Source organism: Mustela lutreola, chromosome 12, assembly GCF_030435805.1.
Source record: "Mustela lutreola isolate mMusLut2 chromosome 12, mMusLut2.pri, whole genome shotgun sequence".
In the NCBI taxonomy this organism is placed as follows: Eukaryota; Metazoa; Chordata; class Mammalia; order Carnivora; family Mustelidae; genus Mustela; species Mustela lutreola.
In genome coordinates, this window is record NC_081301.1 from 38,025,420 (window position 1) to 38,097,508 (window position 72,089).

The window sequence follows — 72,089 nt, forward strand, 5'->3', positions numbered from 1 at the left end:
CAGCTGAGCAGGGAGCCCTACGTAGGGCTTGATCCTAGAACCCTAAAATTGTGACCTAAGCCAAAGGCAGATGCTTAACTGAGCCATCCAGGTGCCTCCAGTGTTTTTTTTTTAAATATACTTTTAATTTTAGAATGGTTTAAGATTAGAAAAGTTAAAAGGATAGTACAGTGAATTTCTTTGTAGCTGGCATCCAGTTTTCCTTATTGTTGTCATGTTAAAATGATAACAGTAGTTACAACTAATGAACCAATACTGATACATTATTAGTAACAAAGGCCCATTATTTATTTGCATTTCCTTAGTTTGTGCTTAATGTCCCTTTTCTGTTCCAGGACCCCATCCAGGATACCATATTACTTTTAGTGATCATGTCTCCTTGGACTCTCTTAACTGTTACAGTTTCTCAGATTTTTAAAATTTGTTTTTCATATCTTTTTATAACCTTGACAGTTTTAAGGAGCACTGGCCAGGTATTTTATAGACTATCTTTCAGTTTGGGTTTGTCTTGTGTTTTTCTCCTGGTGAGACTGGATTTATAGTGTCAGAATCTAAACTGCACACTGAATAAGATGAAGCAGAAAGATGAGTTTATTGTAAGTTTTCTACCTGCCAGCTGGGGAATTCAGGGCAACTGGAAGAAATTTTTCATGGGGTAAATGTGGAAGTGCTAGGTTTTTTCAGGTGATTGGTTGCCTAGTCGTCTTCTTTCTTGTCTCAATTAGGGTAGCTGAGTCGGGAATAAGAAAGTCTAGAGATGGCATGAACAGACTGGCATTTGGGGATGGGCTGATGTACTTGCTGATTTCTGAGAAAAGCTATAAATTCCTGTAAAATTAAGTTAAGTTTCTCTTGTATGTCTGCACTGACCATCTTCATTTTGTCCCTGATATAAGTGACTCCATTTTAGTTTGATCTTACAGTGGGTTTGGGGGAGTAAGACCATAGGGTTAAAGTGTTTAGCTTCATCATATCGTATCCAAAGTACATAGTATGAACATGACTTATCCCTATTGATGTTTACCTGATCACACCTAGTGAGGTAGCATTTGTTCGGTTTTCCATAAAGTTATTCCTCACCTCAGTTCACTCCTCTTTTCCATAATGTATCCTTGAGAAGGAGTCTTATTCATCTTGATGTCATTGGCATAAAGGCATGGTCGGCACAGGGTAGACATTCAGTAAGTGTTTGTTGAACTGAACTGGGTCTCTATTACTTTGTGAGTCTCACAAAGGTCCTGCCAGATATTTTTCTCTGTTTTATCAATAGGAAAATAAAAATTTGAGAATTTGAGTAACTTGCCCAAAGTCCATCACCAAACTGGTCAAGTTTGGAATTTGAACTCAGTCTCTTTGAATGCAAAGGCTGTTGTCTTTCCCCACACCACTCTGGCTTCACAGAGGGTTGTGTTTACTTTGGCTATTTCCTCTAAGTACTTGTAATGCAAAGAGTATCCACAAATAATGGGGTTAGTTCTTTGTTTATATTGAAATTTAATTCATCTTTTCAATTTAAAGCCCTACTTCAGAAGTCTCAGCCTCAAATTTGGCAGACCTCTGTGCCATGTATTGCTCAACCTAATTCCAATAGAATTTCTTCTTTTTAATTTCCTACAGAGTGGTGGAGGGTGGGTTGCAGCAGGGCAGGGCCTTCCTGGGACAATGGGTACCATTAAGATGCTAATCCAATAGTATGAGACTGGCTACATAACTTGTGAGGCTCAGTACAAAATGAAAACATAGAGCCACTTATTAAAAAAATTATTAATAGTTTTAAGATAGCGACAGCAGAGCATTAAACCAAGCATGGAGCCTTTCTAAGTGTGAGACCCTGAGTGACTGCACATGTCCCACACCCATGAACCTGGCTGGGCTGTAGTAGAAGTAGTAGATAAGGAGAGCCAATATTAAAGCAGTGGAAGTGAGACTGGAGAAGAGAGGGTGGTAACACCAGACCTTATAGAGGTGAACTTATAAGAATAGATTGATGATCAGATATGATAGGTGAGTGGGCAGATAAAATATGGAAGGTAAAGTTTCTGATTAGTGATGCCATCTACTGACACAGGAAATCCGGGGACCTGGTTAGCTCTGAAGGGAAAATGGGAAGTTCAGTTTTAAACATATTAACCCTCAATGTAGTCAGGAGGCACTTGGATATACAAGTATCCACAGAAAAAGAGTTGGAGGATACGCCCTAATCTGATAGTACTGCTTACTTATTTCTGAGGTTAGGGACTTTAACTTTTTATGGAGAGTATTGATGTATTTCTTACATAATTGAGAAATAATATTTTTATGATGAAAAGCAAATTATGAAGTATTATTGTGTTTATAAGAGAAAATCAATCTGAAAGTAAAAGTTTACAAAAGTTTGTAGTAAAAAGAAAAGCACTTACGATAGATTTGTAGTCACATATTTTCTGTTGCCAATACCACAGTACGTGATTCAAAACAGGATCTTAGTTTACTGTCTTAATTTTTTTGTGTACCCACAATTTATTGGTTGTTCTACAGAGTGTATAATTTTACAAACTTCTATTTTAAAAAATTAAAAAAAAAAGCTTACATTAGATTTTATTTTTATATCCTATGTTTCTTGATAACTGGCATGTGATCATTTTTTTAAAGATTTTATTTACTTACTTGAGAGAGACAGGATCACAAGTAGGCAGAGAGGCAGGCCGAGAGAAAGAGGGGGAACCAGGTTCCTCATGGAGCAGAGAGCCTGATGCGGGGCTCAATCCCAGAACCCTGGGATCATGACCCTAGCTGAAGGCAGAGGCAGTAACCCACTGAGCCACCCAGGTGCCCTGGCATGTTATCATTTTTATATTTTAGTATATATTTTATACTTTCTTTCTATTCCCTGTGTACTTTTTCTTGGGGAAGGTGACAGGGCTGTAGGGACAGCCTAAAGTTGGAAGTCAGGTTTAGGTTCTGGCTCTGGATCTTACTGACCATGTGATGTCAGGAGAATTACTAAACTTCTCTGAGCATAGTTTCCATGTTGGTAAAATGGAGATAAAATTAACTTTACTGGAGATATGATAATTAAATAAGATAATTAAATTAAAAAATTCATTGTAAGTTCTAAATTTTGTGAATCCATATCCTTTAGCTTTACACCCAGGGCTCTTCTTGGTGAGCCTCCCACCTCCTTCCCAGCTTCATATCCAATAGTGTACTTTCTCAAAGTTGTTTTCTCATCATACCTTGAACATGCCTTATGCTTTTCTGCTTTCTTAATTTTGCTCTAATTCCTTTATTCCTTTATTTGTTAAAGATATTATTTATTTATTTGTCAGAGAAAGAGAGTGAGCACAAGCAGGGGAGTGGCAGGCAGAGGGAGAGGAAGAAGCAGGCTCCCCGCTGAGCAAGGAGCCTGATCTGGGACTACATTCCAGGATACTGGGATCAGGACCGGAACTGAAGGCACATGCTTAAAAGCTTAGCCTACTGAGCCACCCAGGCATCCCTCTAATTCCTTTATTTAATCAACAGATGTTTATTGAGCATTTTACTTCCCTCAAGGCTTCATTTTAATGTCATCTACTCAGTGAGACCTACAGTGTCTATCCTATTCAAAAAATTGCAATCTGCTCTTCCTTCTCCGCACTCCCAACCCCCCTTTACTGGCTCTACTTTTCCTTGTTTCCATTGCACTCCTGGTAAAACACAGTATTTACCTATTGTCTCTTCTCTCTGTACCCCTTTCCCAGTTGAACTAAAATTTCACTTGGGCAGGAATCTTTGTTTTATGATATATCCCGGGCATCTGGAACACTGCCTGGCACAGAGTACTTACTCAATAAATATTTACTGAATCAATGAATAAATATGCATTGTGTCAGACGTTAAGCCAGGTGCTGAATATCTAACATTGTGAAAAAGCAGAGGTGTGCCTTCCCTTCCCTGTGTCTGCCCGCCTCCAGGAAGTGTCAGCGTGACTAATTGCTGAGTTCAGAGTAGCCTATGGTCTTAGCAGTGAGAAATTTTCTGGTAATTTTACTTTTGAGGTTTTTAAAAAACTGTAATAGAAAAGAAGATGGGCAAAAAGAGTAATTCATTCTCTTTAGTCCCTCTAAGTTAAAAGTCAGTGATTTTCCCCAATGCAAAGACAGAATAGTAACCCCTTTAAAGAGCCAGTCCTTGTAGGTAATTGAAAGAGATCATGAGTCTGTCTGGTTTACCTTTTCTTTTCTTTTCTTTTTTTTTTTAAGATTTTGTTTATTTATTTGACAGAGAGAGATCACAGTAGACAGAGAGGCAGGTGGGGCGAGAGAAAGAGAGAGGGAAGCAGGCTTCCTGCTGAGCAGAGAGCCTGATGCGGGACTCGATCCCAGGACCCTGAGATCATGACCCAAGCCAAAGGCAGAGGTTTAAGCCACTGAGCCACCCAGGCCCCCTGGTTTACCTTTTATTTTTGGTCTCTTTTTCTAAAGTGAAGGAAGAAGGTTGTAATTTTTCACACTGCTAAAGAATGAAAGGATATAAGCATGTTTATAGCTTTTTTAAAATTGTGGAATACTTCATCCATATGATCCTGACTTATTTCTTTTTTGAGGTCTTCTGTATGCAGTGGTCAATATGAGTTTTTATATTGACAGACCTCTTATTTTTTTTTAAGAAAAGAAAAAAGAGAGCTCAAACTGAGTATATTTAACAATAATCTGCTGATCCAGCACACTTAAAACAACGTGTCAGCAACTATTCTTTTTCTCACCCTATTCTCACACAGGCAGCCGCACAATCCAGGGAAAGTACAAAGCCAGGGGTCTACATGCAAGATGGAATGAAGAATTAAGGAAGAATACTGCTGCACAGGTATACAACTGAACTCAATGATTCTTAATATCCCTTCCAAACTGAGACTCTTGATCTTGATCATTTTAACTCCTAAATCTTGTTTGTCCTCCTTTATTTGCCAGTTGATGACATTGTGTGTGTGTGTGTGTGTGTGTGTGTGCGTGTGTGTGTACGGTAAACATTTGAATCTATCACCTGCCTTTGTAATAAAATAATTTTCAATCTTATTTTGATATTCCATCTGAATTTCCTTTTCTGCACATAAATTCTGATGTAGATGTGAATTGTTTGTCCCCTTAATCTTTTTGTCAGGAAAAAAGAAAACTAATAAAACTTGTGGAAGTAGCCTCAGTTTGTTGTGAACAGTTTCTATGGTATCCCATAAAACCATAAAATGACATAAAAATCTACTCTGTGAGATACTTTAAGTCTTGTACTTGGCAGCAATTTAATTTTGTTTAATGGTTGTCACATTGTCAATAAACTGTAACATCCTTGACAAAACAAAGAACAAAGAAAAGACTCAACTCAAACAAGCATGATCCTTATGTCTTCTCTCATGTTCTTTTTTTTTAAAAGTTTTTTTAAAAGATTTTATTTATTTTATTTGACAGAGATCACACGTAGGCAGAGAGGCAGGCAGAGAGAAAGGGAGGAGGAAGCAGGCTCCCTGCTGAGCAGAGAGCCCGATGTGGGGCTTGATCCCAGGACCCTGGGATCATGACCTGAGCCCAAGGCAGAGGCTTTAACCCACTGAGCCACCCAGGCGCCCCTTCTCTCATGTTCTTAAGAGAATTATAAGCCCTCTCATGTTCCCACATCATGCTGTGGACCCATCTCTAACATAGCATATATGTATATGTGCATAGTGTATTATAAACATGGATGGTGATGTCTTCTTCTGGAAGGGTTCATAGCCATTTTTAAGGATACAAGAAGAACCCCAAAACAACAAAAATCACACACACACACACACACACACACACACACACACAAGATGCCATAAATTAAAAGTGCAGAGAATGAAGAAATAAATACATGGATAAAGACAAAACAGAACGAGGGACAAAGCCAAAATGCATGTAGGAATGACTTTCACATTTGCTACAGCTGGGCCATGAATTTATCTCTAAACTGACAGTCTCATTGGTCCCACAATTCATGGTGTCCATTGTGAAAAAACAAACCCATTACTCTGCAAAAGTAAAACTGTTCCCTGAACAGAGATCAGATTGGACTGTTTCCAGGGGCTGCTCTTAAGAGAACAGTATGTTACATCAGGAGCAGTGTCCTTGACAGCATCATTGACAGGGTGGCCAGTTCACAAGGAAGCCTCTTACAGCTGGATGGCAGCACCCCAAAACAGATGCAGTGTTACGGAGCTGGGGTGGGTGCTGTCTCAGTGATCATGGCTTCACAATGTTTTCTTTCATGCACCTAGCACAGTTACTGGCATATAGCAGGGGGCCAAAAGTATTTGTTGAGTGAATGTCAAATGGAGAAGACCGTCTGCAGACTCTCTAGAAAGGTCCCTCTAATTTCCAAGACTTAAAATCCTGCTCCCCAGCTCTGTACCCCTTTTGTATCTATCTAGCAATAGAGTTATGAAGTAATTCTTCTACTCTTGGGTTAAACTGCCATTTTAGTTTTTTTTTTTAAGATTATTTATTTATTTATTTGACAAAGAGGGAGAGAGATCATAAGTAGGCAGAGAGGCACGGCGGCGGGGGAGGGGGAAGCAGGCTCCCCGCCGAGCAGAAAGTCTGATGCGGGGCTTGATCCCAGGACCCTGAGACCATGACCTGAGCTGAAGGCAGAGGCTTAACCTGCTGAGCCACCCAGGCGCCCCCCATTTTAGTATTTTTTAAGAAGATTTTATTTATTTATTTTAGAGAGAGACAGCACAAGCCGGAAAGGCAAAAGGGAGAGAGAGAATCTCAAGCAGACTCCACGCTGCATGCAGAGCCTGACCCGGAGCTCCATCCCAGAACTCTGAGGTAAAACCAAGAGTCAGACACTTAACAGATTATACCACCCAGATGCCCTGCCATTTCAGTATTTTAACATTACATTTCCTATGTATTCTCCAAGTATGGGAGTGAAGCCAGAGGCATTTTATGTGTGTGTATACACACTTGCTGGTGGCGGTAGTGGTAGTGTTGGGTTAGGAAAGTACTATACTCCTCAAACTGGGAGGTCAGTTTGCAGGTGACCTTGAGAGTGCTACTGGCTTAAATCTAGACTCCAACATCCAGACTTTCCTTTAAGGATAGGTAGGGCTTGTGATGATGCCAGGGTGCGCCTTGCCATTGGTTTCTGTTTTGAGCATCAGGAAGACCCAGTTATAGGTTCAGAAGCATGGGCATTAAAAGAGACGCAGTGCTGACCTAGCAGGCAGTGTCTCAGGGCTCTTTATAGCCCCTAGGGCGAATGGGGTTGAGCTGAACTCACAGGTTGGTATTTAGTCATTTTAGCTGGCAGAGTTGGAGGTTTGGGGGTAGAGCCTGGCATAAGGGTCTTCCTGGAGGATGTCACCACCTCTCATTCCTGATGTCACTGACCTTGTAAATGTGCTTCAGAGCAAGAACTTAGTCTCTGTGTGCAACTTTCTATCTACAGGGTCACAGCAATGTCTTTATCACAATTTTTCTCTCCATTTTCTGATATGTCACCTTACCTTATTCTTGTTTCAACAGCAATGGCACTGCCAGACTTAGGACAGGAATCTGGGAGAGAGAATGTAGTAGCTAAATCACTTAAATATATGTAGTAGTAGTAGTAGAATGTAGTAGCTATGTCACTTAAATATATGTTGGTGGTGGCAGAGCTCCAAAAAAAGGGTCACTACTCTGATTAAAATCCTTCAATGAGTTCCCATTTCACCTAGATAGCCACGTGACTTCTTCTTTTAGGTCTGTGCTCAAAAAAGGCCTTTCATAATACATAAAATACCCTCATCACTTTCTATACTGCTTTCTCTTTATGGCCTTTATCCTCACATGACCTGTATACTTCTTTATGATCTTCCCCTCCCCTTACTAGATTGTAAGCTCTTTACAAGCAGGAGCTTTTTGTTCGCTGTGGTAGCCATAGTACCTAAAACAATATCAGACAAGTTGAAGGTGCTCAGAAATACTTGTTGACTGAATGAATAAATGTATCAGCCAATGGAGAGCTAGAACTTCTCTGCTTTCATCTGGCTGGAGGCCAAGACACTGGAAAATGTGGGATGCATGTGTCTGTGTGGGTTCCTACAGCCACTGTCCCTCTTACTAGTGGGAAGAGCTGATTTTGACAATGCGAAGAGCTCAGGTCCTTCTGTTCTGGGAGTTACAGTTAACCATCTGTCATTATGAGGTGGAGGGCCTGGATAGTACAGGATTCATATGGTTTGGGAATGGTAGCAAGGGCAGCCCCAACATCTTTAAGTTATCTGGAGTAGTTTTTACTCTACTAGTTTTCAAGAACCTTGACTGAAGGGGTTCAAGAAATTGAAAGAGAGCTCCTATGTTTGGGTATGTTGATAGGCAAGGGGAGAGTGGTAGATGAGATTAGGTCTTCTGTAAAAATAAGACAGAACAGTGAGTTTGGTCTTAATTGGATGAGCAGTGGAGGCCCTTGAAAGGATTTAATCAGGGGAGTGACATGGTCAGATTTGTGTTTTGAAATATATTCTATAGATGCATTGTGAATGTATTGGAAGGGCAAGAGTGAATTTGGGAGTAAAGAACATTCCAGAAAATAGCATGAATATCAGGAATGCATTTGAGTACTGCCGTTGGGCCAGGGCTTAGCTCATCCCATATAACCACTACTAGATTCTAGAACTGGTGTTTTACTCTGCTTGCTCTATTTCATTTTTCTTCATCTCTCTATTCATCTATTTTTTAGATGCAATTCAATAAAGTGCAGATATCAGTACATTTTGCGTTTCACCACTTCAGCTTGCATCTAATTAACTGCAGTTCAATATTTGTTTAAAGTTTTTAAGGTAAAGTTTAGATAGAAAAAAATGAATGCACAAGTTTTAACTGTACCATTTTGATGTGTTTTGACAAACACATATATCATATATCACTCAAACCCTTATCAAGATACATAATATCACCATCACCAAGAAAGTTCTTTCAAGTGCATTTTTCAGTCAATCCCTGGTCCTGCTTTTAGAGAGGCAAGTACTGTTATGATTTTTTTTTCCCACTGTAGATTTTAGTTTTTCTTGTTCTAGAAAGTAACATAAATGGTATCAGAATGAATGCTTTTTTTTTTTTTAAAGAATTTATTTATTTATTTGACAGATAGAGATCACAAGTAGGCAGAGAGGCAGGCAGAGAGAGAGGAGGAAGCAGGCTCCCTGCTGAGCAGAGAGCCCAATGCCCATGCCGGGCTCCATCCCAGGACCCTGGGATCATGACCTGAGCCAAAGGCAGAGGCTTTAACCCACTGAGCCACCCAGTTACCCCAGAATGAATGCTTTTGAGTAGGATTCTTTTAATCAGCATGGTGTAAGTGGTATTTTTTTTAATAACACTTAAATCACCATGTAACGTACCTTTGTGTGTTATTGTCAGCTTTCCTTCCACTAGACTGAAAAGGGGTATTTATTTTGTTCATTTCTGTATTCCTCATAACTGAAACTGTACCTACCATATAGCAGGTACTCAAAAATATTAAGTAAGTGGAGAAAAGGAGAGACAGTCATCTATCTCAATACTGGGGAAGAGGGATTTAAGGATAAGCAGTTCAGTATTGCTAGTCCAAGGCTGGGAATGAAGAGATGGTGGGCGGCAAGGCAGAGCAAGTGAAAACTTCCTGTGACTTTCTTAATCTGTTTATAAGAAATTTTTTTAATCTTTTTTTTTTTTTAAAGATTTTATTTATTTATTTGACACAGAGAGAGAGATCACAAGCAAGCAAAGAGGCAGGCAGAGAGAAGGGGGAAGCAGGCTCCCTGCTGAGCAGAGAGCGTGATGCGGGGCTCGATTCCAGGACCCCGAGATCATGACCTGAGCCGAAGGCAGAGGCTCAACCCACTGAGCCACTCAGGCACCCCTGTTTATAAGAAATTTAAGGAGAGACCAGCACATCTATGATTTACGCAAATTAGAATTGCTGAATTGAAATAAAATTTTAACATAAACCATCAATGGGATGAATGTCACTATTTGGGATTTTGGTGACTATTTCCTGAACTCTTGGAAATTTCAGAAACTTGAGGGAGTTAAGCCCTGAAATTAGCCCATAGTAGGAAGTTAACCAGTCCCAAAAGCAGGGGTTGGAAACAATAAGGTTTAAATTATAGGTGGAACAACTTAAAGTAAATTATAGGGTATAGTTTATGGATGCATTAGCATGTTTACACTGTGATGTATAGGACAGAACTTCTCTACTGGTCTGCCAGTTATAGGTGTGACGACCAAGAACTTGAAAAGATTATGCTTAAGAAATTTTAATCAGAAAATATGTATTTTATTTCATTATGAAATCCAATGTCAAAAAGGTAATATTTACAGGGCTGCCTGAGTGGTTCAGTTGGTTAAGTGTGTGACTCTTGATTTTGGCTTAGGTCATGACTTCAGGGTCATGGGATTGAGCCCCGCATCCATCTCTGTGCTCAGTGTGGAATCTGTGTGAGATTCTCTCTCTCCCTCTGCCCTTCCCCCTACTTGCACACACATACTCTCTCTCAAATAAATAAATCTTTTAAAAAAACAGTAAAAATTATTATTCATAGAGACATGCTCAAGTTTCTAATGAAAAATTTTAAAATATTTTATTTGAATATTTAGCCAAAATCAGTACTATTTTTCCAAATATGGTTTTTAATTTTTCTTACCATAGTTAATTATAAAGAAAATGTAATAAATTTTTAAAATCTAGTTCCTCATAAGTTTACCCCAGTGTTCTGTGAATATGATTTAATCTCTGTGCTTTGACATTAAAAAGTTGGGAAGAAGGAGGAATTATTAATTTATCTAAAAAGAGAAATAAATTGGTACCTTTAGAAAATAGTTAGGAGGAGTTTATTGGGTTGAATTCCCCCAGAAACAGACACTAAGGCAAGGATTTCAGTATGTCATTTAGGAGATGATCCAAAGAAGCTCCTGTAGGGTGTGGAGAAGCAAGGCTGGGGTAGGAAGGAAACCAACGTGTGGGCTACCACTCAGGGCAACTGAAGCTTAGCATTACCAGAGAACCTCTGGGAGACCGTGTGATACAGACTTCAAACTTGTTTCACCCCGAGGTGAGGAAACAAGTTTACCCATCCACTTCTTTACATCATTTCTCAAATGCTCCCAGGCTTGCAGATTCCCCTCATTTGTGGTGTGTTTGCACTGGGGAAAGGCTTTTGGGTCTAGAGGAAAACTGCAGGTAGAGTTGTGGGTGTCTACAGTGAGAAGATTTGTTTTTGTTTTTTTTTTTTTCTTTTTAAAGATTATTTGTTTATTTGTCAGGGAGAGAGAAAGAGAGCACGAAAGCATAAGCAGGGGGAACAGCAGGCAGAGGGAGAAGCAGGACCCTGGGATCATGAACTGAGCTAAAGGCAACTGCTGAACCAACTGAGCCACCTGAGAAGATTTTGGAACATATGAAACATGCAACTAAATTTATAGCTCACTAGGTTTTGTTCCTTTCTCCATTAAGGGATTTTTATTATTTGGCATTCCACCTCGGTCTCCCTACAGAGAAGAATATGTCTTGTCCAGTTGATGCTGCCTCCAAAATATCTACCTTTTGTCTCTTGTCCAGGCTGCCAACATCCTTTGCACTGTATCAGTAGACACCTAACTGCTCTCACCCTTTCTGTTCTTGCCCTTCCCCACCCATCCATTCTTCCTCACAGCAGCCACAGCCTCCAATGAAACAAAAATCAAATAGTATTATTCCCCGGGTTAAATCCTCAGGGCTTTTTCATTGGCTATAAGATGAACCCACATACGGTTCCTAAATGGTTTACTATCTGACCCTTGCTCAGATCTCACCATTTCCTTTCACTGTCGACTTTTCAGCTCCACAGGACTTCTATCATACCTGAAAGAATGTGCTTGAGGTCCACTGTAGGGCTTTTGTGTATTGCTCCTTTTTCAGTGTAGATCATAGATTTGGAATATTATTCTCCCAAGCCTTCACCTATCTGTTTCCTTTTGAACTTTCTGGGCTTTGTATATTTTCCTTTCTTACAAAGGTCTTTTCTCACAGTCCTCCCAACCTTCCTGTCACCCTATTCACCCTCTGCACTCCCAAAAAACCCCTAAAAACAAAATGAAGTTTCCTAGCTCTACCCTCTCCTAGGATTCTGTATTTTTCCTTCTGAGATAATCTCTGGACCTAATCACTGAAGTCTCCCCAGGTTGGTCCTCTGGCTCCAACTACTGTTCCCTTAGACTGGGATTCTCAAAGTCTCAAAGAAAGAAGAGCCCTCAGGGACCAGACAGGTTATATAAATTAGTGGGTGGACACAGTAGCCTGGAGAGCACAGGAAAGTCACTGACAATGGCTATTTGTTGCCAAAATTTGCTGGATTTATTGATTTTTTAAAAAAAGATCAAGAATCCTGATTTTCATATAAGATCTTCTAATTTCCATTGGAATTAAAAAACAATTAAAACCTCCTGAGCAGAATAGCCAAAACATCCTTGTAGAAGGGCAAAGTTTGAAGTCTCATAACTCCTGATTTCAGAAATTATTATGAAGCCACAGTAATCAAAACAGGTGGTAATGGTATAAGGGCAGATATACAGAGTGATGGAATTCAATAGAGAAGCCAGAAATAAACCCTTGCATATATGGTCAAATGATTTTCAACAAAGATTTCAAGACCATGCAATAGGGAAAATACAATGTTTTCAACAGATGGTGTTAGGAAAACTGGATATCCACATGCAAAATGATGACGCTGGACTCTTACCTTACACCATATAAAAAAATGATCACATGGATTAAAGATCCAAATATAAGACCTAAAACTATAAAACTGGGGAAAAGCTTCTAATGATTTCTTGGAAATGATAGCAAAAGCACAGGCAGCTAAAGTAAAAATAGATCATTGGACAACACCAAAATTAAAAATCTCTGTGCATCAAAGGGCACAATTAATGGAATAAAAGGCAATCTATGAAATGGGAAGAAATACTTGCAAATTATATATCTGACAATGGATTAATATCTAGAATATAAAAACTTCTACAATGCAACAACAAAATAACTTGATTTAAAAATGGGGGTCCAAAAAGACAAAAAAAAATGGGTAAATGATTTGAACAGACACTTCTCCAAAGAAAATATACAAAATGCCAACAAACATATGAAAAAGTGCTCAACATTACTAATCATTAAAGAAATGCAAATCAAGACCTCAATGAGATACCACCTCACACCCATTAGGATGACTGCTGTTAAAAACAACAACAAGCCCCAAACCAGAAAATAACAAGTATTATCAAGGATGTAGAGAAATTGGAACCCTTGTGTCCAATGTAAAATGATGCAGCTGCTATGGAAAACAGTAGGTGGTTCCTCAAATATAAAAATAGAATTATCATATGATCCACCAGTCCCACTTTTGGGTATATATCCAAAAGAATTAAAGACAGGATCTTGAAGGGGTATTTGCATAATAAGGTTCATAGCAGCATTATTCATAATAGCAGTAAGATGGGAGCAATCCAAAGATCCATTGACAGACAAATCAATTTTAAACAAAGTGTGGTATTTACATGCAATAGAGTGTTATTTAACCTTAAAATGAAAGTTTTTGACACATTACAGGTAATGAAATTGGAGGACATTATGCTAAATGAAATAAGCCAGTCACAGAAAGACAACTATTACATGATTTCACTTATGTGCAGTATCTAGAGTGGTCAAACTCATGGAAACTGAAAGTAAATTGGTGGTTGTCAGGGGCTGGAGGAAGAGGAAATAGAAAATTAACACATAGTTTCAGTTTTGCAAGACTAAACGTTCTGGAGATAGAGACAGTACAATGTGGATTTACTTAACACTATGGAGCTGTATACTTAAAAATGGTTTATAAGTTTTATGTGTATTTTGTCACAAATAAACATAATTTGTTTTGAATTTGAAAAAGTAAAAACCCCCAAAAGCCCTGAGCAGGCCAACAAAACACATTTATCATGATGTACAGTTTGAACTCTTTTCCTTCCTAACTTGAATCTCTAACTTGATCATGCATCACAATAACCTGGTGGGCTTATTAAAACAGATTGCTGAGGCACCTGGGTGGCTCAGTTGGTTAAACAAATGCCTTCAGCTCAGGTCATGATCCTGGAGTCTCAGGATGGAGTCCCACATCAGCTCCCTGCTGGGGGGTGGGGGGGGCAGTCTGCTTCTCCCTCTGATCTCTTCCCTTTCACGGTCTCTCTTTCTCGCTCAAATAAATAAATAAAATCTTAAAAAAGAAAAAAAAAAAAAAACCAGATTGCTGGGCCACACCCAGCAAAGTTAGAAATTGCATTCCTAATGAGTTCCTAGGTGTTGTGAGGCTACTGCTACTGATCCAAGAATTATATTTTGAGGGCCACATTAGATAATGGCACAAACAACTCTATTAATTTCTATGCATCTATTTGTGATACATTTTTGGTTCTGGGGTCTGTGAAACTCTTAAGTGTTTTTCATGCCTTCATGCTATATGACCCTGTTTCTCTGGCCAGTAATATGCTATAGACAAAGGGCTAGACCTAGTAGGCTGGGCATGGAAATTCTGTCCAATTTTGCACAATATATAGTAAATAAGCCAAAGAGAATAATCCAATCCAATTTTGAATGCGAGACACACTAAGGCAGGTCAGGTCTTAGCAAACGCTAAGAGAAGCTTAATTCTGAGGGAACTGGTCAGGTGACCAGAGCCATCTCATTTTACCTTCAGTAGTGTGAATCACATTCCACCGCCATGAGGGCTGTGGGGTCGCTAACATGCTTCCTGTGCCCCCCTACTTCCTGGTGTGACCCTATTATAAACCTGCACCCGTCTCTTTTCTGTGTTTCCTGAAAGATTCTCTCACCCTGTTTTGATAGCTCTGGTATCTCTATCATACCGTTAACTGCTTTTCTATGAAAGGAAATAATATTCCGTCTTGATCAAGAAATGTTGACTCCTTAAGGTTCGGTCTTTATTTAGAGAAAAATGATAAACTATGCCTTCACTCAGAGATAGGAATTCTTCTATCTGCCAAAATGCCTTCGAATAACTGCAATACATGACTCTTACGGAACATCCCGGAATGGCTATAAAAATCGGTAAACCCATCTCATCCCAGCAGCCTGCTGCTTCTCTCCTCCCTGCTTGCCAGCCAGTTCGTTTAGTAAAGACAGCATTAAAACAACCTTATCAGGTTTCCAGACATTTCTCCCTAGAGAAAAGAGAAAGTCGTTTACAGTTTTGAAAGAGGGCAGGAAAACAGTGCCACAGCAGGTTATTTTCTACAGCGGAAAGGATTGCTTTAAAGGTAGGGAGCGTCTACCAACAAAGGGAGTGCTAAGGCACTGCACAGTTGCCTAGAAACGGCCACAGAGAGGATAGTTGCCTGAAGCCTCTCCGGATTCAGACACAGAGGTGGTAGGGAAGCGGCTCTCGTATAGAGAGAAGTCGTGCTCGTCCCCAATGGGATCGCTGTGGGAAACCGCAGTAAGACCTCGGCGCCGGAGGGACCAATCAGGGCCGACGCTTCCCGATCCGGGCATTGGGAGAGACCCTTTCAGCCAATCTTTGGTCGATCGCTGGCTTGCTCGTGGCGTCATCACGCAGCGCCGGAAGTGGTGAAGCTTCCAAGAGTGTCCTGGGTTTGTCTGTGTCCGCGGTCTCGAGGTAAGGCAGCTCTCGGCCTACCTCCTCTGCTTGCCGGGTGGAAAACCGTAGTTGTGGGCTCTGGTGCGGGGCCGTTACTGCCCTTGAATGATGTTCCTTGAATGACGCTTTTTTGGCTTTTTTTCCGGCCTGGCTTTACAGTGCTTGGGCTCCAGGCGTCTCACTTTGCTCAAGCTCCCGTGGGCCGTTTTTCGGAGGCCCTCTCGTTGGTCGCCGTCCCACCTCACGTTCGTTCACGTGCCCCTCACTCCTCCTGCCCCCACCCCCAGCCCCAGCCTTGGTCACAACGCAGGCAGAAAAAAGATCAGAGAGAGACCTGACTTTTCTGTGTGGATGGGTAGTGATGCCAGCTGTTTACAAGGAGATTATAATTTCATTTGGAGAGTAGAATTACATCCACATTGAGTTCTCAGGGAACTGTGAAGATAAATGGACCACACCCTATGGCAAGATATAGAGAAGACAAGATAGTTCAGTGAAGGCCTCCCTGGAGCAGGTGGGGCTTGGAAATTGAGAAGGATTTGGGATTCTAGGAAGGGGGAAAGGGTATAATCCAATGCCCTCATATTAAGAATGACTTGGGAGACATGACTCAGTACCTCATAGCTTGAGGGATGTATTTGCGCATAAAAATAAATTTATGTGAGTCTGGAGGAAGGGGAGGGTGGGTTCTAGGAAAGGAAGTAGGCGGTGACATAAGTAACCTTTGTGGGGTTAGAGTATGTGGGTCTTCACCTCAAGCCTGAGGAATTTGGGATTTACCAGGCTGGGCAAATTTCTGGGGCTGGGTTGGATATCATGGAAGCCATCAGCCACACGTAGCTATTTAAATGTAAGTTTTAAAAAAATCCAAGAACTTTAGTTCCTCTATTGACCTGGCTACATTTTGGGTGCTTGATAGTCACTTGTTAGCTACGTTATTAGACAATGCAGGTTTACAACACTTCCATTATTGCAAAAAGTTCTACTAGACAGCACAATTCCATGTTATCAAATTGCTGGGCTTGTGTGGCTTATCAGATCACTTTGGTTCCTTAAGATATAACCAGAATTTTTTCCTGACCAATCCCTGGAACTCTGGAATGAAAAGTAGGGAGTTGGAAAACAGAGAGTTAGAATTTATCCTCATAGATGTGAGGATAGGATTGCCCAAAGAGAGGAGCAAAGGACCACATGGAAGAGGAGCCAAAGCAGGGGAAAGAGAAGGAAGGGACAAGAACCTGAATAGGATTATCATTTGGTGACCTACTTGCAAATATATATTATTCTTGCATGCCAAATATTAAGTTCTGGAGATACATTGGTAAGCAAAAAAATGGGCTTGACTTCTATCATAGTACTTGCAGTTTTGGGAGTTTTATTGGATGGACTATTTTAAAGGTTCAGGAGCACCTATCATTATGTACTCCCCCTATTCTAAAATGCTTCATTCCCAGAAATTGGAACTGGAGGCTAATAAAATGGGCCAAAATGTTGCTTAAGGTTAGTTGTGTAAGCATTGTGCAGTCACTGCTTTAGCTTCTCAAGAAGTAGTAAATGGGAACATCATCATAACTTGAGAACTTTGGTGGGAATGAGTGTGTGTATAGGGCAGGAAGGGTAGTTCCTATTATCCTGCAACAGCCAGCCATGCTCTCAGCTACCCATCAGATTGATTCCTGTCCCTGCTCTCAAACTGTGCTCTCTCCACATTTCTTTTGTTATTACTGTGAGTAGTCAGTCACCATGATTTATTTCCCAAAGCCTGATGAAGACATACTTCACTTCTTAGCCCATTAATTGCTGATTCATCAGTTTCCAGCAAGTGCAGACAGATGCTCCTCTGAACACGTAGCATTTAAAAGTGGGACTTGCCTGTAGTATCATCATCATTTGAGGCTCCAGGTTTAAGATTTTAGGTTTACACCTGACTTTTCTTGCTTCTTGTATCCACTCCTTCACAAAGACCTGCTGAACTTTTGGACCTCACTGTGGTCATTATGTTGACAGCCTTGTGACGCTGACTCTAGACTTCTCCACTCCAATCTGCCTACGTACAGCTGTTGTTTCACTTCAGTAGGCAGCTCAATAATTTGGCTGTTGTCTCCTTGTTGATAAGATTAAGTCGAAACTTTTCAGCCTGGTGTTTCAATACCTCTGCCATTTTTTGGTGATTCTCTGGGGCAGCTCCTCTGGGTCAACCAACAAGGTCTGCTTTCTACCCCTCATCCATGGCTTATTGCTGAAATCTGTGTTTTCACTTGTGCCTTTTCTTTTTTTTTTTTTTTTTAAGTTTTATTCGTTTAAGTAATCTCCACACCCAACTTGGGGCATGAACTCATGACCCAGAGATCAGGAGTCACATGCTCTTCCAACTGAGCCAGCCGGGTGTCCCTGGCGCTCATGCTTTTAAAAATGGAATGTCCCCTCCCACTTATTTTCTTATCAGTCCTCTCCGCCTTTTCAGTTGGGTGGTTTCCAAACCCTTTGCTGACTGGTGGAATTTTCTGTAACTTTGCACCTCCTCAGCACTCATTTGCTCACTCCCCTTTACATTATCCTTTCTTTGCAGATGGTAATGAATTTCTGATTTTTAAAAATCTTGTTCCTTTTTTCTTCCCTTTGGACACAGAGCTTGTCCAGAGGCCTCATAAGTGCTGCCTTGCCTACAGAGCACATTTCTCAAAGCGAGGGTATTAGAGGCTTGAGCAATATGTTTCTGGAGGCATCCCCAAGATCCTAGTCCTGTCCCTGCCCATAATTCCCTGCTCTCCCTCTCTGGGTGATCTCATGCTCTCTCTTTGCCTCACCTTCTCTGACGTGTTGATGCCTCTCAAGTATATATATGCAGCCTATTCCTCTCCCTGAGCCTTCTGCCCATATTTCCTACCTTGACCTGTGTATCTTAACCTAGTTGTGTTTCAATCAGAAATTATCCCTTCTTCATTGGCCATTTAACTTCATATTATGTTTTCTTTGTATTTCTCATTGTGGTTAATGGCTATTTCCGAATTAGAAGTCTTGATTTATTTCTGCCTTTACTCCTTTGTCATTCTCCAAATATAGTCGGAAAATTAAGTCTACCATCATGGTTTCTTCTTCTTCCTCTCCATTCCTTTTGTCCTGCCTTTGTTAGGTCTCATCTCTCTCCCAAATTTCTTGTCTCTCCCTTTTACTGATACCCTATGTGGCCATGAAGGTTGTTTTCTTCCTTTCTTTCAGGACTTATTTATTTATTTTAGATACAGAATGCTCACACGCACATGCAGAGGGGGTGGTGAGCAGGATGGGTGGAATCTTTAAGGGGTGGAATCTTTTTTTTTTTTTTTTTTTAAGATTTTATTTATTTATTTGACAGAGAGAGATCACAAGCAGACAGAGAGGGAGGCAGAGAGAGGGGGGAAGTGGGCTCCCTGCTGAACAGAGAGCCTGATGCGGGACTCCATCCCAGGATCCTGAGATCATGACCTGAGCCAAAGACAGAGGCTTAACCCACTGAGCCATCCAGGCCTTAAGGGGTGGAATCTTAAGCAGATGCCTCACTGAGCACAGAGCCAGACACAGTGCTCCATTTTGGGCCCTGAGATCGTGACCTGAGCTGAAATCCAGAGTCGATGCTTAACCAACTGAGCCACCCAGGTGTCCCTAAAGGTGGTTTTCAAAAGAAAACCAGTTCCTTCACTATCGTACAGGTTTGTATTGCACAGGGGGGCCACATTCACACTTTAGACATTGTAGGTTTATATATTTTTTATGACAGTCTTCTGGTAGATGGCAGTAAAATTATTATTCTAATACTGGTGTGTTACAATGATTAAGGATGAAAACCTGATACACATAAAGATGCCCATGGACTGAAGAACATCCTCTATTCCTATGACTTTAATTTTCTGCCAGGCGAACTCTTTCTCACGCTTTAAAACTCAGCATAAATATCCTTTCCTATTAAGCTGTTTTTGATATTCCTTACAAAAGTCAGTTATTCCTTTCCCTGAGCTAGTGCCATATTTAATTAATCCCTTATTATGGTGCTTATCACATTATGTTATAATAATTGATATATGAGTCTATCTGTCCCACTAAACTCCAGGTCCCTCAGATTGGAACATTGTTTAATTATTCTTTTATCCTCAGGGTGTAGGCTAATGGTCAGCACATAGAGTATGTCAATAAACATAAATACTTGATTACTGGGACGCCTGGGTGGCTCAGTTGGTTGGGTGTCTGCCTTCGGCTCAAGTCATGATCCCAGGGTCCTGGGATTGAGTTCCACATCAGGCTCCTTGCTCAGTGGGGAGCCTGCTTCTCCCTCTGCCTGTGTGCTTTCTCTCTCTCACTGACAAATAAAATCTTAAAAAATTTTTTTGATTGCTTAGCCTGATTTAGGCACAGAGATAAATATATACATTATCTTATTTAATTCTCATAAGAGCCTCATGAGTCCTGTCATTGTCATGTTCTACAGGTGAGAAAATTGAGACCTAGGTGAAGTCACTGGTTGATGACGTGTGTGGTAGTGCTGGAGTATGGCTCTGGAGGACTTGTGTGCTAATTTTACCAGTGATTCTGTTGTGTGTGTGTGCTTTTTTTCTCTCAGAGTAATGATGCGGGTGTGCTGGTTGGTGAGACAGGATAACCGGCACCAGCGAATCAAACTTCCACATTTGGAAGCAGTCATGGTTGGGCGTGGTCCAGAGACCAAGATCGTTGACAAGAAATGTTCTCGACAACAAGGTAATTGGTCATAGCAATGCGCAGATTACTGTGTTTTGTTCCTTAGGATAATGATAACCAAAGATGCACATTTCTTGGATGCTATTGGTAGGAGCTTTTTATCTGCCATAAACAAAACTCAGAAACCGTGCTCTATTAGCTAACACCAGGGACCCATTCACCCCTGATTCTCCCCCCTGGAAGTGGTTAATATTCAGTGTTGGGAATAGGCAGGTTCCTTCCTGTTACTATGCGGTTGTGGACCTGAATCCTGTACCCTGCTTTGCCCAGGAAGATTCCTCTCACTGGGCAGTGAGGCAGTTGAATTCTGGGACCTCCAGCCTGAAACCATGTCTGAGAAGTGATGAGGTAGTTCCCTCCTTTACATGATGGCTCACACAGAGGGGGTTATCTTTTTAAGACTTTGGCATCTAGCTCTTGAATTTGCCTTTCCTGGGATTTGATGAAATGAAGGTCCTTAGGAAAAAGCCTTACCACATACCTCATTTTTTTTTTTTCAAAGATTTTATTTATTTATTTGACAGAGAGAAATTACAAGTACACTGAGAGGCAGGCAGAGAGAGAGAGAGAGAGAGAAGGAAGCAGGCTCCCTGCTGAGCAGAGAGCCCGATGTGGGACTTGATCCCAGGACGCTGAGATCATGACCTGAGCCGAAGGCAGCGGCTTAAACCACTGAGCCACCCAGGCGCCCCCTCATTTTTTTTTTTTAATTAATTTTTTATTTTTTATAAACATATATTTTTATCCCCAGGGGTACAGGTCTGTGAATCACCAGGTTTACACACTTCACAGCACTCACCAAAGCACATACCCTCCCCAATGTCCATAATCCCACCCCCACATACCTCATTTTTCACATGTAAACTCTGGACATGCTCACTGCTACCAGGCCCCCACATGTGTGTTCCCCATAACAGGGTTTCTTAGTGCTTAGAGTCTGTAGTGTTGGCTTTTCCTACATGAGTTAATCTAAATGGGGGAAAAAAGCCATATTGAGCTGTCTAGGTCCAAGATACAGAAGCAGACACTGCTTTTCACTTTCTGTCCCCTTTTCACAACAGCAACTGTAAGGACTTGTGTGTCAGCCTGTCTTCTGCCTGTCCTTCCCGGATAGCAGCTGTGGTGTCTCTGCACCCTGTCTCCCCCTAGGAATTTTGTTCACTTCTCTGAACACAAGGGTTTAATGTTATTTTTTCCCCATATATGCTCAGACTGTTCTGTTCCTGCAGTCCTCTTTCTAGAATAATCACTGTGCCTACTAACTTCTCTTTTCCAGGAATGTATCCTTTGGCTTTCTCTACTGAAGGCATTTTATAATTGTATTAAATAGTGGAAGCCTGATGTAATCATGAACCAAGAGTCTGTGAGAGAACTGGGTCCCTTTCCTGACTGTAGAGTTTGTTATCCTGAGTGGGTTAAGGGTGCTGGAATAGCAAGACTTGTGAGGATTCTGTGAAGCTGTTTCATAGGGATATTAGCAAGAGTTAAGGGAGTATGTGTGCTGGTGACATTTTGTGGAAGGATTTGGAGCCCAGCCACCTGTATAACAGGCAATTTTGCTCATAGGCCTTTGAGGAATCCCCAGTCAAGTTGCCTCCTGGAGTGAGGCTTCATTATCCTGCAGGGAAAATAGGAGCAAGTGCTTGGTTCTTTGTGGCATTTAGGTTTAACTTTTTTTTTTTTTTTTTTTTTTTTTTTTTTTTAAAATATTTTATTTATTTATTTGAGAGAGAGACAGTGAGAGAGAGCATGAGCGAGGAGAAGGTCAGAGAGAGAAGCAGACTCCCCATGGAGCTGGGAGCCTGATGCGGGACTCGATCCCAGGAATCCAGGATCATGACCTGAACCGAAGGCAGTCGTCCAACCAACTGAGCCACCCAGGCGTCCCTAGGTTTAACTTTTTTTATATCTCTTTCAGTACAGTTGAAAGCAGAGTGTAACAAAGGATATGTCAAGGTAAAGCAGGTATGTGTATTTGTAATTTGGGTTTCCATTTTATACTTGATGATTTCTTATGCTGTTGATTTTAGAGTGTTTGTGCCAGCCAATTAAAGCTTCTCTGTCATGAGTGGAAGTGAGCATTAAGCATGGTGCCTGGTGTGCTGTAAGTGGTTAACATAGCAGTGGCTATGCTGCTAATGGTATTATTGCTATCATTGTGATTATTTTCTGATTATTCTATAGGTAGGGGTCAATCCCACCAGCATTGACTCAGTCATAATTGGGAAGGACCAAGAGGTGAAGCTGCAGCCTGGCCAGGTTCTCCACATGGTGAATGAACTTTATCCATATATCGTAGAATTTGAGGAAGAAGCAGAGAGCCCTGGTCTGGAAACACACAGGAAAAGAAAGAGGTCAGGCAGCAGTGATTCTATAGAAAGAGATGCTGCCCAGGAAGCTGAGTCCTGTACAGGACTGGAACCTGGGAGTGATCCTAGCCAATCTGCTCTGCCCTCAAAAAAGGGGAAAGATGTATCTACCAAAAAGGTGAGGGCTGTGTGCTTGATGGATGATGTGGAGATTAAATGAGATGTGATGACTGCCTGATTGTTTTGTACACTGTAAAGCCCAGGTATGCATAAGAGGTTATTAACTATGACAAGGCTTATTAACCATGATGAAAGAGTCGTTTGTGTCACCATTCGCTTGAGTGAAGGTCCCTTTGTGTACTTTACTGTTGAATTCCTGAGGTAAGCCACTTGAAGGTAGGGAGATAATGGCTGTGTACTTACCACTGAACTGCTGAAATGGGTCAGTCATATGTTTATCTCTAGAAGGTTAGCCTTGGAGCACTGTTCATAGATCATGTGATTCGCATCCTGATATCAAAGTGGAAGTGTAGTTAGCTGTAGGTGGAGTGGGAGAGGGCGAAGAAGATGCAGTTGACACTTGCATCTCCAGCCTTTGTCTAGACACACAACTGTGAATCCTGTGTAGGAAGAAAATGGAGCTGGTTTAGATTATAAAGGCAAATGATTGAGTAAAGGGGATATAGCTTAATTTTTTTTTTTTTTAAAGATTTTATTTATTTATTTGACAGAGACCACAAGTAGGCAGAGAGGCAGAGAGAGAGGGGGAAGCAAGTTCCCTGCTGAGCAGAGAGCCTGATGTGAGGCTCGAACTCAGGACCCCCAGAGATCATGAACTGAGCCGAAGGCAGAGGCTTAACCCACTGAGCCACCTAGGCGCCCCTAGCTTAATTCTTAAAAACTAATCTCATTACTAAGTTCAGTTGGGCTTTGCTGATGTACAGTATTAACTAATGCTGAATATAACTATTGACATTTGCAATTTATATTGCCCCTTTTTGTTTCAGGAATCATTGGGCCACTGGAGTCAAGGCTTGAAAATTTCTATGCAGGATCCCAAAATGCAGGTCAGAATAACATTTTGGCATTGAAATACACTTCATGTTTTAAGTGGCTAACCCACAGATGTCATAACTACAAATGAAAGCAAAGGAGATCAGTCCTTCTGAATGAGGTTCATTTTATTGGGCTAATTTCTGAGAACAAGTGGTTTTTCCCATTATTAGTAAGTTAGCAACTGGATTCTTTGACGAGAAGCTAAGTTCTTCAAATGAATATCCCCTCTTCTTTGTTCCTTCTAAACTTCTGGGTGTTATTAAGGGAAGTTGTGTTAACCTTAGTAGGGTTTCTTTCAAGGGAGTGTCAGGTAATATATTGTGACTGTAGTTGCTGGGCTGCCCTGGAATTAATAGTCAGGCATCATCCTGGGAGGGGTCTTTGAGTTCTTAAATTACATCCTGGGTGACAAGGAGCCAGATCTGATAGGGCTTCTTGGAACACATGCTGTGATAAATGGTTTACTGGGTTAGAGTGGAGAAGGGTGCATTTGAATTAATGTTGAAAGGATGTTCCATCAGATCCTTAGGAACTATTTTGTACTGTGCGTTTTCTGTGTATTCTTTGTAGTGTGGTGATTGAAAACACACACTCTGGAGTCAACTAGACCTGGTTTACAATCGTAGACGTCCCACTTTGTTAGCTATGTGACTTTGCAAGACACTCACCCAAGTGTCAGCTCTCATCTGACAAAACTGCGATATGGAAACCTTTCACTTAAGACTGTGTTGGGAATTAAGTGAGTTAGTGAATATGACAGCACTTGGCGTGCAGAAGATGTGTGGTAGATGTCTGTTTCCTTCTCTTATGCCCCTCTTCTAGATTTACAAAGATGAGCAGGTGGTGGTGATTAAGGATAAATATCCCAAGGCTCGTCACCATTGGCTGGTCTTACCATGGGCTTCCATTTCCAGTCTGAAGGTTGTGACCAGGGAACACCTTGAGCTCCTCAAACACATGCACACTGTGGGGGAAAAGATGATCACAGATTTTGCTGGGTCCAGCAAACTCCGCTTCCGATTGGGTTACCATGCCATTCCCAGCATGAGGTAAGTGTTGTGGGTAGTGCTAGCGCATTCTTGTTCTGTCTGGGCAGACAGATGGATTCAGCCTGATAGTCCTGTGCTGGTATATCAGCCTGTGCTGATAGTCCTGAGGCCCAGGGAACTCGGGTGGGATGTTTCCAAGGAAGGTGGGCTGAAACTTCCATCCTTCTGCCTGACTTGCCTGTAATTTTTTGTGCCTGTGACTTTTATTAGATTTTTCAGAAACATCTATAAACCTCTAAATGATTAAGGATCATTGCTTTGAAGGAGACAAACATCACTGACTTTTGTCTTGACAGCTCAGTAGACCTAGGGTTTAAAATAAAATGAGAGAAAAATATAGAGCCTGTTTGCCTTTGGCTCATACCCAGAAGGACTCAGAAAGGAATAACTGAGTCTTTTTAAAGAATGCAAGCAAGGCAGATCTCCATAGCTCTTTAGAGCTAAGCAACAAGATAAGCAGACTAATTGGATTTTGGAGTTTTTATCTTGTATTTGTTCATTTGTTTTTTTGGGGATAAAATAAACCTAACAAAATTTACCATTTTAACTGTTTTTAAGTATACAGTTCTTTGGCATTAAGTCCATTTACATTGTTGTGCAACCATCACCATCATTTGCTTCTCGAACCTTTTTCATCTTCCCAAACTGCATCCCATTCCCCTACAGTCTCTGGCACTTACCATTCTACTTTCTGTTTCTATAAATTTGACTACTTTATGTGCTTCATGTAAGTGGAATCATACAGTGTTTGTCTTTTCATGACTAGTTTATTTTATTTACGATAATGTCTTCAAGGTTCATCTCTGTTGTAGCATGTGTCAAATTTTCTTTTGGTTATTTTTTTTAAAGTGCCCAACATTCTTCACATTTTATTCAGGTAATTATGACTTATGTGATGGACCACTTTAACCAAATGAATTTTTTGTGCCACATTTTTTTCGCCATCAGTACTCTTTTTTTTAAAATGAGGCATAACTTATATGCAACAAATTCACAGATTTATGGTTTGGTCAGTTTTGACAAACATATATACCATGTAACATCACTCTGATAAAAATACAGAACATTTCTGTCATATCCCAAGTTCCCTTGCACTTCTTTTCAGTTAATCCACCCCTCAACCCTAAAGCGTTGTTCTGATTTCTTTCTGCATAGGTTAGTTTTGCCTATTCTAGAACTTTACATAAGTGGAATCATACAATGTATACTTTTCTTCTATCGGACCTTTTTGAGCATTATTATTTTGAGATTCATGTATGTTGTTGTGTATGTCATGCACATCCTTCATTTTTTCGGTCTTCAGTAAATTCCTAGAAATGAAGTTGCTAGGTCACAGGGTTGATGTATGTTGGGCCTCATTTTAAAAAAGGCAGTTGATCCTTGAGCAATATAGCATTGAATTGTGCCAGTCCACCTATATGCACATGTTTTTTGATACAATAAAATACTGTAAATGTATTTTCTTTTCATTGTGACTTTAACATTTTCTTTTTTTTAATTTTTATTTATTTATTTATTTATTTTAAAGATTTTATTTATTTATTTGACAGAGAGAGATCATAAGTAGGCAGAGAGGCAGGCAGAGAGAGAGAGGAGGAAGCAGGCTCCCCGCTGAGCAGAGAGCCCGATGCGGGACTCGATCCCAGGACCCTGTGATCATGACCCGAGCCGAAGGCAGCGGCTTAACCCACTGAGCCACCCAGGCGCCCCTAACGTTTTCTTTTCATTGCCTTACTTTTCGTAAGATTTCAGTATATAATATACGTAGCATGCAAAATATGTGTTATGGACTGTTGCTGTTATTGGTGGGGCTTCTGGTCAACAGTAGGATATTAGTAGTTTTGGGGGAGTCAAAAATTATATTTTTGGATTTTTGATCGTGTGGGGGGTCAGTTAAGGATCAGTTGTATGTAATTTTTTATTGTTAAAGCCTTATTCAGAAATTTAGGGCAGAAGTCACCCATAATCGTAATCCTATTTCTCCAGTGCTGCACAGCCCATGGCTAAAAGAATCTTTGATTGTAGAGTGCTTTTCACATGGTAATCTCAGTGTCCATACTTTTTTTATGTAATAAATAGTTATTCCAAGAATTTTAAAAAGAGCTGTGGCAACTGTGGGTGGGAAGCAAAATGAGCAGTAAGTTGCCGTTTTACATATTCTTTTACGATCACTATTTATAATTTTGAATAAACACCATAGAAAGGAAAAGGTAACATGTTTTTTTCTTGTAAAAGTAATGTATTTTCCATTTAGAAAATATAAAAAAAGTGTGAAGCAGAACAAAGATCTTCCATAATATCACCACTAATTAAACTCTAGATCTCATTTGAATTTCACCTTTTTTATTTTTTAATATTTATGTTTTTCTGCTCCAGGATCTAATCCAGGATACTGCATTGGATTTATTTGTTGTCTCTCCTTAGTTTCCCCTAACTTATGACACTTCTTCATCCATTCCTAGTTTTTATGATCTTGACACTTTCGATGATTACTGGTTTGTTTTATAGGATATCTCTCATTTTGGGTTTATCTGATATTTTTTCTGATTAGATTGAGGTTACACCTTTTTTTTTTTTTAATTCCCCAAATACCACAGAGGTGATGTTGCTTCCTTCTCAGTACATCATATCAAGGAGTAGGTGATGTTAAGATGGCTTATTATTATTATTATTTTTTAAAGATTTTATTTATTTCTCAGAGAGAGAGAGAGCACAAGCAGGCAGAGTGGCAGGCAGAGGCAGAGAGAGAAGCAGGCTCCCTGTGAGCAAGGAGCCCAATGTAGGACTTGAACCCAGGGCCCTGGGATCGTGACCTGAGCCAAAGGCAGCTGCTTAACCAACTAAGCCACACAGGTGTCCCTGGCTTATTATTGATATTAACCTTGATCACTTTGTTATGGTGATGTCTGCCACATTTCTCTCCTCAAAATTACTATTTTTCCCTTTGTTATTGATGAATGTCTTGGATAGTTAGGGACTATGCTAGGATCTTGTTTCTCCCCCAAACTTTTGCCCAGTGATTTTAGCATTTATTGGAAAGTCTTGCCTGCGAGAGTTATTACTGTGGTGTTTACCTACTGGTGATTTTATGTTTCCATCATTTTCTTTAATTTGTTAATTAGAATTCTTCTGTATGAAAGAGTTGTCCCTTTCCCCCAGTATGTATTTATTCAGCTATTTGTCAGTGTGGACTTACGGATATTTATTTTATTCTATAGGTTTTTTTTTTTTTAAGATTTTATTTATTTATTTGACAGACAGAGATCACAAGTAGGCAGAGAGGCAGGCAGAGAGAAGGGGGGAAGCAGGCTCTCTGCTCAGCAGAGAGCCCAGTGTGGGGCTCGATCCCAGGACCTTGAGATCATGACCTGAGCTGAAGGCAGCGGCTTAACCCACTGAGCCACCCAGGCGCCCATATTCTATAGGTTTTAATTTAGCCTATCATTATTCATTTTGTTGCTCAAATTGTTCTAGCTTTAGTCCTTGGAAGCTCCTTTAAGTTGGGTCCTGAATCATTTGACAGGGCCCCAACATTTTTTGAACACTTCTTTATTTTCTGGAACAAGACGTTCCAGGCTCATTGTGTATTTTTCCTGTTCTAGCCCTGGAATGAAACTTTTATTTTATTTAGTTCCTTTTATTGGAGATATTTATAAACCAAGACTTGGATACTAGATTTCTATATTGAGAGAAGTTGGTTGATCCCAGAGTATTTTTGCTCCTAGGTCCTTTCACAGATAGGGCCAGGAAGTACATGAATGAATCTTAATCCACACAGATACACACACCTCCCTGTTTCTTTATCTACTTGTGTATGTATATGGAAAACGACATATTTATACTGATATCTCTGACTCCAGTTTAATTCTGCAAGTTTTATTCTTGTCTCCCCCTTTCCTTTATTTTAGTTTCTTTCTCCAAGGGTGAAAAATCTGGCTCTCATTAGCTCTAATAAATTCACTTTCCTGTTTGGTCTTAGTATATACATAAAGTAGTTACAGAATTGCTAACTGTTAACCCCTGTGAGAAAGACATTCACTCACAGTATTTCTATATAGTTCTTTCCATCTTTATGGTATCCTAGTTTTCCAAAGTTCATTTCCCTAGTTATTTTCTTCCTGACCCCCTTCAGTGTGGTTCCCTTCGTTTGTAATACTGTTAGGTTTATTGTTTGTTACTGCCTTTATTCCATTTTGGATTCCTGGATATATTGGTTGGTTTTGATTATTTATTGGGAGAATAGAACAGAATGATTCTAAGAGTCAAATTTATGCAAAAAGGCATCCTACAGGTTTAACAAGTCCAAAAGAGAACTCTTGGTTTTCTGCCCCAAACCTGCTTTCCTTTCAGCTGCTGCATCTCTGTAAGTGGCACCTCCCCCAAACCACATCCAGTCCATTAGGAAGTCCTGTTGGTTCCACTGCAAACTATATTCCAGACACTACAGCTCTAATCTAAGGCGTGATTATTTCTGTAGTAGTTTCCTAACTTGTCTCTGTATCCATTCTTACCCTCTTTAGAGTTCTTTCCCTGCAGGGCAGCCCAGAGTGATCTTTTAAAAGTGAAAATCAGGGACAATATAAGCAGAATACACTGTAGACTTCCTGTCAGCCTGTAAGATTCTTTTTTTTTTTTTTTTAAGGATTTATTTATTTATGTATTTATTTGACAGACAGAGATCACAAGTAGACAGAGAAACAGGCAGAGAGAGAGGGGGAAGCAGGCTTCTTGCCGAGCAGAGAGCCCGATGTGGGGCTCGATCCTAGGACCCTGAGATCATGACCTGAGCAAAAGGCAGAGGCTTAATCCACTGGGCCACTTAGGCGCCCCAGCCTGTAAGATTCTTTATGTTCTGACTCCTACCTAGTCTCTGTTTCTCGGCTGGAACCATTCCGGCCTTACCTATCACCTTTCTGTTCCTTAGTTGCAGCAAGTTCTTTTTTATCTTAGGGTCTTTGCACTTGGATCCCCAAAATATTCTTTCTCCAGATCTTTGCTTGCCTGACTGCTTACTCAGCTTGAATCACTGCCTGGAGTGACCTTCCCCAAACACTATAGCTAAAGAGGTAACTTCTAACCCCTGAGCACTCTGTGTCCCATTTCCCTGGTTTATGTTTTTCCTTAAAAATGTTGATGATTGGGGTGCCTGGGTGGCTAAGTGGGTTAAAGCCTCTGCCTTCGGCTCGGGTCATGATCTCAGGGTCCTGGGATCGAGCCCCACATCGGGCTCTCTGCTCAGCGGGGAGCCTGCTTCCCCCGCCCCCCACCCACCCACCTCTCTGCCTACTTGTGATCTCTCTCTCTGTGTGTCAAATAAATAAATAAAATCTTAAAACCACCCCCCCCACAAAGAAACCAAAAAAACCAATGTTAATGATTTGAATTTTCCCCATATATTTTTATTTTCAAAAATTGTCTTTTTTTATTAGACTATAATTATAAGGGCAGAGGCCTTTCTCATTTTGTTCACTGCTAAATTCCCAATGCTAGAATAATGCTTGGCTCTAGTAGGTACTTAGTGAGCATTAAATGTTCTTAAGTGAATGATTGAATGAATTGGATTAAATGGAAACACTAGCAATATTTTGTATACCCATATTTTTATTGTTTGTCATTTTGACTAAGCCATAGCTTTTAATGGATTTAATGATCATCTTCCTTCTCTCTCAACTAGCCATGTACACCTTCATGTGATCAGCCAGGATTTTGATTCTCCTTGCCTTAAAAACAAAAAACATTGGAATTCTTTCAATACAGAATACTTCCTAGAATCACAAGGTAAACAGAGTTCTTTAGTTTTCACATTTGTTTCATTTTCTCAGCTCTTCTTTTTTTTTTTTTTTTTTTTTTTTTTTTTTTTTAAAGATTTTTATTTATTTATTTATTTGACAGAGAGAAATCACAAGTAGATGGAGAGGCAGGCAGAGAGAGAGAGAGAGGGAAGCAGGCTCTCCACTGAGCAGAGAGCCCGATGTGGGACTCGATCCCAGGACTCTGAGATCATGACCTGAGCCGAAGGCAGCGGCTTAACCCACTGAGCCACCCAGGCGCCCTCTCAGCTCTTCTTATATTTGATTTAGTTGTTTCCCTAGATAATTACCTGACCGCAAAAGCCCACATACAACTTTGTGTCCCTATAGAGACCCATTAAAAGAAACTGGATTATTTGAATTGAGTAGTGTTGCCACTTTGCTTTGAGCAGCCTTCTTGAAGGGGCGGGGGTGGACCTAGAAAGCTGTTATGTCAGAGCCAGAAAGGTGTTTTATTGTAACAACAGGGGACTTAAAGGTTGTCCTGAGAATTATCAGAGTTCAGGGATGTGAAAGCTCTCAACAATTGTCTTTTCTGCCATCAGCTGGATAGGAGCTTGGGGGCTGCCTCATGTCATGAGTGATTAATTAACAGGGGAGGGCTGTGTATATGGAAGAGGGCATTTCCCAGTGTGTATACTGTGCACCTGCAGTATGCTGGGCATTAATGATGGCAGCTACCAAACGCTTACCAGCGGTAAAGCACTGTGGTAAGCGCTTGACATAATAACATGGGTTGCTTACAGTGTGTCCCAAAGGAATGTAATTATTTCAGAAACAGGTTGCTCAGATTTAGAATCTGATCAAACGCATTTTCCCCACAGTGATTTTAACCTCAAGTTTACTAGCTTTAGGATACCTGGCATGTTTTTATTTGGAGTCACATTTGCTTTTCTGGGGGTTATCTTACATTGGCTTTTCAGAGTAGGTGGGCTTTGAACGTTTTTCTTTGTTTGCAGCTGTGATAGAGATGGTACAGGACACTGGCAGAGTGAGTGTCCGAGATGGGACGCCTGAGCTCTTGAAGCTGCCTCTCCGTTGTCATGAGTGTCAGCAGCTGCTGCCTTCCATTCCTCAGCTGAAAGAGCATCTCAGGAGGCACTGGCCAAAGTGATTCCATGGAGCCTGGACTTTTGCAGCAGGTGTGGCTGATTGTTTAGAACAAATTCCTTGCACCTTGCACCTGTTCTGGATTGCCTGTGAACTTTTATTTCTTGAATTAAAACATGCAGCCTTTTTTTAAAACAAAGCTTCTGTTCCTGAGTGGGTACAATATGGGGTGGCTTGAAGTAGTTTAGGAATTAGGAATTTGGGTTTATCATGGATGTGTTCTCTGGTGATGGTGGCTGGGCCAGGCCTGACCCCCAGTCTCCAGGATCCATGTCAAGTATGACTAATGAGGGGCAAAGCCATGTTCAGACTGACCTAATGGAAGATATGGGAGAGGGTGGGCTATATATTTCTGTCCGTGCGTTTAATCCTTTCTCCCCAGAGGCATGTGGTACCTTCATCAGAGCAGCTAAAGAGGTCTCATATTTATCCTGAAAGCTCAAGTTGGTCTTATTCTCTGATATTAATCTATTCTGTAATATTCTTTCCCTTTACTTTCTTCATGGAGAAACTTAGTTGCTTCTGTCTTTTCTATCTTCATCTGTCTTTTCTGCCCTTTCTATCCAAAACCACCAATGCTCCCTTCTCAGGAAGTGTGTCTCACCAGTTCTTACGCACTTTAAGCAAACAGGCTACATGAGGGGGTGGAGAGATGGGGTTTTCTAATATCAGGGGTTACTGGCTGGTGAGGAAATACTTGGCCAAATGTTCATCAGGTTCGGCTGTCAAGCCTTCTTGCTGATCTGCTTGGATCTTTCTTTCTTTTTTTTTTTTTAAAGATTTTATTTATTTGACAGACAGAGATCACAAGTAGGCAGAGAGGCAGGCAGAGAGAGAGGGTAGGGGAAGCAGGCTCCCTGCTGAGTGAGAGCCCGATGTGGGGCTCAATCCCAGGACCCTGGGATCATGAACTGAGCTGAAGGCAGAGGCTTTAACCCACTGAGCCACCCAGGTGCCCCTGCTTGGATCTTTCATCTGGAAGTTAAGTTTATTTGTTTGGGGCAGCTTTCTTAGGTAGTTGAAACTGTTGGGAGTTCAGGTAACAGTCCCAGATTTAGTTTGAAGCATGCAGAGGTCACTGTAGACTGAAAAGTTGCACAGAACCCCATAGCTTCATTTTTCACTCAGAGAAAATTTAGATGGCACTGTTGGAGCATTTTTATTTTTGGTTAATGTCAGAACTGAAGGTGAAGGGAATTCTAAAATGTTTCTAATTACATTGGTGATGTATTTGAGGATGTGATTCTTTTTGCTCTTGAGTTAAAAAAAAAATACCCCGTGGGATGCCTGGGTGACTCAGTTGGTTGAGCAGCTGCCTTCGGCTCAGGTCATGATCCCGGCGTCCTGGGATCGAGTCCCACAACGGGCTCCTTGCTCGGCGGGGAGCCTGCTTCTCCCTCTGCCTCTTTCTGCCTGTGCTCGCTCTCTCTCTCTGATAAATAAATAAAATCTTTAAAAAAAAATACCCTTAATAATAACATCTCTCTGGAGAAAAACCTCAATCTGTAGAGACCACATTTAACCTCAGTCTTTCACAAACAAACAAGGTGTTACAGTGGTTTCTTGGTGAGCATGGGTATAGTCATAATTAGTAGTAATTAATGATTACACTTGATTACTGTGTAACATTTGCTCAGCTTCTGTGTGTCTGGGCATTATGCTAAACACTTTGTTCAAATTATTTAATTTACATCTCCCTGTATGTAATTCTGTGGGGTAGGTACCTTCGTGATGACCCTTTAAAGGATAAAAATTTAATCATCTATAAAGGTTGCTGGGCTTCAAAGTTGGTCTTAGTTCTGGTGTGCCAAACTCATTTTCCCTATTAGTTGAAGAATATAAACGTAATACTAACCATTAGGAGCCATAGACCCCCAGGGGCCTTTGCTGATCAAAAGTTCTCCATGGCATTTTAATGATTTCTCTGAGGATTGTCAGTTCCTTTAAAGCACCCTTTTCACATCTGATGCCTAAAAGCCCCTAGAAACCTTGAATACTTCCTAAAGGTATACTCCATAGATGCCTGAGATCAGAATTGCTAGTTTCATTTTATAACCTGAATCACAATCCCTTGGGCCTAGGAACCTGTATTATAAAACAGGCATTCAGTGGGTACCTGAGTGGCTCAGTTGGTTAAGTGTCTGACTCCTGATTTTTCTCTTGGGTCATGATCTCAGGGTCATGATATTGAGCCCCACATTGGGCTCCGTGCTCAGCATGGAACCTGCTTGGGAGTCTTGTTCTCCCTCTCCCTCTACCCCTCCTCCTCCTCAAGTACTTTCTCTCTCTGTCAAAACAAACAAACAAACAAAAAGAACAAAAACATTCAGGATGACTGTTATTCATACTAAAGTTTGGGAACCACAGTATAAATGAATTTCTGGCTTCAAAGCACCTTGCACTTCTGAAACTCCTGGATTTGACTCTGCCCTGTGAAGATACACACATCATTTTCTGGTTGCCTTGCTGGGCTAGTTGTAGGCTTTCCTTCCCTTTGCAGGGTCAGTTTTATTTCAGGATCCAGGGAAACCCTGGGCATTAGATAAGGGAGAATGAGTTATTATTGGGACCAATGCTTTGTTTCTTTAGGGATTGGGAAGAGGCCCTCGGGCCCCATGCTTTCAGGGCTGCGGCCTAGAGCTGATGACTCTTCCTCTTGAGTGACTCCCATTTCTTCCTCCTGCTCAGAGGGCAGTCTCAAAGGTGTGACCTGGGATCTGTGATGAACTCATCTAACCTTAGGCTCAGAACATATATATTTTTCTTCTTCTGGGTATGTCTCTGAGACATCCAGGTACAAGTGCTCCTTTCAGGGACCAGACCATAGTTGAGATGGTCACTAAGTCCTTGCAGTTTCAGGGATGTTTTCTGGAGCCTGGAATGTTAGTCAGTCACATATGCTGGATATGGCTGGATATCAGAGATTCAGGGCTGATCTGTGTCAGAATTGGCCTAACTGCCTCTATCTCAGTAACTATAACTTTAAGATTTCCACAGTGCTCTGAAGATTATTCTGTAGATAAGAATAAAAAATATGATGAAGCCTATGAAGTTCACTCCCCAGAATAATGTAGGTATACATATCTTATGTACCCTTGAAGTTGCTTCCATAGATTCCCTAGGGGTCTGTGGACCCCAACTTAAGAACCTCTGCTCTGGAGAAAAAAGTCATCACTAAGCATCTGGGATTTTAAGAGGTGTCTGGAATCACTATGGAGGACTAGGGGAGAGACCTCATCTCTAGGATGTCCCTGGGATGCTCTCCTTTGATCTCAATGCTCCTCCGTCAGCGTTTGGCACATGTACATCCTGAGGGCTTATGACTTCTGGCTCTAGTTCAGCCACCACATGGAGACAGGACTCTTGGGAAATAGAGAAATTCTCAACCGGTCTGAGGGGTTCAGGAACTGTGGCTGACAGACTTACCGTGAGCTATCTAAAAGGCAGTGAATCTACACTCCTAAAAGCAGTAATCTGCATTAATAGATCAGCTACATCGTGATTGTATCCCAGGATAGTGGGAGTTGCAATATCTCCTGGGTACAGTAGGTTAACAGTCCAAACTATGCTGGACTCTGTAAGTAATCCCTGACTACAGCAAAGATTTCATTGAGGCCTCAGCCAGTGTACTTGTGAATTGTAGAACATTTAGCTAAACTTCAGAGACGGTGCCCAGTGAACTTTTTAAACATAGGTATTGCAAGAACATTCAATTTAATTTTCTACCTTATCAACAATGCTATGTAGCTTAGCATATTGATATTAAAATAAAAATGAAAATATTTGATAAGAAACTGCAATCAAGTAGAAACTATATCACAGTGAGATATAATGAAGGGAAATTTTGGAAGAATGAGGTGACCACCTCTACATTTTTTGTTCAGCCAGGCTACTCTGACCTTGAGTCATTGAATTTTTGGGACAGGAGATGTGAAGAATGACTTTGAGGGGCCAGGAAAAGGGCATGAAATATTGAGGTATATAGATCCTTTACCACCCCCTCTCTCAAGTGGGCTTTTGTTATATTCTCACTAGAAAAAGTGATCTTTCTTTGCCTTTTATCCCAGATGTATTATTATGTTACAATTGAATGGAGTCTTCTCAAGGTACAGGGCATACTGGGATGAAAAAGCGGAGCAAATGCATATAACTCATACTTGGGACTCCCAAGTTGTATTTTCATCCATTAGGGGTTATCCTCTTCTACCTTAGCCCCATCATAGCCAGGCAAGGCAGCAGTTTTATTAAAATAAAATGGTCAAATATTATTCGGTTACTTTAACCCTAGCCAAGAAGCCAGTTTATAATTGAGTTCTTTTGTTACTTAAAGAGTAGGTAGTATGATGACTGAGATGAACTGCAACTCGAAACTGAGCAAGTGAATACTTTATATGAGACCATGAAGAGTAGACCTTAAATAGTTTATAACAGATCTTAAGTCAGAGCTGGAGGAAAGGGCCCTCAAATTGCATTAGACTCTCTGAACTAGAGTAATCTATTCTTTATATCTTTTCATTTATTATTATTATTATTATTAGCAAATAAACTCTACCATCAAGGAATGAGTTTTGGGTTTTAGAGTATACTAATTAGTGGTCTGATGCATTATTAGCATTGTTTAGGCCATTGTTGAATGACTCATCAAATGAGAGCCACACTCAAGGGCCAGAGTGTTCCCTTGTCAGCAGCTGCTATCTACCCAAACCTCAGGGAAGGGAATGTGAGCCTGTGGAGCAGTGGAAAGGAGATTAGGAGTTTAGACCTCTAAGATTCTGGGCCATTCACTACTCAACTCATTTCCCTTTTCCATTTAAAAAATTTATTTTGAGACCAGCTATTTCAACTTCTTCAATTTTTAGAAGGCAGCTGGGACTTGGAGATTTAAGGGGCTCATTTAGCAATTTAAACCAGATCTTGGCCTTTATTGCAGTACTCCTCTCGACTCTTCCCAGATCCTCTTAGACACTGGCGCTTTTATTTGTTTGTTTGTTTTTTTATTTATTAAGTAAATTCTGCCCCCAACGTGGGACTTGAGCTCACAATCCCAAGATAAAGAGTCCCATGCTTTACTGATTGAGCCAGCCAAGTGCCGTAGACAGTGACATCTTGAGAATAAGGGTTAGCTGCTCTCCTAAGTCCCACTTGCTTCCGTCCTGCTTCATAATATTTTTTTCATGTAAATGTAGAGTATGAAAAAAAAATCACCATAGGCTTATATTTGAGGCTCAGCTGTGTTCCATGTTAGCTATGTGGCACTAGGGAAGTCATTTAACCCCTGTGGCCTCAATTTCATCGTCTATCAAATGGAAATAAAATATGTACCTCCCAGGTTGACTGAGGATTAAACAAGCATAAACATGAAAGGGCCAGGCACTGGGGTGGTCCAGCTCTCAATCCTATCTCCTCTGCCACACTCGAACCCCATCTGATCTGTAAAGCCTTGGTGAATATTCTTTCAAGCAAGCCCTTTTCCCCTTCTAGCTTCGGTTTTATATATTTAAAACCAGAGCCTTGGATTAGATTATATTTAAGGTCCTCTGTGTAAGATTTGAGTCCTCAGCCTTCAGGTGATTAGTTCCCATTGCTCTGTCTTCAAGGTCTTTTTCCCCCACTAAGACTGAAATTGGCAGATGAGCTTTCTTTCTTTCTTTCTTTTTTTAAATTTTTTGTAAACATATAATGTATTTTTATCCCCAGGAGTACAGGTCTGTGAATCGCCAGGTTTACTCATTTCACAGCATTCACCATAGCACATACCCTCCCCAATGTCCATAACCCCACCCTCCTTTTCCCAAACCCCCGCCCCCCAGCAACCCTCAGTTTGTTATGTGAGATTAAGAGTCACCTTAGGTTTGTCTCCCTCCCAATCCCATCTTGTTTCATTCATTCTTCTCCTACCCCCTTAACCCCCCATGTTGCATCTCCACTTCCTCATATCAGGGAGATCATGTGATAGTTGTCTTTCTCCGATTGACTTATTTCGCTAAGCATGATGCCCTCTAGTTCCATCCACGTCATTGCAAATGGCAAGATTTCATTTCTTTTGATGGCTGCATAATATTCCATTTTGTATATATACCACATCTTCTTTATCCATTCAGGCAGATGAGCTTTCTAAAGTGCAAGAAATTCTTTGCACTTATGCATTAACCTGTAAAGTAAGTTTTTAAAGAAGTCTTCATTTCCCCCACTTTATGTTGATTCTGAACCTATGGGAAAGGCAAAGGGCATAACTGAATCTAGGGGTTTAAATGATGCCATTAAACTCCCTTTTCATCTCAGTTCTGCTTTCCTTTGTTGCCTCTGTCCAGGGAGCAGCACAAATAGCTTCTGGCTGCAGGCGGAGAGAGCTGGATCCTTCCCATCCATCCCCCCTCCACATTTCTGCCAAAGCACAGGAAGCATCCTGACTTCTTTGATTAAGTCACATAATCATCTCTAGAATAATCACTGTGTCTCTTTGGTGGATGGCATACTCTGGCCATCTCAAGAAATAGGACCATCTTGAGGTGAGGGGTGGAGGGCCTCACTAGAATTTCATGGAAGGAGGAGGAGCAGTTTGCAAAACACTAGTTGTTTACCACTCGTGGGCTGCACGTGTAATTCCCATAGCTGGGAACTTCTTTGGCCCCACACTGTTGCCGTTGGATCTAAGACTAAAAAGGAGGCAAACGGTCTTGGACTTGTGGCAGCTACAAGTTGAAAAGTTGACAAAATCCACTGCCCCCACTGCTGACCTGTATTTGCCTTGATTGGAAGAAAAACTGGATCATATTTTCAAATTTAATGATTAGTTACTGGCCAAGGACCTTTTTTTTTTTTTTTTTAAATTTTCAGCATAACAGTATTCATTATTTTTGCACTACACCCAGTGCTCCATGCAATCCATGCCCTCTCTAATACCTACCACCTGGTTCCCCCAACCTCCCACCCCCCGCCCCTTCAAACCCCTCAGATTGTTTTTCAGAGTCCATAGTCTCTCATGGTTCACCTCCCCTTCCAATTTCCCTCAACTCCCTCTCCTTTCTAACTCCCTTGTCCTCCATGCTATTTGTTATGCTCCACAAATAACTGAAACCATATGATACTTGACTCTCTCTGCTTGACTTCTTTCACTCAGCATAATCTCTTCCAGTCCTGTCCATGTTGCTACAAAAGTTGGGTATTCATCCTTTCTGATGGAGGCATAATACTCCATAGTGTGTATGGACCACATCTTCCTTATCCATTCGTCCATTGAAGGGCATCTTGGTTCTTTCCACAGTTTGGCGACCGTGGCCATTGCTGCTATACAGAAATTTCCCCAGAAACTATATAGGATGTTTTCTTAAAATGCTGGTTGGAGTTGCCGTCCTAGGGCACCTGCTTGGTGTGTCACCAGTAGACCACCACCTTTGCTGCCCTTTCCTTGGCTGGATTCTGGAGATAGGAGGCCAGGGCCAAGGCAGAGGAGAGGACTTTGAAGGCTGCCTGAAAAGCCAGTTGAGCAGCTGAATTCTTATCCACTATGGACAGGAATTTCACTATCACAAATATTCTCTGGGTTACTAAATACCTAGAGAATTGTCCAGTGACTAGGGAAAAGAAACATTTTTGCTTTCCAGAACCCAGAAAAGAGAAAATGTTCATGACAGAACGGGGATAGGAAATAGGTCAAATACTAAATTATGATCCCTCTGGATGGTCAGGCATTAGGGAAGAGACCCTCTTAGGCATACCTATCTGAATTATCTATTTGAGAAGCTGATAGACCACAGTCCTGATAACGTGAATGAGAAAAAGGCGCACCTTGCAGGCAGGTTTTTAGCCCACATAGATGACAAACCTTACAGGCTTCTGGGAACCCATTTTTTTTTTTTCACCAGACCATGAAGTTCTTTAGAACAGATGCTGTTTTTTGGTTCTCCATCAAGTACTCAATGAAATTCATTGTACCTGGATCATAATAGGATCCCAATAAAATTTGGAGTGGATGAGACCTCATGTTTCATTGAAAGCATGAAGAAAACAACCCTCTCTGTTGCAGCTGAATTTAATTGTCAACTGTGTCTGGTGAGACTGCATCTTTGGCTTTTAGAAACATTTAATAAACCTTGTTGCCATTGTTGATGGACACAGTATCTCATATGGATCAGAATTAGGGGAACATAAACATGTTAATATTTTCTCATATAACGTCCTAGATAATATTTTCCTACATAACATTCCAGATTTTAATCTTTGCTAGCAAACCAGGTAATTAGGACTATTTGGGGTAATTCCCTAGATTTTCAAGGAGAGGCTTATTTTTTTGGTGACTGTCTTTGGCCACCAGATGGCAGCACTTGAACACTAAATTCTTAATCTGTTTTCTAATCCAAAATTTAGTTTCACTTAATTCTTTTGTTTCAGAATCAGTGCTTCAAAATAAAATATGTAAGTTTTTTTTTTTTTAAATAAGACTGATGTGTGTTTAACTGATGTCGTAATCAAGAGAGACGTTTGAGAGAAAACCAGGGTATAGGTAAGAATACAAAACATACATGATTATTAAGGGGAGGCTGTTTGGCCCCAAGGTTAGATTCTAAAAGTAGCTAGAGCCAGGGTTCAAAGCTGAGTCTGAAATTTATCAAATGAGGGTCTTGAGGAATTTCAAATGCATGGTAGGCCTTGAAAATATGATAGCTCATTTCCTCCCATTTCTTAATTTGACCCCAAGATTAGTAACTCTTGTTCACATCACATAACTGGGAGCAGCGCTGGGAGCAGACACTTCTGGACATATCCTTGAAAAGTGGTGTTATTTTTACATTGACATAGTTGTTAAGTCTGTGATGGTTTGATATTAGAGGAAACACTGTCAAAGCAAGACAACTCAACTGATACACAGATACGGTAAAGGGGTATATGTGCATTTTCCATGGGTCAGCTTCCCTCAAAACCTCCCTGTGATAGAAGAACCCAGCTTCACTTCTGTCCTCCAGCTCTTCTGAGACTTTTGTTTTCTAAGCAGGCAGAATAAATCCCCCAGCCTCAAATAGGGCCAGAATATTAGAGTTGGAAAGAATTTTATAAGCCAGGACTTCTGACATTTTGAAGGAGTCACAGATTCAGAGAATTTGGTGAAAGCAATGCACCCTCTCTCCAAACATTTTCAACATATCAATTATCCATGAATTTCCTAGGGCAGAGGTTCTCAACTGGCACGTGTGTGTATGTGTGTGTGTGTGTGTGCGCGTGCATTCCATTGGCCCTGATGATTCTGAACCATCTGGTAGGGCTTTTTTTTCCAAACCACACACAGAAAGTCACTTTACTACCATGGGGAGGCATCTAATGCCCTTGGTGCTTTGGGCAGATAAGTGTTTAATCTCTTGCCCTGAGAATCTGTTAATTATCTTTAATCGAGTAGCCTCTGGTGTCCCATTGAGGGGTTTGGGACACAGAAATGATTATTATAATACCATGACAAACTTACGTCCTTATTAAACATGAAGAGTGTTTATATCCCCAAATTCATGCTTGGAGAAAATACACTAAAATGTTAATTAATGGTTGGTTTTGGATGGTGAGAGGGTAGGTAATTTAAATTTTGTTATATTGTGCAGATTTCTAATTAGCTTCAGTGAATATATGTTTGGGAATGTGGAAAAAAAACAAACCCAGATTTTATTTTTTAAAGTAATAGATCACAAGAGAATGCAATCAACATTAGTTACTTCTATTAATAGCTGATAAGAAGTGGCTAATAATTTTAATAAGTCGGATCAGTTCTCCAGCCCTTTAGAGGCAGAAGGACATCCTGCAAGGCCAAATTCCAAGCTGTAACAGGTTCACTTGGGCCTGAGGATGACACAAATGAAGGTAATTCAAGTTTTGGATCTGATTTCCCTGTTACTAGATCTAGAAAATTAGATTTTCTGTTTGCTCCCAACCTTAATCTCTGTCTCTTTCAGGGAGATGTCAGCTACATTTTGTTCAAAATTGTTCTAGAACTTCCTAACTGTATTTTCAAATGTGTTTTAGCAGCCACTGAGGTCCCATAATTTTTCTTGAGTGTTATGTTGATGTGGCATGTTCTATTAAGTTCCAATATTGAGCCATCCTTGAGTTCTTGGAATGAACCTCTTAGATCCTGAGGGCTACTTTTTTTTTTAAGATTTTATCTATTTATTAGAAAGTGAGATGGAGAGCATAATCGGTGGGAGGAGGGAGAAGCAGGCTCCAGGGCCTGTCGTGAGACTCCATCCCGGGCCTCTGGGATCATGGCCTGAGCCACCCAGGCACCCCTGAGGGCTACTCTTTGAATGTTGCTTGGACTCCAGGAAACATTTTTGATGGATGGGGTTTGGGGTGAGTTATGTAGATTGATTCATGTGTGAAAGCTTTGTGGCCTGGAACCCAGACTTCTGATATGAAGTATCAGGAGAATGGTTAGGAGCTGGGTCAGTTTCCAGGATATCCTTTGTGGTAGAACATTCAAGTAGTGGGAAAGGTGATCTGGCTTCTCCATGTTAACCCTGCATGGTAAAGAGGGAGGGAGGAGAAATATGAAAAAAAGATACGCGAGGTAAACATTTGGGGAAGACTTTGAGGCATTTGGGAACTAGGAGCTTTAGAGTGGTCTGGAAAACTGCTGATGAGAGGAGGGGAGTTTGAAGAAGGGTTTTTCTCCCTGGATGGGAACTTGATCTCTTTAATGGTTTTTGATAAATGTGAGCAAAGGTTATATACTTCACTTTTTTTTTTTTAAAGTTTTGATTTCTGTTCTTAATTCTGTTTCTCATGTTTTACTTTATGTATTTCTTTTACTGATTACATTTGCTAGATGTTTCCTTATATTTATTATTAAGGGTTATTTTTCAAAAAAGTAATTCTTGAATTTGTTACTTTTATGATTCTCTATAATTTGTTTTTGCCTTATTTATTTTCTCTTTATATTTTCTAAATTTTTTGAGTCAAATACTGAGTTAATATACATTATTATTAAAACATCTCTTTTCTTCTTATTAATTGAATTTTTTAAATAGCAAAGATATGAAAGATGTTGAATTGAATGCTGGGTTGGACCTGAGACTTACAGAGATGGCCTTGGCTGTTGATAACAAGGAAATATTTAATCTAGTTTCAACACCTGAACCATCAGGTTTCCTTGTGTCTCTAAGAGAAAGCATGTGTTCAAGAGGGTAAAGTGGAAATGGCATGGTATTCCTAGGATAAGGTTTTGTACCTTGTGTGTTTCACAAATATTTTTCCTTCCTATTTTCTTACAAATGAGTAATTGTGTTAGGGTGTTCTCATCTCTTTTCTTCTTACCTGTACCACAGCTGTGAAACAATATGACCTGGGCAAGGATCTGCCATTAGTCTTTTATTTTATTTTATTTTATTTTATTTATTTATTTAAAAAATTTTTAAAAGCTTTTTTATCTTTAAGTACTCTGCACACCCAGCATAGGGCTCAGACTCATGATGCTAAGATCAAGAGTCACATCCTGTTATCAACTGATCCAGCCGGGTGCTCCCATTAGTCTTTTATATTTGGTATAATTTTATTTATTTATTTTTTAAAGTGGTCTCCATGCCTAGTATGGGACCCAGTGTGCTTGAACTCATGACCCTGAGATCAAGACCTGAGCTGAGACCAAGAGTCAGATGTTTAACCAACTGAGCCACCCAGGCTTCCCTATTTTATATGATTTTAAACTTCAACATTATCTTTTCAAGATAGGAATTCACATTTCAACTTTATTTGTACAATAAAAAAATTTGTCCCCAGTTAAAGGGTTTTTAGTTTTAATGAAGTACAACTTATTTTTTTCATGAATTATGCCTTTGGTGTTGTAAAGTCATCACCAAACCCAGGGTCACTAGATTTTATCTCATGTTGTCTTCTAGGAGTTTTATAGTTTTGTGTTTTCCATATAGGTCTGTGATCTGCTTTGAATTAATTTTTTTGTGATAGGTATAAAGTCTGTGTATAGATTCATTCATTCATCCATTCATTCATTTATTTTTAAAATATTTTATTTATTTATTTGGCAGAGAGAGACAGTGAGAGAGGGAACACAAGCAGGGGGAGTGGGAGAGGGAGAAGCAGGCCTCCCGCTGAGCAGGGAGCCTGGTGTGGGGGCTCAGGAGCTTGATCCCAAGACCCCAGGACTACAACTCGAGCCAAAGGCAGATGCTTAACGCCTGAGCCACCAAGGTGCCCCTCATTTACTTATTTATTTTTTGAATATGATTATCTAGTTAAAGGATTTTTAAGCATTATCTGATGGGGTAATTTTTTTTTATATGACGTTTTTCTTTCTTCCTTCCCTCCCAATGTCTCCTTCCCTGTAGTGAGAATCTGTGATTAAAACAAAGAATTTAAAGGGAAAAGCATACAACTGCTAGCTGAAGGCCATGCAATTTAGACTACTTCCTGTCCAACTATTTGGTTTTTTTCCCCCCTGACACCTGTGGGGACTGTAAGGGGTGGGATGCATTCCCTGGGCTCTATGTGCCAACTTTCCAACTCCAGTGTAACCATCAGTAGAGTTCCCTTACCTCCTGTCTGTGCCTGCTTGTCAGTTCACAGGCACCATGGAATGGGAGGAATGGCCAGAAAACCATGCATTTGTCTTGGTATCATAATCCCAAACTCTCTTCAAGACTTGGGGGAAAATGAACAAGGGCAGCTACCACCGATGGTTAAGTGTGAAAAGTCAGTTCTTTGTAGAAGGTGTGATTGAATTGTCACAATTTGGAAAGAACTTGTCTGCCCAGAGGCACTCTCCAAAACACCACAAAATCCTCCAGGAATCTTTTCATCTTTTGAAACTCCAGTTTGCATTTCCAGGAGCCTGGCTGACCTGCTGAGCACAGTGTTCTCTAATGGAAGAGTTTGTTTTTCAGTTACTGGTGGTGGCAGGAACACCGGAGTGGCATCTACTTTTTGAGAAAGAGATGGGAACTCATTCATAAGAAGGAGGTGGGCACAGAGAAGCCTCAGGCTGCCCAGGCATGTGGGTAAGCAGTGAGGACACGGAGGTCTTTGGGGACAAAAGGAGTTCCCATGCTAGGTTTGCCATGAGAAATAGAAACTGGTCCCTTCAAGAAGAGATCCCCCCTCCCCCACTTCTGCTGGATCCTAAGTAATATGGTCCACTGGACATAGAGGCACTAACTAAACGGTACCGAGGCTCCATTTTTGCCAGCCACCAGCCTTGGCAATAAGGCCATTGGGTAGGTGGCTTTAGTTTCACTTTGCTGAGGAATCTACAACTTAGCATGGTTCTGATACAGATTAAGTTGGGGTGAGGGATTGGATAATCTGAAGACAGAGCTCTTCCCTCATGTCCAGGTGCCCTTCCTGTATCCACATATAACATCTCCCTTAAACTGGTTCTTGAGCCTTGAATTTCAGTCAAGGTATGTTAGCAGGCAAGTTGAGAATGACCAAGCCTGGTTGAGGAGAAGGCGGTAACTCAGATGCCTATGGCATGTTATGTTATTCTTGCCTTAGTCCCCTTCATAAAAGAGCTGAGATACCGTCTACCTTGCAGGGTTACATGAAGTAATGCAGGTAGAGCGCTTGGGAGATGGTCACTAAATAACTATGATGATTATGGCTAAGAGTTGTTTTTGAAGGAAACTTGGTGGAATTGGTTCAGTCTCTTCATAGAGATTCTTGTTTGCTTGCTGACAAAAGGAACTATGTACAACAGTGAACAGTCTTAAAATACTTATTTTAGTAGATGCCAAACATATATATATACCCTAGGACCAAATAAGGCATCCTTGACAAAACAAGTTATTTTTAATGCAGAAGAATTTCAAGAAAAATAACTTAGTCCCTCTTTTAAAGATAAGAGCTTACAGCAATAGTTTCCACATTAATTAATAAACTATTAAGGTTTTTTTTTTTTTTTTTTAAAGACTTTATTTATTGACAGAGAGAGACACAGCGAGAGAGGGAACACAAGCAGGGGGAGTGGGAGAGGGAGAAGCAGGCTTCTTGCTGAGCAGGGAGCCCAACACAGGGCTCGATCCCGGAACCCTAGGACAGCGACCTGAGCTGAAGGCAGCCACTCAATGACTGAGCCATCCAGGTACCTCTAAACTATTAAGTTTTTTTTCTTTTTTTAATTTCTTTTCAGCTTAACAGTATTCATTGCCTAAACTATTAAGTGTTTAAATGGGACAGTAATCTGAAGATTTTAGGTGAATTCACTTCACTGGCGTTTGGAGCTATAGTCAACTTCAAGATTAAACTTGCTGCCATTTGGCCTGGTGCAGATGAAATTTGTTGTGCCTGTATGAAAAGTGAACATTTTGTATGATTATACACACTTGTCATTCATTATAGTATCCACCCTCTGGATTCTTTCTTATGGGAAGGTTTTCTTTTTGTTTTATCCTCACAAAACCTGTGAGGTTTTAAACCAATGTGACTAATAGCATAGATGGTCAGCTGGGCTTCTCCTTCTTTGGCTCATTGCTTTCTAGATGGGACTACATAAAATAATTTTATTTTGCACATTATCTTCTCCTTATTTAAGATCTGAAGAGGAGTTGTCCAAAAGAAAAGTGAGGGACCTTTAAAGATGAACAATGCAGGCAGGCTCTTCTCTCACAATCGCGTTTGTTGGCTAGCCTAATAGGACTTTGTATTACAGTTAAAAGTGTTTCTGAACTGTTTTTTACTTTATCATCACTGTATTCATATGGCTTCTGTTTCTTGAGAGAAACCTAATTTTTGTCCTTTTAACAGAAATAGAATTAACCTAATTGCACAGTCATTTTCAACCATACAAAAGCCAGCATTAAAAATGAGCCAGTGGGAATAATTATGAGTCACAGAAGAGGTAAATGATCTGATACATAGTTCTTGTGCTTGAGGGATTTAATTTGACGTTAACAGAAAAAGGATTTTTCTGAAGTAAAAAAATCTTATCATTTAATCCACAATGTATTTAGCTACAGACATTCTACTAATATAGATAGATTCATTTAATGTTTTTCTGATTCATGTGGTGCTTAATAAAGGGGTTACTTTAGCTCTTGCATCTCAATTCATTGTTTTATGATTCTTTAATTTTCATTGACTAGTGAGATAAAATAATTCTAGTAAGAGATTTTAGTATGTGCATATGAAAATTGGACATCTCCAGTAGTTAAAAAAATAAGGACATATAGGAATTGAACAATGTAACAAGTTAACTTTGTGCGTGTGTGTGCATACACCTGAGTGTGCATATACACTCTTGAATACAGGAGAAAGACCATACTTCCTTTGAATAGAGAAGAAACACTTTATTCCCCATATGTTCATGGGACATTTAAAATAGTTGATTCCATATTTTACCACAAAGAAAATTTGACATGTCTTTTTATTGTTTTACTTTTTGCAGTAATCATATATTATTTTTATATGCAAATAGCAAAATAAATAAAAAATTTAAAAATGCGTTTGCTTTATTTCTGATGTCTAGAGTAATGTTTGAGACATATTAGGAACTCAAAAGATGTTGGCTACATAAACGAACCAATGGATTTTAACATTTGTTGAGTACCTACTATGTGCCAGGCAGAGAACAGCAGGTAGTGCCTTCCAGCTGTGTGGTTTAAAGCCATTTGAGTTAAATGGAGTTTGTTATGTCACAGATCAAACCATGTGCCCTCACACATAAGTAACAGACAACAAGTCTGCAGTCATTCCTTTAGCCCATGACCCAGTTATACTTGGTCTCCAGCTGCACTGTAAGGGCTTCTGGTGAATTGATTTATTTAATTTTTTTTTTTTTAAAGATTTTTATTTGTTTATTTAACAGACAGAGATCACAAGTAGGCAGAGAAGCAGGCAGAGAGAGAGGAGGAAGCAGGCTGCCAGCTGAGCAGAGAGCCCGATGCGGGCCTCGATCCCAGGACCCTGGGATCATGACCTGAGCCGAAGGCAGAGGCTTTAACCCACTGAGCCACCCAGGTGCCCTTATTTAATATTTTTAATGTATAGGTATACATTTCCCACACTTCATATGATAAAGAGTGGGGGAGGAGTGATAAGGACATATGGAGTAGGGAAAGCTTTCTGACGTTGAACATGCTGATTGCACTAGGTAAATCTGACATTCCTTTTCAGCTTTACCAGGAAAAATTCTGCTATCCCTAAGCACACTGGCTCTTTGGTTTGTTTTCCTTAACATTTTTTTTTGAAAGATTTTATTTGTTTATTTGAGAGAGAGATTGGTCACAGGTAGGCAGAGAGGCAGGCAGAGAGAGAGGGGGAAGCAGGCTCCCAACTAAGCAGAGAGCTTGATGCGGGCCTCGATCCCAGGACCCTGAGATCATGACCTGAGCTGAAGGCAGAGGCTTAACCCGCTGAGCCACCCAGGCGCCCCTTAACCATTATTTTTTACTTGTTATCTGGAAATAGGTTCTTTTTCATTTAAAATATATTTCATTTAAAAATATTTCTTTCCTCTTCAAAATGTTGGCTTAGTTGATGGGATTGAGTTTTTGCTATAATAGCTGACTTGTTAATTGCTGGAATACTAATCACTATTGTGTGTACTCATTTTCTTAGACATTTATAATCAAGGGAAAGGAAGAGCTTATAACTGGATTAGGCTTTTCATTTCTTTCTTGTTAGGCATTTGCATAAAATTTGGAAATGTTTGTTGCCCATAGGCAATATCAGCATCGGTATTATAGGTATTACATTTTTCCACCCAAATGATGTGCATCTTTTTTTTTTAAAAGATTTTATTTATTTATTTATTTGACAGACAGAGATCACAAGTAGGCAGAGAAGCAGGCAGAGAGAGAGGGGGGAAGCAGGCTCTCCACCGAGCAGAGAGCCTGAGGCCGGACCTGATCCCAGGATCACGACCAGAGCCGAAGGCAGAGGCCTCAACCCACTGAGCCACTCAGGCGCCCTTGTGCATCTTTTTTAAAAAAAGATTTTGTTTTTTTGCTCTAGAGAGAGAAAGTGTGCATATGAGTGTACAAGCAGGTGGCAGGGAGGGAGAACGAGGGGGAAAGAATGTCAAGCAGAATCCATGCTGAGTACAGAGCACATGCTGGACTTGACCTAAGGACTCTGAGATCATGACCTGAGCTAAAACCAAGAGTTGGACGCTTAACTGACTGAGCCACCCAGGTGCCCCTGGGTTTTGCATCTTAATTAATGGTAGACAGAATAATAGGGGATGTATGTGTTTTTTTCTCCTTTTTTTTTTTTTTTTTTTTAAACTATCAGTTATTGAGAGCTTAGTATGTGCTGGGCACTGAACAGAGCTCTTTAATTCAAAGAAATTAAAATTTCCTTTAATTCTCACAACAATCTAATGATGTGGTGTGGTGAAGAAACCAAAGCTAAATGAAGGTAAATAATAAAACTAGTAACAGAAATTCTTCCTGGCTCAAAGTCCATGCTTTTTACCACTGCGTTATGTTTTTCCCATCTTTTGCATGGTCATATTCTGAAACTTGCCTTCTTATAGAACATCTCCATTATAGAATATTCAGGTAAAATTCAGGTATCCTGATCCCTGACTCCAGCCTGCTGCTTTTTCATAGCTTCATTTCCACTATATCAGTTTTTCACCATTGTCTAGATTTTCAGTTCCTTGGTCCTTTCACTTCCTCCCAATTTAGTATCCCCATCTTAGGTTTGCTTTCTTCTCCATGAACCTCATATTTGATTCTCTAAAATAATTTTCCCACAACCACCCCTTTTACTTCTATGCTAAACCCACTGTCCTATATCCTAACACTGAATTGATGCCTCAGTTTGCTTTCTTTGCTCCTATCTTAACATTAACTGATCGGGGGCACCTGGGAGGCTTTGTCGGTTAAACCTTCAACTCTTGATTTCTGCTCAGGTCGTGATCTTAAGAGTCGTGAGATCAAGCCCCGTGTTGGGCTCCACGCTTAGCAGGGAGTTTGCTTGTCCCTCTGCCTCTACTTCTCACATTGCTTGCACATGTGCATGCCTTCTCTCAAATAAATAAATAAAATCTTAAAAAAAAAAAAAGATTAGCTAATCAAGGTTAGGGGAAAAAAATCAGTAGACTTTATAATAAACCTCACAGATGGCTACCACTACACATTTATGGCTTTAAACTCTTGCCAGGCTCTCCTTCCATTCTGTGGCATTGCTGTTTTCAGGTCCTTTCTTCATTGTCTTCAACAACAGTGCCGTGCCAATACCACTTTCCTTAAGTTCTCCCTTCTCTTACTCTTAACTAGGTTTTCTCCTGCTTCTTCAAACAAATCGAGGCTGTGAAGCATTATCTTGTTCAACTTTCCATCCCCTCACTGCGACTTACCTACATACCTACCATTCTTGACTTTCTTCCACAGGATAAAGGGGATTCCTTCCTGTTCAAATCCAACTCCTCACCTTTACCTCAAGTCCAAGAAGGAAGCATTTGTGTTCTGGGCAGGAGGATGGAGGAAAAGAGGAAGAAGGGGATTAAGGACTCACAAATACTCTCTGAAGAAGTTTCCTGGAATCTCCTTCATGACTCTTCTTTTTGTATTACCATGGCCAGAATTCAGCCACAAGCCACAGGTGACCAAGCTTTAAGGGAGGTTGTGAAATATAACCTTTATTTTGGGCAAATCTATATCCAACTAAAAATTCTATTAGTACAGAAGCAGCACAGAATGAAAATCGGAGATAGGGAACAGTCTCTGCAGTCTCTGCCAGTGTTCTTTTGCACATGAAAAAAATTGAGTTGCCTTTCTCTTTCTTATTTTTTACTTATATTGCAAATGTTTTACAAATTTAGATCTTTTAATCTTTTAATTTAGTGTATGCTATCTCATGATACAGAGGTTTAAAATTGTTATGTCACTGAAACATGCATTCCTTTTTTTTAAAAAAAATTCATTGTTTCTGGAATTCATATTTTGCTTAAATAGTCCTTCCTTATCCATATGCTCTCATATTTTCTTTTACTTTTTAAAAAAACATTTTATTTATTTGAGAAAGAGAGAGAGAGCATGAGAGGGAGAAGCAGACTCCCTGCTGAGCTGGGAGCCCAATGTGGGACTCGAACCCAGGACTCTGGGATCATGACCTGAGTCAAAGACAGTTGCTTAACCAACTGAACCACCCAGACATCACTGTTTACATATTTTCTTTTGGTACATTTATGCCTTTTTTTTTTTTTTTAAACTTTAGGTCTTCATTATATCTGGTATTTATAAATTTTGATCTAGTGTGACATAGGGATCTATCTATTTTTTAAATTTTTATTTAATGAACTCCCAACTCATTTTAAACTAGTCTTCATTCTCATTCATTTGAAGTACCATATGTACGGTGAACTAAATTTTGCTATGTACACAAGTCTGTTATGGGCTTCCTATTCCATTTCCATTGAGCTATTACTAAACTCACACCTCAGTTTTCATTACCATAGTTTTGCAGAGTTTCTTTATTCTTCACTCTTTTTCTTTTTCTCCCCGTTCCTCCTCCTTTCTCCTCTCTACTTCTGTTTCACCTAGCCAGGCTTGTTGGATGCTCCTATGAAGACGAGACAAATGGACATAGGCTTCCATCTCTGTTTCCTTCACCGTAGAATTTTCATCCTTTTCATACTCAGCAGCCTCCCATTTCTTTGCTGCCCGGTGTCACCCCTTCCAGGTCTTGCATTGTGTGGGAGGCTGGCATTGGAAGGATTGCTGCTTTTAGTTGACTTGTTCTTTGTGCTTCCTCCTTTCAATCCTTTGGATACCGTGTGTGTATAAAATCTGTTTCTCTTTATCACTATATTCTAAAATTTTCCCTAAGCTCTCTGAAGATGTAAAAACGATTGTTAATCTCAGTATATGCGGAGTCACCTCTTTATTTCCTTTTGTTTATTTTTTTTTGATTGCCTGACTGTTTTCTTCAGGAAGGATGAAACTGTTCTCTGACTCAGTGAGCTGCCGAATCTCAAAACCAGGTAGCACATGAGTGTTCTGTGATGCTCACTGGTTTCATATGGCTGTGGAAACCATTTGCTGCCTCAAGTTTTGGCTGAACTTGTCCTGCATGCAGATAATGAGGAAATGCTGGGGTGTGGTTCTGCAGGTTGAGAAATGGGCACACCTCTCCCTATGGCTCTATCTCCCCAGGCTCTTTGGGCTACTTTGTTACGGCCCACTTTGACTTTTTGTATGGTTATGGCCTCTCTGATCATTGTTCTTCAACATTTTATTGGCTTGTCTATAGTCACTTTTCTAGATGATCATTCTATTCAACTTGTCAGAGTCTAATAAAAAAAACAACTCAGGATTTTGACTTTGATCGTATTTAATTTAATTTATCAACTAATAGAGGGATATTAACCTTTTTGACCATGTTGGATAAGCAGAACAGATTCCAATGACAGGAGTTGGGACTGTATTGGTTTTTATGAGTATGTGTATGTACGTGTGTGTGTGGGGGGGGTGGTGGGAGGTAAACATGGAGGGCTTTTCTTTACAGCGTCATCTCAGTAGAATTTTAGGGGTTAAGTAAATTTACTTGTTTAGTCAGATAACCATCTTTTTTTTTTTTAACTTTATTTTTTCAGTGTTCCAAGATTCATTGTTTATGCATCACACCCAGTGCTCCATGCAATATGTGCCCTCCTTAATACCCACCACCAGGCTCACCCAACCCCCTGCCTCCCTCCCCTCCAAAACCCTCAGTTTATTTCTCAGAGTCCAAAGTCTCTCATGGTTTGTCCCCCCACTCTGATTCCCCCCAGCTCCCTTCTCCTCTCCTTCTCCCAGTGTCCTCCGTGTTATTCCTTATGCTCCTCAAGTAAGTGAAACCAAATGATAACTGACTCTCTCTGCTTGACTTCTTTTTTTTTTTTTTTTTTTTTTTTTTTTAAAGATTTTATTTATTTATTTGACAGAGAGAAATTACAAGTACACTGAGAGGCAGGCAGAGAGAGAGAGAAGGAAGCAGGCTCCCTGCCGAGCAGAGAGCCCGATGTGGGACTCGATCCCAGGACCCTGAGATCATGACCTGAGCCGAAGGTAGCGGCTTAACCCACTGAGCCACCCAGGCGCCCTCTGCTTGACTTCTTTCACTCAGCATAATCTCCTCCAGTCCCATCCATTTGATAAAAAAGTTGGGTATTCATCCTTACTGATGGACAGCCAGCCCTCTTGAATAGAAACTCTTGATACCTTTTATGAGACAAAGCAATCTATATTTAAAAAGGAATCAAGGCCAAATAAGCCAATACGGTTTGGTTTACATTAGAATGTTAATGAATGCACATAAAATCGCTGAATGCACACTGAAAGGTTGCCATGGTAACAGTCATTTTCATGAAATGATTTTAGATACTGGATTCTTGAATGATGGCATGCCTTGTTATTTGCTTTAAGGCATCTTTAGTGTTCTCTCTCTCTCTTTCTCATTTCCTTGGAGGATAGAAAATGGGAAAGGGACCTATACCTGCACAATTCTTTGACTGAAAGCAACAGAAATAAATTTTTACTCATTGAAGCAAAAAATATATTTATTGGTAGGATGAAAGCATGGTTCACAGAGTTGAAGGAAATGTGAACAGGAAGTTTTGGGGGTGGAGTCTGGAATATAGAGCAACTCTGAGAACCTGGGAAGCAGTAATCACAAGACAGCGTCTTCGGGAAGAATAAGTGAACTCTTACCATTTTCAGTTTTGTGTCCCTACGTTCAAGGTTTAAATTCTAGGAAGTTTCTGATCTGCCTGGTTTGAAAGAAAATTCTGTGTACGCACACAACAGAATTTTTTATTTTCTTGTAGAAAGGATTGTTGCAGAGAGATTCTTACAGATTATACATTGCAAACTCTTTCAGATTATAAATCACAAGCCATAGATAATAGATTAGGGATGTCCATAAAAGGAATTCCAGGTTCAAAAGGTTTGTGCAGTTTTTTTTTAAACTTGTCATTCTTTAGAATTTTCTTTTACCCTCCATGTACCTGTCTTTCTACTGTCATATCTTATTTTTCTTCATTTTTAAATTTTTATCAGTGAATTTCATTCATGAGGGTGTTCTGCTTTATTATTTTCTCTACCAAGGACCTCCACTGTGGCACCTCCCCTACCTTTACCTCCCTTCTAGAATTATGACACATTTTTAGATCCTACTTCCTCCCTTCCTTCTATTTCTTTAGTGTCCTACATTTATGACTAGATAAGTATGAAAACAAATGTTACTGAGTAATTATTTCTTATTATATTTTAAAGTAATCTCTGTACCCAGTGTGGGGCTTGAACCCACAACTCCAAGGTCAAGAGTCTCATGCTCTACTGGCTGAGCCAGCCAACCGCCCTGAAATGTTACTTTGGTTAAGAGTGAGTTCATGTTACATTTGGAAGTTTGCATTGTTGTTCCCAATTCTTCAACCCTCCCTGGGTGTCAGCCCTTTTGTCAGATGGCTTTGTGGTAGTTCCTCTTGCTAGAGATGGAATATATTTTTCTGTCCTACTGGTGTTGGTTTGCTTTGGCCAATGAGATGTTAGTGAACATGATGACAACAAAGGCTTCAAATATGCTGACATGTTTGGTTGCCCTCCTGTGCTTCTGCATTGCCATAAACATATCCTGGGTTCTTCTGTAGTCCCAGAAGAATGATGACATGTGGAGCAGAGCTGCCCCAATCAATTCACACATCCACAGTATAAGGCTGAGCTGTCCCAGCAGATTTGCAGATTTATGAACATAAGAATAAATAATTCCTGTTGTATTCTTTTTGGTTTTGGGTAAATCAGCAGCAGCATTTTTTAAAAAATTTTTTATTTTTTCAGTTAACAGTATTCATTATTTTTGCACCACACCCAGTGCTCCATGCAATCCGTGCCCTCTCCAATACCCACCACCTGGATGGAGAACAGAAGGGAATTGAGGAAAATTGGAAGGAGAGGTGAACCATGAGAGACTATGGACTCTGAAAAGCAGCAGCATTTTTGTGGTAGAGTTAACTGATACATTACTTCTCCAGTGAATGTGTTTTCATTTAAACAAGAGTCCTCTGGAGTTCATGCCTTCATCCATGTGCATGACTATAGAGATTCATGCATGGTAGGGAGAAAATGCTAGGCAGAAGGTATCTTGTGGGATCCCCTTAGAATATAAGAGGAGGCAAAACCCTACTAAATGTATATTGGTTTTGCACACTTAATGATCATTGTTTTTGTAAGAAAAGTGAAGTAGATTCTGAAAAGCCTTTATAACAATATAGTTATCCAGAATTATTTCCCAACTAAGTACATTTTCATTGTAATTCTAGTATAGATTAGAGAGTGACTAGCTTATTATAAGCTTGCTAGGGCTTTTATGGGCTCTTGAAACTCTTTAATGTGGTATCTAAAAAATATGGTATCCAGCAGATTTCTAGGCAGAAGTTTACCAAGGGGAAAGTTATCAACACTTTCCTGGAAGTTGCTCTCTCTAACAGATTGACTCTGAGGTCAAAACTCTACTTCTGTTTTTTTGGATTTTTTTTTTTTTTTGTCTATAAAAAAAAAATCAGTGCTTGTTTGATTTACTCATATTAATATTAAATAGGAGTCCTCTTATTTGTATTGATGATAGCAGTGTCCCCACCAACCTGGTTCCTGTCCTTTCTCCTTATCCCAGGTTGATTAGACTTTTTAATAAACAAGAAAGTTATTTTCATTTCTTCCGCTATTGAAAAAATGTGGCTAATCTTTATAGTGGCAAGCACTGCTGTCAACTAATATAGAGTACCATAGTCCTAGTTCAGGAAGGCAGCCTATGGAAAAAGTTCACCTCCGCTGGTTGTGTGTATGTGTGTGTGAAGTCTCTTTATCACTAAAACATGGACAAATTGACCAGGTAATGCCTTTTGGGATAGTCCTTATTGTCCAGATAACTAGGGTCCTGAAAGAAGCCCAGTTCTCTTCACTGGTTTTGGCCTTAGGTGGGGTCTCAGTGGGTTTGGATGGAGTTCAGTTGTACAACTCTTGAACTTTCCTGGAAATTGATTGAAATCTTCCTTTGTGTCTTAAGCATAATTTTGTAATTTTCTCTCAATGTATATCTTCCACATTTCTTAAGTTTATTCAGAGTGATTATTCTTTATTTTATTTTTATTTTTAAAGATTTATTTATTATTTTACAAAGAGAGTGAGAGACAGAGGCAGAGGCTGAGCAGGGGGGATGAGGTGGAGGGAGAAAGAGAAGCAGACCCCTGCTGGCTGATCAGGGAGCCCAATGTGGGACTCAATCCCAGGACCCTGGGAGCATGACCTGCGCCGAAGGCAGACACTTAACTGACTGAGCCTCCTAGGTTTCCTGTGATGATTCTTTTTTTTTTTTTTTTTTTTTTTAGATTTTATTTACTTACTTGACAGAGAGAGACACAGCGAGAGAGGGAGGGGGGGTGGGAGAGGGAGAAGCAGGCCTCCTGCTGAGCAGGGAGCCTGATGCGGTGCTGGATCCCAGGACACTGGGATCATGACCAGAGCCAAAGGCAGACGCATAATGACTGAGCCACCCAGGCACCCCATGATTCTTTATATGTAAAGACATCCTTTTGTTGTTGGAGTGGGATTTAAATTTTTCATCACATTTTTGACTTTTTGTTAATACATAGGAAAGTTAGTAATTTGTGTAATTTGTTTCATAACTAGCTCCTCAGTGAATATTCTGATGAGTTCTGATTTGTTGCTTTCCTGAAGTTTTTAGATAGATTCTCATGTGAAAATTCTTTCTCGTTTTTGATAGTTATACTTGTTTCTTTTTATTGCCTTCTCACTCTTCCCATTTGCCAGAATATTTAAGGAACTGTTAAGTAATAGCTGTAATATTGTCTGATCTTGATCTGTCTTGATCTTACAACTTTAATCTGTATTTATAAGGGGCTTGATTTTTTTAAAAGATTTTATTTATTTCTTTGACAGACAGAGATCACAAGTAGGCAGAGAGTCAGGCAGAGAGAGAGAGAGAGAGAGAGGAGGAAGCAGGCTCCCCGCTGAGCAGAGAGCCCAATGTGGGGCTTGATCCCAGGACCCTGAGATCATGACCTGAGCCAAAGGCAAAGGCTTTAACCCACTGAGCCACCCAAGTGCCCCGGGGGCTTGATTTCTTATTTTCTGTTCAAGCGTGTGTGTATGTGTGTGTATGTGTGTGTGAGTGCCCGCGCATGCGCATGTGTGCACATGTATTAAAGATTGGATTTATTTATTTGATAGAGAGAGAAGGTACAAGAAGGGGGGTGGCAGGCAGAGGGAGAGAGGGAAGCAGGCTCCCCACTGAGCAGGGAGCATGATGTGGGGCTTGATCCCAGGACTCTGGGATCATGACCTGAGCCAAAGGCAGATGCATAAAGACTGAGCTACCCAAGTTCTCCTATTTTAAATATTTTATATTTAAGTAATCTCTACAACCAACATGGGGCTTGAACTCACAGCCCCAAGATCAAGACTCACAAGCTCCACTGACTGAGCCAGCCAGGTACCCCAGGCATATGTATATTTAGTTAAATGAGGGAAATTGCTCCCTAAGTTTAATGCTTTGTAATGGATTACTAGAGGATGGAAATTGTACCATGAAAATGTGTTATTTTCAAATTATGTCAACTGGGGTATGTAAGAAAATCACATAAATCCTTCTTTAGAAAGAAAACAAATTAATAAGAACAGAAATATAAATTTTTACTTTAAGAACAGAAGTCAGGGGCACCTGGGTGGCTCAGTCATTAGGTGTATGCCTTCAGCTCGGGTCATGATCACGGGGTCCTGGGATTGGGCCCCACATCGGGCTCCCGGCTGGTGGGAAGCCTGCTTTTCCTTCTCCCACTCCCCCTGCTTGTGTTCCTGCTCTCGCTGTCTCTCTCTCTGTCAAATAAATAAATAAGTTGACTTCAGTAAAGTACTTGTTAGCTAGATTTTGAACATTCAGTAAAAGTCTCTAAGACAAATGCGTTTGCTTTGATGAACTAACTGTTCTGCAGCTTCAGACACCCAAGGAGAAGATAAGAATTTTTCTAGTAATAAAAAATTTCTTCCTTTCTTGTAGCACACAGTAATCCCTTTATTTAATTTTCTGTCTCTAACACTTATGAAATATTATTTAAACAAATTTTATATTATTTTAATAATGGTTTTTGTTAAGAAGATTAATGAATGGCTCAAACATTGTTTGTTGTAAACTTCTAAGACCTTCCTTAAAGGCTGATCTTAATCAACATTTATATAAAAACATAAATCTGATTTCTTCTATGTTAGTAGATAAAAAAAGATAAAAAAGTTCTTGACAGTTTTGCCCCCTGTCAACTTTAACACAATGTGGTAAGTAATGGGGCGAGATAATTACATGGTCCTGGATAACCCAAATTGTAATGGAAACCAAACTCACTCAAGCAATGTGCAAAATGGACTTAATAAAGTTATTTGGCACATATTATGTCAAGAATTAGGCAAGAATTATATGCAATGGCTGAATAACTGAACTCTACCTCTGAAACTAAATATATACTATATATTAATCAACTCAGTTTTTTAGAAGATTTTATTTATTTATTTGACGGACAGAGATGACAAGCAGGCAGAGAGGAATGCAGAGAGAGAGGGGGAAGCAGGCTCACCGCTGAGCAGAGAGCCCGATGTGGGACTTGATCCCAGGACCCTGAGATCATGCCCTGAGCCGAAGGCAGAGGCTTAACCCACTGAGCCACCCAGGCTCCCCAATCAACTCAATTTAAATATAATAAAGTTAAAAAAAATTAGGCAAGAACTTCTTAGTTATGTGCATCTCGTACTTTCCTCAGCCATATGTTCTTCTCCCCCTCTTCTCTGCCACCCCCCTATTGAGAAACCCACTCAGGGAGGAAGCCATTCAGCCTAATCTCCCATTAACTAATTTCCTCAACTTCCTTCTTTTGCTTCACCTTCATTCGCTCTCCCCAGCTTTAAGCTTGAAGGCAGTTGAGGCTGCTCGCTTTTAGCTATAAGATTTTGAATTAGGGGAAGAAAAGAGAATGCAGGCTATTAGGTTTAAGAGTGTTTTTCAGGGGCACCTGGGTGGCTCAGTGGGTTAGAGCCTCTGCTTTCGGCTCAGGTCATGATCCCAGGGTCCTGGGATCTAGCCCTGCATCGGGCTCTCTGCTCAGCGGGGAGCCTGCTCCCCCCTCTCTCTGCCTGCCTCTCTGCTTACTTGTGATCTCTGTCAAATAAATAAATAAAATTCTTAAAAAAAAAAAGAGTGTTTTTCAGTGGACATAGGGCAAACTTAGAAATTCTCTCCTTCTCTCTCTCTCTCTCTTTTTTTCCCCCCTCTACTGGTGTCCTGTGAAGTTCTTTCCTACCTTCTGAGAATACTTTCCTTTTTTTAGCATGATGTGTATAGCCAGAATAGCCCCACGGCTGGGAAGACTGGGAAGACTGGGAAGGGCTTGGTTTGCTCAAACAGCTTTTCTCCCATCATTGAAATTCTCCTCACATATCAGTCTGGTTATTTTCTTATACATTTGCACAAGGCATCTATGGCATGAGTCACAGTAAGAAACTCATCATAAGAATGTGCCAGATTGCAAAATAGATTTCCTTTCCCCCACTAATGGCAGATTCAAGATTTTAAAATTGCAGTGATTTAGTAGGCTTAAGAGTATGTTTTTTTTGAAGCCCCATACTTCTTTTTTGCTAATATAAACTACATTTTGGTCTATAACAATTAACTAAACTTGTCATTTAATCAAGTTATCCTCAAGTTTAAAACAGTTGCCCCTACAGAGCTGTACTCTTCAAATTGAAAATGAATTTCATCATAAATAAATATCACACCACAAATAAGTATCACAAGCACATGCAACTTTACGGTTGGTATGTGTTCTGTGTGTATATGTTGAGTGTGTGGTTTGTATGGCATGGGTATCTTGTGGTATATGTGTACATATGTGATGAGCGTGTGGTTTGTGTGTTGCGTATATATGTGTTATATATGAGTGTGTGGTGTATGTGTGTTATTTATGGTGTATTTTTTTGTGTTGAATAAGTGTGTGCCATGGTGTGTGAGTGGAGTGTGTGGTATGTGTGTGGTGTGTGGATTTTTTGTGTGTCTGTAGTGTGTACTATATGTGGTGTGTATATGTTTGCTTGTGGTATGTTTGTATAGTTTGTGTATGTATTTGATGTTTATGTGATAAATGTGTGTGTGTGTTTGTGTGTGTATGTGTGTGTGTGTAGTGGTATTCTGCAGGGATTTGAGGCCCAGAGCTTAAATATTTTAGTGTAAGTGTATTCCTGCATTGAGACCAATTGGCAGAGTCCTTACAATTATTTCATCTCTTCAGAAATCATTTATAGGTATTTTCTTAAGCTTAAAGTGTTTGTTTTTTAGGAGGAAACTTCAAATATAAACTAGATGAAAGTTAAAGTGATTGCTGCATTGCTATAATTTTAGCTGACAATATGGTTTAATTTAGCAAACAAAACCAATTGTATTCAGAGTTATTGTCCTCATAGCTTCAGGAGGACGCATCTCCTCTGCCTCTGACATGTAAATCTGTCCTGGTCAGTTGCAATCATCTTTGTCTTCAGAAGCCATTGCATGGGATGATGTGCTTCATTTTGACATTTCTGTCAATGGCCCTGTGCCATCCTGTGGGAGACTGCGTAGTCGAGACTGAGAATGGGAGCTCTTGAATCAGAACACTCGGGTCTAAATACTGGCTCTGTCAATGAGGTGAGGGCTTACTTGATGAGTTTCCTCATCTGTGAAATGGGATAATAGTTGTATTTACCTCTCAGGGCTGTTGAGAGGCATATATGAGATGATGCTGTAACATCATGCATAGAACATGGGTAAGTATGCATGAAGATGTGTGTTGACGATGGAGGTGATCTTGTATGGATATGGCTGTGCCATATGGAGAGGAGTGGAAGCTGATAGTGGGTGACTTCTTCCAAGATTATTGTGAATGTATTCCATTTGGTCTGCCTATACCTATTAGATTTATGAATGACCTCTCAGTTCTCGCATCAGTGTAGCTTGATTTCTTTGTGGCGTTAATAGTGCCTCTCTTAATGAGTAATAATCACAAGGGGTTTTAAAGATGTTATTGGTTCTAGGTCTGGTCCAATGTTAGGGCAAAGGTCCTTTGAGCAAGAGTTCTCTCCCTTCTGTGTTGAAACTGCCCCTCCCATCTGTTCCCTGTTCTGAAATAGGTAAATGTCTCAGCAATGGAGAACTGTACTCCAAGAGCATAAAAAAACTGTCCAAAGACCCTGATGTATTATATAAGTCCCTCTGACTAACATGCAGTCATTTTAGCACAATTTTCAGAGGAAACTTTACATTTTGTCCTGGCTATTTCTGGGCTCCTACGAAGATGTTAATGTCTGAGCAAAGTGTCCATTAGAGGGCTCTGGGTGCTGAAACAGGCTGTGGATGCGGGGTGTCTACCGTTTTTGTTTGATTGTGCTTGTCTGTCTTATTTATTGAGGAGGATCTCAAGGCCCTCTCTTGGTATGAGGAATGCAAATTGTAGAATTGGGGCATATGGGGAGTGGTGGGGAAATACCTACAGAAATCCAAAACCTTGTTCTTGTCTAGTACTGTGGCCACTGCCAAAGAGTTTTGTGGAGAAGGGCCTAGCCAGCTGGAAAGATGCCAGTGGGGACAACTGCTCTATCTATCATGCCAACATCTACTCCTGCTGCTGGACTTTGTGGTTAGTGCTGGTCTTTAACATTTCTGCTGGACTTTGGGCTGAATGTCAAGAATTAACAGTGAGGGGCAGTCCTGCCAGGTTTCTGTCAGAACTTAGCTCTCCCTTTCTTTTGCCTTATCTTGTCTCTCTAACCTTAGTCTGGGGCCCACAAGTAGATGAAAGGGATGTCTTTAGTGTCTCCACCTGTAGTCTTCAATCAGTGTTAGTGACAGTCATCTACTGTACCCATCCCTTTAATCCTAATTTATCCCAACTCCCCTCAACCCCATCCACCCTGCCAAGGGTTCTTCATTATCTCTCCAGCAAGATTTGGATCAATACCTTCACCTTTCTTTAAGGCAGTCCTGAGACATCCTCAAATTTTTTTCTCCCCCATAATTCACTCTCTCCACCAGTTTTTTCCGGGGGAATTTTCTTGGAGAACTTTCAACCTTTCTAGATTGTCTCCTACTAAACTTTGTGTCAGGCTTAGCTGTGCCTGTGGACCCTCCCTATCTAGCTCACCAAGTCAAGTTCTCTTTTTTGTGCAGATAGCTCCTGCTCTCTCACTTCTAACAAATCTTTGTCCACTTTTTGAAAGGGAGATAACAATTTCCTGTGCAACTTAGTTTACTCACTTGTAACCAAAATGTGATTTTGGTCTTGGTCAATCAATAAAGAAATCAATATACATTAAGAATGTTATCAAGCAAATATAATAAACTCTGCCTTTTGATTGTGCTTGAGGACATAGGAAAGGCTATTATATATAGGCTTGTTTTTAAGAAGCTTGGTCATGTTGGAGAAACAATTTTTTTTTGAGAAACTATTAATATCTGTGTATCAATAAATGAGTATGTATGCATTAATTTTTATAGTCTGCCTATACCAAGGAATTAAACTGGTTTATAATAAAAGATAGCTAGCTCTATGGGATGTTGCAATAGTGGTAAGTGATCAAAAGCATGTAATAGGTAATTGAAAGTGAACCCAATTTAAGTTGTTGGGATTGAGTACAAAATTTAGAACTGGGATTCCTGGAAATTAAGGAAAAAGAGAAACACAATGAATTATATAATTTCTCATATATATGTCTAATCATATATATGATAAGATATAACTGATATGTATCATTTATGTGGGGGGACAGTCCTGCCAGGTTTCTATCAGAACTTAGCTCTCTCTTTTCCCTTATCTTGTCTCTTTAGAGACATATCAAAATGATAGGTATCATTTTGCAAACACCGAATTTTTTAAAGTATGACCTACTAAGAGGAATCTGTCCATTCATTTACTCATTGTACATATGCTGTATTCCAGACACTGTGGATATGAAGTATACAAGAAAAACAAATTCTGTCTTCATGAGGTTTTTAGTTAAGAGAGGGTCAACAAACAAGTCAGTAAATAAAGTAGGTAGGAAAAAACTTGATATCTTGGAGAAACAACCAGTAATACTGGAGGAAACTTGTACAAAGCTTTGTAGAGATTTGGATTTTTTTTCCCAACTGTGATTGGGGAACTTTTGGAAACTGAACTTTCAAAATTTTGTTACCTTTTTTAATGTCTAATTCTGATTTCCCCTGGCAACTTCCATATGGAGAAAAGCCTGCAGGCGGCAAGAGTAGAAGCAGGGAGAATATTTGGGTCTCCTATTGGAGTCCCTCTTAGTACCACCGCAAAAGTCTGAGTGAGGGAAGAGGGTGGCTTGGTTCAGGATAAAGCTGGTAGAGGTGCTATTAAATGTTCTGATTGAAGGAGAATCACCATGACTTGCTGATTAGCTGCAATGATGGAAATAAGAAAAAGAGAGAAATTTAGATTGTTCTAGGTTTTCAGCTTAAGCATATGGATGAATGATGATCCATTTTTTGAGACAGTGAAGACTGAGCATAAGCTGTTTTGGAGACCAAAATCAGGAGTTCTGTTGTGGACATGTTCAGTTTGAGTTACTTTTGAGATAGTCGACATTTGGATCCCAGAGTATGGAACTCAGGGATGTGATAAGCATTTGGGCATCAGCAGCAATCTCAAGTTATGTCTGTCACTGTTTCAGTGGAGGACTTAAATTAATGGACAAGGTTTTCTTTTCTTTTTTTTTTTTTTTTAAGGTTTTATTTATTTATTTGACAGAGATCACAAATAGGCAGAGAGAGAGAAAGAGAGGAAGCAGGCTCCCTGCTGAGCAGAGAGCCCAGTGCTGGGCTCGATCCCAGGACCTTGTGATCATGACCTGAGCCAAAGGCAGAGGCTTTAACCCACTGAGCCACCCCAGGCGCCCCAATGGACAAGGTTTTCAACAGAGAGTAACATAGAAACGATTTTCAAATGGCCACCTTGTGACTGTTTTGGCCATGGTTCTCCAGAGAAACAGAACTAATAGGATGTGTATATAAATAAACAAACAAACAAATAAGGTTTATTATATAGAATTGGGTCATGTGGTCCCAAAATCTGTAGTTGGCAAACTGGAGACCCAGGAGAGCTGATACATATGTAGTTCCAGTCTGAGTCCAAAAGCCAGAGAACCAGGGAAGCTGATGGTGTAAATTCCAGTCTGAAATCAGGCAGGCTTGAGACCCAAGAGGAGCCAGTGTTTTGGTCTGAGTCCAAAGACCGGAAAAGACCAGTGTCCCAGCTCAAAGAAGCAGCAGTTCCCTCTTATTCAGCCTTCTTGTTCTACTTAGTTCTTTAGTTGATTGAATGTGACCTAGCCAGATGGAGGAGCGCCATCTGCTTTACTCAGTCGTCGTCATTTTCTTCTTCTTCTTCTTTTTTCTTTAAGATTTTATTTATTTCAGAGAGAGAGAGAGAGATTGAGAGAGAGTGAGGAAGAATGCAAGAGCAGGGGAAGGGAGCCCGCTGAGCAAGGAGCCTGATGTGGGACTGGATCCCAGGGCCCTGGGGTCATGACCTGAGCTGAAGGTAGATGCTTGAAGGGCTGAGGTGCCTCTTTACTCGGTCTTCTACTTCAAATGTTAATCTCTTCGAGAAATACTCTCAAAGATACACCCAAAATAGTGTCTGTCCAAAGGTCTGGGCACCCCAGGCCCCAGTTAAATTGACACATAAAATTAGTCCTTACAGTGACAACAGAGCATTACATCACATTATAGTTCTGTGAGGAATGTGTGCAGCTGAAACAGGGAGTTCTTTTGCAATCTAACCTGTTTTAATGTTAGTACCTGTAAATTCCAGAGGCAGGCCTGGCTTGAATGACAATGGTTGTTTTTCCTGATTGTGAGAGAATTTTAGTTTCTTCCTATAAAACTTTAGATTTTAAGAAGAGCTGAATCCAGTGAGTCTGCCAAAATGAACACTAGATAAACAAATTAGTTGACCTAGTGAATCAAGTAATTCACCAATGCATTAGACATTTATGAAGTTTTTAAAATTTGCCAGATAATACCATTAGATCAAAGTCTTTTTGGGAGACCACCACATGAACAGGTAAATTGTATTTCAGGGCTAGTGCCTGGCCATGATGAAAGTATGAGGAAAGGGCTTCAGAAAAGCAAAGAAGGAAGAGACAATTCTGATGGAGAAAGGGGTGGTGGTCAGGAAAGGATTCACTGAAGAAGATAGACCAAGATTTTGCTAGGTGAAGAAGGAGGCAGAGGAACTGGGCATAGAGAAAGGTATGGAGGTATGGGAGGGCATAATCTAGACAGGAGTGAGAAGTTCAGTGTGACTGATGTGTCGGGTGCACAGTACTGAGTGGAGGGAACTGAGACCAGCCGGGCCCAGAGGGTGAAGGACCTTGTATTTCTGCCTAAGGAGTTTGGATTCTTTCTTGCAGGCTAGCATGTCTCCACCTTGAGTGGGCATAAGAATCATCTGGGGAACTTATTAAAGGTGGGGATTCCTAGGCCTCCTCTCTAAGGAGATAGATACAGTAGGTCTGGGGCTCAAGAAGTGATAGCTTAATGAGTTCCCTAGCTAATTCCAGTGCAGTTGGTTCACAGACCCCACCAGCACTATGTGCTATGAAGGCTTCTCAGAAGAGGGAGTGACATGACCTGATTTATTTTTAGGAAGGATAATTCTGCCAACTGTGTGGAAAATGGGCTGACTTCACTAGCAGGGAAAATGTCTAAGCAGTTGCAGCAGCAGGCATTGCAGTGAGAGATTATAATGAATGGGGCTAATGTGTTAGTAGGTATAAAGACATGGGCTCAATCTCAGAGACCTGAGTTAGGATACACAGTTGACCCAAGCAGAAGAAGGGCTGAGAAGAATGAAGGTTGGCTCTCAACTGTATAGTTTGGAAGAATGAGTGGTTAATGGTGCTTGGTAACTATTTGCTGAATGTGTGGGAGAATAAATATAGGACAAAAAGTAGGTGAGATGGAGTAAGAAAGGAAAATTCCATTTTTGAGGTTATATTTGAAGTAAATACAAGAAATATTGATCTAGTATTGGTGAGGAAAACTCAGGCAGGTTTGGAGATATGGATTTGGAAGTTAACGTAGAGATAGTTATAGCAATAGTAGAGCAATATAGCAATAGTAGAACCTGAGACTACTTATCAAGAAGATACAAACCTTAAAGAGAAGAAAGCCAACCCTGCAAACCTTTTGGTGTGTTTATTTTATTTTTAATTTAATTTGATTTGAGTTAATTTAATTTTACTGACAGAGAGAGAGAGAGAGAACACAAGCCGGGGTTGGGGCAGAGAGAGAAGCAGACTCCTCACTCAACAGGGAGCTGGACCTGTGGTGGAGGGGTTGATCCAGGAACCCTGAGATCATGACCTGAGCAGAACGTGACACTTAACTAACTGAGCCATACAGGTGCTCCCTTTTGGTGTGTTTAAAGGACAAAGGAAAACTAGTTGGCAGAGAAAGTAGCTGAAAAGAAGTTACAGGATTCACAGGAGGTATGTTTTGAAAAGTTCTGAAAATAAGGGAAATGTTGTAGGAATTATGTATGCATGTATGAATGTGTGTGTGTGAATGTGTGTGTGCAAATGTGAATGTGAGGGAGTGTGTGTGTATGTATGTGTGTGTGTGTGTTGGAGGGACATATTGGGACTGTGTTGTCAGTCTGAATGCTGAAATATGTTCTACTAAAACTCTGCTCTAAGATACAATTGACCCTTGAACAATGCAGGGGCCGTGGCACTAAAAACCTGTGGAGTCGAAAATCTGCCTATAAATTTTGACTCCCGCCAAAACTTAACTACTAATTGCCTATTGTTGATTAGAAGCCTTATTGATAACATAGTCTACTAATACACATTTTGTATGTTATATGTATTATATTCTGATGTCTTACAGTAAAATAAGCTAGAGAAAAGAACTTGTCATTAAGGAAGTCCTAAGGAAGGCAAAATATATTTATAGTCTGTATGGTATTTATTGAAAAAAAAAATCCCTTATAAGTGGACCTCAGTTTAAACCTGTGTTGTACAAGGATTAACTGTAGTTTGCCAGATTTAGCTCTCTCTTACAAGGTCATTCTTGAATTATGATAGAAAGGCTCAGACAGATCAACAGCATAAAGAAAATAGTAGTCTTTCTGTTTGTAGTACTGGGGACAGTACTTATTTCAAGTAAAAGCTATTTTAACTTATTTCAACATGAGGTGGGCTAAGACATATTAATCCCTATCCCTACATCATTTATTTCTTTATAGAATTTGGTTATAATTAGCCTTGTTTTAGAATTACCTCTCTCCTATCTGTTAAGTTTCTACAGATTTTGAAGCTATATTAGTATACCCTCAGTAGATATGACTGTACCCATCTTACTTTAAAAAAAAAAAAAAAGATCGTTTAAAAAAAAACTCTTTCAGTAAGTTTGGCAAAGACAGGTGACTCAATTTTAATTTTGATTTCTACCTCAGCCAAATTGAGATTTGGACATTTGTCATTTGTATTAATTATTGGACATCTGTATTAATATTTTTTTCCTGTAAATTCTCTTAAGGATTTTTGTCCATTTGTATTTTAGGTCTTAAAGGTCTTTTGGACTGATTATTGTATGTTCCTTATATATTAAGAGCATTTGCCAGAGAGAGAGAGAGAGAGCGCGCGCAAAGAAGCAGGGGGAGGGGCAAAGGGAGAAGCAGACTCCTCAGTGAGCAAAGAGCATGATGTGGGACTTGATCCCAGAACCCTGGGATCATGACTTGAGCCAAAGGCAGACACTTTGCTGGCTGAGCCACTCAGGCATCCTGGAGTCCAGCCTTTTAAGTATAGACTTTCTCTTATGACTTCTTTTAAAGTGTTAAATCCAGCATCGGATGATTAGGTTAAAAAAAAAAAAAGAATCTGTGTTCCACTTGGGGAGGGAGAGGTGAGAGTTACTATTGTGTCATTTTTCAAGTCTCATTTTCTAATAGTTTATATTTGGTGTTTTATTTTTGTTGTATATTAACCCTGTTTACTGGTAAATTTGATACATTCACTTATTTATAGGTTATGTTTTCTGAGATAGGTTCTCTTAGTACTGGTGTTTGTTTTTCCTTAAATAGAAGAATTCATCAATGAAACTAACTATCTGGAGATTCTTCTGTGGAAAGATTTTTAAATGATAGAGTGTCTTTAATAGCTATAGCTTTATTTGGATTTTATTTTATTTGGTTTCTTCCTGTATCATTTGTGGTAAGCCTTATTTTGGGGGGGCTTTGCCCATTTTATTTTATTTTTTTAAGATTTTATTTATTTGAGAGAGTGAGCAAGAGAGAAAGAAAGAGCATGAGTTGGGGTTGGGAGAGAAGCAGAGGGAGAAGCAGACTTCCCACTGAGAGGGAGCCTGGCACTGCTCTGCTAGATCCCAGGACCCTGGGACCATGACCTGAGCCAAAAGCAGATGCTTAACCGACTGAACCACCAAGGTGCCCCTGCCTGTTTCATCTAAACTTTCCAATTTATTGTTGGAATTGTTCTCATATTCCTTTAGTATCTCTTTGATGTCTGCAGGCCTTATAGTGAGTCGGTCTTCATTTTAATTTTTGTTATTGGTAATCTGTGCCTTTTCTCACTTTTCTTGATTAGTCTTGGCTAAATAAAGGATCATCAATTTTATTACTCTTGAAGGGAAATCTCTCGAAGTCAGTCTGTCTTTCCTAGGCCTCCCCTCTTCAGGGTCTCAGCTATTTAAGGCCAGGCTGCTTCTGTAGGTCCCGACTTCTGTGTTTTCTCTCCCATCTCCATGAGATTATAGGCTTCTCTGCCTCTGGCATGTGTTCTCTGCCTGGCTTTTCAGCATTACCCCCATCCCCGACCCACCACAACCCTTGCCATGCTAAGAATCATCATTTCCTTGAGTGGAAAAGAAATAAAGAATACTGGACTCACATCAGTAAGTGTCCCTTTTCTTCAGAATCTTGGCCTTTCAGATCCTGGATATTTTGACAAGTCTGTCTCTGATATATTTAAACGAATGTCTTAAACTTCGTACCTATAACTTCATACTCTATAGCTATCGCCCTCCAATTCCATACCTCACCCTCCCAATCAGTAGGCAGTCATTACTTCTGTGTCTATAGATTTGTTTTTTCTTGACATTCCATATCTGTGGAATCATATAATATGTAGTCTTCTGTGACTGGCTTCTTATACTTAGTATAATATTTCAAGGTATACAAATGCTGTCGCATGTATCAGTATATTATGCCTTGGCAAATGGTCATAATCCTTTCTAAGTTTGAATTAGCTTTCAATATTCTATTCTTTGTGTTTCCAATGTTGTGAAATATCTTTGAGAGTTCCTTTAACTTGTTTGCTTGTTTTTTTGTTTTGTTTTGTTTTGTTTTTTTTAGCCAGTATATCCTCATATCTTCTGGTATGTCCTCATGTTTTTGTCATAGCCACTTTCATATTGGAGAGCATCATAACTACCTGCCTTAACTAATCCTTGCAATCTGGATTCAAATTTCACAGCAGTATCCTTGTTTGTGCTAGCCACTTAATTAGACGGTTTAACATTAATCAGTTTATGCCAACATCTGAAACCATGGAACCAGTCTTTACTGGCAGTAAAAGGTTCTTTTTCAGTCTCCCTGTAATTACAATTTTCTTTCAATATGGCAGCTAATATTCACACTTTGGCTTGAATGCTAATTGAACTGATTTGAATTATCTTTTATTGCTGCCTTCAGTCCAAAGGAGATGTGCTCCATTTCAACCATCTGTTTCTACAACAATTTGAACTAAAATATATAATATATTAGCATAGCTTTACCTTTTTTTTTTTTTTTTACTTTTTAAATTTTTGTTAATTTTTTTTTTAGTGAAGGGGCAGGGTTAGAGGGAAAAGGAGAGAGAGAATCTTAAGCAGGCCCTATGCCTAGCATGGAGGCTGACGTGGGGCTTGATCCTAACAACCCTGAAATCATGACCTGAGCTGAAATCAAGAGTTGGCTACTTAACCGACTGAGCCACCCAGGTGCCCCTACCTTGTTTTTTATATTCATCACATTTTATCAGCATAGTTTATAGCATAGTTTCATGAAAGCCTAGATCTCATCCTGTCTTTGCTTTTCTGTTGCCATTTTTCAAATCTAATTGCATCCGGTTTCACTTCCAGCATTATCACTTTTTGTCTCTTTGTTGCACTTTAATCCTTGTTGTAAAATATTACATGTATTTATCACGGGGGACAAGGAGGCAACATAACTGTACTCTTTTCTGTCTGTGCAAGAGATCAATTAACAAATGCTCAGTGCTCAATCACCGACAGACTTTGGAAGAAGTAACGTCATTGGCCCTTGATCATGCTGTTCATCAGCTATACAGTGATTTGTGGTTGAAGGTTAGCAGCAAAGTTTGTACTTTATGTGATGACTCATAATTAATATATGGTGGTAACTGAAATTTGAATGGTGGTAACCATTTTGTTGAATGGAGTTAATTTAACTAAAACATGATAGCTGAAATTTGTATGTGTTGAAACAGTGCAAAGTGAAGGATCCTAATGTATTTCAATTAATTGTATATCTTTCAGCCTCATCTGCTAGTAAAGTTGGGTCTTAAACTAACTCTGAATATTTTATTTGAGGCAGACTTAAGGCTACCATTCTAGCCTTTGAGTTTATGGTAGCTGCTCTGATCCCTGTGATTATCTTCTCAAAACGTGGTCTCCTCCTTGTCTCCTACCTCCACTAATGAGGCCTTGAGCAGCTTTGCTTCTGATACATATTATTTCCCTTTGTGGACAAAACAGCAAAGGCTTCTCTATGTCTGATGTCTCCTGTTCTCTCTTTCTCTATGATTTTGTGATTTAGAACTGCCCTCTAGAAACACATGGCAGCCCTTACTTGGCTTTATAGCTCTTACCTTCCAGCCAGGATGAAAGTTTTGCCTTGGCACCCATAGTGTCAGCCAGCTAGACCTGCCTCTCTAATGAATAACTCATAAACACTGGAAGCACTATTTTCTCTGAAGAATGCCTCATAGTGGCCATTACATCCTCTCTTTCAAACCTCAGACCAACCTTTTATTTTCCCCTTAAAGAATCTAAGTTTCAAAAACTCTTCTTTAGTATTTAACATGGACTTCAAAGTCTCACAAAGGGGGAAAAAAAAAAAGGGTTCCTGAAGAGGTTCTGTCTCTTTTTTCTTTGGAACCTTTGAGGCATTTTCAATGTGACAATACATTTTAAATGGATCCAGAGAGATTCCTTGTGGTTCTTTTGTGTCTCTGACTATTTAGAACATGGCTAGGCATAGAGGAAGCATTTGTCACTTTGTTAATTAAAATGACAAGCTACAGGCATACTTTGATTTGCACATAAATTAATTTCTTTCTCTCTCTCTTTCTTCCTTTCCTTTTTTTTTTTTAAAATATTTTATTTATTTATTTGACAGAGAGACCCAGTGAGAGAGGGAACACAAGCAGGGGGAGTGGAAGAGAGAGAAGCAGGCTTCTTGCCAAGCAGGGAGCCTGATGAGGGGCTCAGTCCCAGGACCCTGGAACTGAGTGGAAGGCAGCCACTTAACTGACTGAGCCACCCTGGCACTCCACACATAAATTTATTTCTGAAAATTATTTTTTTTTTTGAGGATGGGGAGGGAGACATGATGCTGGATTGGCAGACAGAGAAGAAAACTTTGACATTATTAAGGTTGATCCTCTTAGCAGTGATCAATTCAGACATTTTTTTGATGATGCTGTTGGAAATGAGTGGTTTGCAGGCAAAAATATCTTTTGTTTAAGGCCATATTTTATATATTTGCTTCATATGTGATAACTATCTATTAGTAAAAAGCTTTTGCAGTCAAAAACAAAGGATTAGCATATAAAAGGGTTAGGCTATGAGACTTGGGAGAAGGTATTGTAATTTGTCCTCTCAAGGGGAAAAGCATAAAAGCTCATGGGAATTTCTTTTGGAGACATGCTTGTGGCCAAGCTGTCAAGTCCTCCTACTTGTTGAAAATTTGGGCTATTTTCCTTATCATTTTGTCTCATCTATGATAACTATGAATACAGTGTGTTATGTAGTGAGGGTAGCCTTTTTACTTCTGCTATTATTTCTGAGCAGCCTAAAGGCTGTTTGAAGGTAGGGACCAAATCCTTCGGGTAGTCTCATCATTATTTCCTCCAGCCCTTAGCAGAGAAGGGGCCTGTGCACACAATAGGTATCTAGAAGTGTTTATGGAATGATTAAATCATGCCTTCTTTATCAGTTTGTAAGATCCACTCTGGGAGAATCAAAGATCTGTAACAAGATCAGTTCAGGGCCAAGCAAGAAGGATCTGAGCTCATGGCACCATGTCATGAGGTCAGATTTAGAAACAGAAAAGCATGACTCTAGGAAATCCTTTGTGACATGGTTC

General features: G+C 40.1%; 1 protein-coding gene across 5 annotated transcripts; it reads left to right on the forward strand.

Annotated features, from left to right (window-relative positions):
• Positions 1 to 15,381: 15,381 nt before the first annotated feature.
• On the forward strand, positions 15,382 to 51,792 carry APTX (aprataxin). Of its 5 annotated transcripts, XR_009346385.1 has the most exons (10): positions 15,382 to 15,640; positions 20,217 to 20,353; positions 22,272 to 22,318; positions 22,538 to 22,840; positions 23,670 to 23,729; positions 24,541 to 24,767; positions 30,442 to 30,545; positions 31,537 to 31,719; positions 39,553 to 39,739; positions 50,017 to 51,792. XR_009346385.1 is itself a non-coding variant. In XM_059142197.1 (9 exons), the coding sequence occupies exons 2-8, from the start codon at positions 20,221 to 20,223 to the stop codon at positions 31,689 to 31,691; spliced, it is 1,029 nt and encodes a 342-aa protein (XP_058998180.1). In that variant the 5' UTR covers positions 15,382 to 15,640; positions 20,217 to 20,220; the 3' UTR covers positions 31,692 to 31,719; positions 50,017 to 51,792. The 5 variants fall into 5 exon arrangements, 4 of the variants coding, with proteins under 4 accessions (XP_058998180.1, XP_058998181.1, XP_058998179.1 ...); XM_059142197.1 differs by lacking the exon at positions 39,553 to 39,739; XM_059142198.1 differs by lacking the exon at positions 50,017 to 51,792 and having other exon boundaries at positions 39,553 to 39,800.
• The last annotated feature ends 20,297 nt before the right edge of the window (positions 51,793 to 72,089 follow it).

Excerpts from the sequence above, each read along its gene's own strand:
- APTX (XM_059142197.1), top strand. The coding sequence starts at position 20,221 with ATGATGCGGGTGTGCTGGTTGGTGAGACAGGATAACCGGCACCAGCGA. Across the intron at positions 23,730-24,540 it reads TGCAGGATCCCAAAATGCAG|ATTTACAAAGATGAGCAGGT; the intron begins GTCAGAATAACA and ends CCCCTCTTCTAG. Across the intron at positions 24,768-30,441 it reads CATGCCATTCCCAGCATGAG|CCATGTACACCTTCATGTGA; the intron begins GTAAGTGTTGTG and ends TCTCTCAACTAG.